Raw genomic sequence first — 68341 nt, 5'->3', positions numbered from 1 at the left:
TTGGATGGAGACAGTGCAGGTACGAATGCGGAGCAATAGCTGACGTACTACAAAACAGCAACGCTCACACATGTTAAAACAGGATCGCTATCTCCAAAGAGCTGTCCGGAACCACTTGCTCTCAGTAATACAGCCTGTAAAGTCGCAGACACAGAGACCGTGAGTTAGGAGCAACAGGGTGCTGAGGGATAATGATGTTCTTGCTCAGAAGTCCTGGACAAACCTCCAACCTCAGCCGTTAGGGGCATCACAGGGCCTAGCGCAGGGGTGAGGCCCTGAGCCTGTCATCTCCTATTACGGGTTTAATGCCTTGGAAGCCTGCTTTATTTACAGGGTATTGATTAACTCTGGGGAGAGGTTTTGAGGGATCTATTTAAATCTCGATGGGAGGTGCCCTGCGGGTTCTGCCAAGTTGAAGATTTTTCCCACAAGGAGGACGTTAGCTGATCCAACAGGAATGAATGATCAGCGTCCACAGACGCAGCCGTAGTGCTGCCAGAAACGGAGCAAGGAAGATGTCCACGAGTCACTTAATTCCCCTGGTTGGTATTTTGTTACTACTGTCAAATTCTAGAGTTATTTCTGCCTTTGTGGAGAAAGGAGGTCTGTTTTGATACATAAGTTTTAGAGATTTTGGTCCAATAAATGAATAGGGCAGAGGAACTAAGGAGAAAAGGGTAGGTATCTCGTAGAGGCTAAACAACGGGAATAGGTTCAGCGACAGGAACCTGTTGTGGTTTATGTGAGACCCCCACTATTTTTCAGTATTCTGAGGCTGGGCCTGCTGTATAGCAGTGGGGCTGAGCATGCAAAAAGCAGTCCCATTGTCAGGAAGGACAGAGAGAGATTCATTCCCAAACCACAGTGGTTTCTCCAGCTGATTAAGAGGGAGGACTGGGAAGAGCCCCTGCGGGTCCTCAGAGCCTGTCACCGGGAATGAGGACACTGGGAGAGCTGGCGAGAGGCCTGAAGGCACCGGAAGGCCTTAAACTTGTAGTAATTTTTATTTAAAGCCAACGTCCAGACTCTGCAATAATAGCAAAAACCAGAGCTCTTTTTGGTTTTGTTTAGGGGCCTTCATTTGCCGGAGTTGAAAGTTAAGGATTTGGGGGCTCTTTCTCATTGAGGTGCACACCAGCTGGTTTGCCAAGTTAACTAAATCTGCGGTGGACATAGTTTACCATCCCAGCCTGGTCCTTTCAACTAAAAACCAAGATCCCAGTTCAGCCTGTTCATAGAGTTAGAGTGAAATGTCACTTGGGTGGGTTCAGCATGTAAAGAAAAACCAGAATTTTCTTTGAAACAATCTGAAGTCAATCGTAATAGTCATGAACAGGTCTGTGTGTGGGCCTCAACTTTATTCCAATCCACAGGCTTAGGAAAAGCAACTGGAGTTGCTCTGTGGAGACTTGCAGCTAGTGTGCTAGCATTTTGCCAAAAGTCAGGCAAATTCCTTGTTCCCACTGATCCAGTTTCATCAGATGCTTGGCCTGGCCATCAGCAGCAAGCATGTGGATTGGTGGATACGCATCTGAGAAACCAGGTTGGTACATTTGAATAATTATGTTAAATCCTCAGCAAACCTACGGGGTCCTCAGTCACTTTAAGAAACTCTAATTATGGCTCAAAACTCAGCCTTAGTCCAGGGAACCTAAGAAGCTTGGGGCTTATTTGGATCCTCAGAAGACTTAACTTTAAAAGGACAGGTTTTGAATAGGTTCAGGACCAACAGAGGTTCAGAGGAAGAGGAAAGTTGAGCCAAAGGATTAAAATGAGGGAATGGAGGGTGCAGAGGAGGGGGGCAGTGCCGCGGGGACAGAGAATGACTGGAGAGGCAGGGCCTGAGCTCCAGGCGGCTTCATGTGGGAAGAAGGGAAGAAGGGAGAGGGGACGGAGGGGGCCCAGAAGTCATTTAAGGTTCTTAAAACTGTTTGTGTGCCTCCAATTGAAGAAAGGCAAACTAGAATCCTGAGAACCTCAAGGTATCATTTAAAATAGGCATCCCATTTAGATTTTCTTTTTTTTGAGCCATGACTAACTTAATTTTGAGAAAGCAATTTTGGGAAGATTGAAAGTGGCCCATAATGGCCACTGTGTTCTTAGTTTCTTTGGTTAGGCTGGTCCATCTAGTCAGAAATGCATGTGAGGAGGGACCATAGTTTTTAAACACAAAACCTTGATCCTAGAAGGGTGGCACCCTAAGGCATTTGATAACAGAGATTTCATTTCTTAGAGGTTTTCTCTCTAAAGAGAAAAATTCCTTAACAGCAGAGTTTCAATAGGAACAATCTGGTTCCAAAAGGAATTAGGCCAAAGGCTAGCACCGTTCCAGCAGGAGCAATCCAGTCTCCTAAAGCACATGGATTGAAGGCCAACTGTTTCACCAGTATAGCTCCACAGGAAGAGCCCAGTCCCCAAAGGATATGGACTGAAGGCCACACAGTCCCAGCAGGAACAGTGCGCTTCCAAACAGGAGGCGGACTGAAGGGTTAGCACAATTCTGGGAACAGACCGGACCGGTCTCCAAAAGGAAGTAGACTGAAGGCCGATCGAGTACTCTCAGAAAGGAGGCCTTAAAGCAGATCCCGAATCAAGCCTGGGAGCTCAAAAACAGACAGCATGGCTCGAAATCCAAGACAAAACACCGTCCAGCTCCGGGGTCGGCAGGAAAGCAGTGGGCTTGGTGGGCTCCGGCCCCTCACCTGTGTGCAGCAGTCTCGGAGTTCCTGGGGGGTCTGCTCGGGATCCCACTCCTGACACCAAGTATGTTAACCTTAAAATAAACCGTCAGTTATTTTACCAGCATGTTGGGTTTATTGGGGAGCAGCAGAGAATCGTGGGATGAGCAGCTAAAGCAGAACCTTGGCAAGTCCACAGGCAGGGCAAAGGAAAGGAGGCACTTTATTATAGAGAAAGGGGGACCTGTGGGGCTCTTGTAAGCAGAAAGTCCATTGGAGGAAAGTAGGTGTGGTGTCTGCTCATTGGCTGGGTTGTGAGTCTTTCACTGGCTGGGCTGTTGCCATGCTGTTGTTGGGGATTTGGGGGCAGAAACTCTTCCCTCCTCCTACTGGGTGGTAAAGAGGTCAAAATAGTAGAGTTGCAAGGTGTCCTGTCCTTCCCGTGACGTCTGCAACTTGACCAGCAGGGTGGGCGTGAGAGCTCCCCCTGCAGGCCTTCCGGCTCCAGGTCAGCAAGGCTTCCCTTTATGAGTTTTCCCAAGGGTGTGACTATCTCACCAACATGTTGGAAGTAATTTGGGTTATGTGGTTTACTTACAACTTTCTTCTCTATTCACAAATGCAGAAGATTGGCCATTCACCTTGTACACACGTGTAAGATTTTCTGAGTACAGACCTGTTTGTAAAATGCTGAGTGATAGTTGTTTTCAAATACATTTGACTTAGGTATGTGCCATGAAACCATTGTCATACTCAGAGTCCATCATGCCCCTCTGCAACCTGGCCCTCTGCACATGCCCACAGCCCCAGCCAACCACTGATCTGCTTTCCATCACCATACATTTTCCATGTGTAAATGGGATCAAACAGTACATACTCTTTTTTTTTAAATCTGGGTTCTTTCATCCAGGATAAGTATTTTGAGATTCATCTATGTTGTTACAACTATCAATAGCTATTCCTTTCTGTTGTTTAGTTGTATCCCACTGTACGAATACACCACAGTTTGTGTATCCACTGACTTGTCAGTGAACATTTGGTTACTCTAGTTTTGGGCTCTTACAAAGTTGCTATGAATAGCCAAGTTTCTACATGGACACATTGTTTTCTGCTGGATAATACCCAGAACTAGACTAGCTAGATCCTGTGGTTGGTGCCAAAGTATTTTCTAAAGTGGCTGAATCATTTTACTTCCCACCAGCTTTGTCTAAGAGTTCCAGTTGCTCCACATCTTCACCAATGCTTGTTGTGGTCTGTCCTTCAAATTTCAGGCCTTCTAGTGGATGTATGTTATTCTGCTGTAGTTTTAATTTGTATTTCCCTAATGACTGACAATGTTGAGTATCTTTTCATGTGCTATTCACCATCCATGTATCTTCATTGATGAAGTGTCTGTTCAAAACTTTTTAAAATATTTTTTTCTTTTTAAAATTTAAATTGGGTTTTTTTTGAGTGCTCAGAGTTCTTTATATATTCTAGACACAAGTTCTTTATCACTTATGTGATTTACAAGTATCTTTTCCCACTCTGTGGCTTGTCTTTTTATTCTCTTAACCGTGTATTTCAAAGAGTGTAAGTTCTTAATTTTGATGAAGTCCAGTTTATCAATCTTTTCTTCTATGGATCCTGCTTTTGGTTTTATGTCTAAGGAATGTTTGCCTAACCCCAAAATCACAAGACTTTTCTCATGCATTCTTTTAGATTTCTTATGGTTTTAGATTCCACCTAAGATGTGTGAGGTTCACTTTATTGCATATAGATGTCCAGTGTTTCCAGTGTCATTTGTTCAAAGGTTATCCTTGCTCCACTGAGTTACCTTTGTACTCTTGGTTAAAATCAAATGACAATGGATGCATGATTGTTTCTGTACTCTAGTTATCTGTTTGTCTATGTTGACAGCAATTCCACACTGTTACACTTACTCTACATTCATAGTAAGTCTTAAAGTCAAATAGTGTAAGTCTTCCAAATTCATTTTATTTTTCAGGGTTGTTTTGGCTATCCTTGGTCCTTTGCATTTCCATATTAACTTTAGAATCGGCTTGTCAATTTCTAAGAAAAAAAAAGCCTGCTGGGATTTTGATCGGGTTACATTGACTCTATAGTTTAATTTGGAGAGAATACCTCAATAATACCAGGTTTTCCATGAACAAGGTCTATCTCTCCATTGATTTGAGTGTTTACCTAAGTATTTCACATTTTTGGTGCTATTTGAAAATGATCTTTTAAATTCCAGTTTTGGATTCTTCATTGTTAGAATATAGAAGTATAATTGATTTTGTATCTTTATCTTATATCCCACAGTCTTCTTAAACTCATTTAGTAGTTCTAGTAGCTTTTCTGTAGATTCTATCAGATTTTCTACATAGGCAATCATGTCACTGGTGAAAAGTTTTACTTCTTCCTTTTTAATACAGATGCCCTCCCTCCCTCCCTCCCTTCATCCCTCCCTCCTTCCCTCCCTTTTCTTCCTGTCGACTTGGTATAGATGCCCTTTATCTGGCTCAGGAAGTGCCTTTCCCTTCAGTTCTCCAGAGGAGTTTCTGTAGAACTGGCATTATTTTGTCCTTAAATGCTTGGTAAAATTCCGAAGAGAAGCCATCTGGAACTGGGTAGGATTTTAATGAATAAATCAATTTCTTTCATAGACACAGAGGTATTCAGGCTACGTATTTCTTTTTGAGTAAACTTTGGTAGTTTTTGTTTTAAATTAAGATTGTTAAATTTACTGACACAAGTTGTTCATATTTTTTATCCTTTTAATGACTTGATTATGGTAATGTCATTTCTCTCATCTCTGATATTGGTATTTTTTATCTTCTCTTTTTTTCCTGGTTAGTTTTGCTAGAGATTTATTAATTTTATTGTCTCAAACAAAAACAAAAACAGATTTCAGTTTAATTGATGTGTTCCCTATTCTTTATTGTTTTACTGTTTTCTATTTCACTGATTCCTGTTCTGATTTTTGTTATTTCCATTCTTCTTACTTTGAGTCTCATTTCCTCTTCTTTTTCCTAGATTTTTAAGGCAGTAGTAGCTGAGGTCACGGCTTTGAGATCTTTCTTCTTTTCTAATATAGGTGCTTAATGCTATGAATCTCTCTTTAAGTACTGCATTAGCTGCATCTCTCAAATTTCAACATGTTGTATTTTTTTCATTTAGTTTGAAATATTTTAAACTTCTATTTTAATGTCTTTAACCTATGAATTATTTAGAAGCTTATTATTTAGTTCCCAAATATTTGAAGATATTCCAGACAATTTTCACTATTAATTTCTAATTTAACTCCACTGTGTTAGACAACACATATTTTTTTTGGTATTATTAATATACACTTACATGAACAACATTGTGGTTACTAGATTCCACCCATTATCAAGTCCCCACCACACAGCCCATTACAGTCACTGTCCATCAGTGTAGTAAGATGCTATAGAATCACTACTTTTCTTCTGTGTGTTATACTGCTTTCCCCGTGCTGCCCCCACTACATTATGTGTGCTAATCGTAATGCCTCCCTATCCCTCCCTCCCCACCCAACCTCCCCAGTCCCTTTCCCTTTGGTAACTGTTAGTCCATTCTTGGGTTCTGTGATTCTGCTGTTTTGTTCCTTCAGTTTTTGCTTTGTTCTTACGTGCCACAGATAAGTGAAATCATTTGGTATTTGTCTTTCTCCACCTGGCTTATTTCACTGAGCATAATACCCTCTAGCTCCATCCATGTTGTTGCAAATGGTAGATTTGTTTTCTTCTTATGGTTGAAAAACATTCCATTGTGTATATGTACCACCTCTTTATCCATTCATCTACTGATGGACACTTAGGTTGCTTCCATTTCTTGGCTATTGTAAATAGTGCTGCAATAAACATAGGGGTGCATATGTCTTTTTCAAACTGGGCTCCTGCATTCTTAGGGTAAATTCTTAAGAGTGGAATTCCTGGGTCAAATGGTATTTCTATTTTTAGTTTTTTGAGGAACCTCCATACTGCTTTCCACAATGGTTGAACTAGTTTACATTCCCACCAGCAGTGTGGGAGGGTTCCCCTTTCTCCACATCCTCAGCAGCATTTGTTGTTGTGTCTTTTGGATGGTGGTTATCCTAACTGGTGTGAGGTGATATCTCATTGTGGTTTTGATTTGCATTTCCCTGATGATTAGCGATGTGGAGCATCTTTTCATGTCTGTTGGCCATCTGAATTTCTTCTTTGGAAAAGTGTTCAGATCCTGTGCCCATTTTTGAATTGGATTATTTGCTTTTTGTTTGCTGAGGTGCGTGAGCTCTTTGTATATTTTGGATGTCAACCCCTTATCGTACATGTCATTTATTAATATATTCTCCCATACTGTAGGATGCCTTTTTGTTCTACTGATGGTGTCCTTTCCTGTACAGAAAGAAGCTTTTTAGTTTGATATAGTCCCACTTGTTCTTTTTTGCTTTTGTTTCCCTTGCCCGGGGAGATATGTTCATGAAGAAGTTACTCATGTTTATGTCCAAGAGATTTTTGCCTATGTTTTTTTCTAAGAGTTTTATGGTTTCATGACTTACATTAAGGTCTTTGATCCATTTTGAGTTTACTTTTGTATATGGGGTTAGACAATGATCCAGTTTCATTCTCCTACATGTAGCTGTCCAGTTTTGCCAGCACCACCTGTTGAAGAGACTGTCATTTCGCCATTGTATGTCCATGGCTCCTTTATTGTATAGTAATTGACCGTATATGCTTGGGTTTATATCTGGGCTCTCTAGTCTGTTCATTGGTCTATCGGTCTGTTCTTGTGCCAGTACCAAATTGTTTTGATTACTGACAACACACTTTTTATGCCCGAATCCTCTTAAAATTACCGAGATGTGTTTTATGGCACAGAATGTGGTCTATATTAGCAAGTATTCTGTGTGCATTTGAACAGAATATATTCTATTATAGAATATTGTGGTATTCTCTAAGTGTCAATTAGGTCATTAGCTATAATGTTGTTCAAGACTTCTATAACCTGACTTCATGTCCATGTATTCTGTCAGTTCTTGTGAGGGTCTGAAATATCCTCCATAATTGTGGATTTGTCAATTTCCCCTTGCAGTTCTATTACTTTGTCTCTATTTTGACATTGTTACTAGGTGCATAAAAATTGGATTATGTTCTCTTGATGAATTGATGGCTTCACAATTATGAAATAACCCTCTTTATCCCTGGTAATACCTTTTACTTTAAAATCTACTTTGTCAACTATTAATATAGTACTCCAGATTTCTTATGATTAGTGTCTTCCTCTTACATCTTTTCTCACCCTTTTAACCTTATGTCTTTATACTTAAACTATGTTTCTTGTAGTCAGAAGACAGTTAGATCTTGCTTTTTTATACAATCCTTTTATAGGGGTGTTCAACAGTTCACATTTAATGTGATTATTAATATATTTGGGATTAAATCTAATATTTTGTTGCTTCTTTTGGTCCCATCTGTTCTTTTGTCTTTTTCCTTTTCCTGGCTTCTTTTGGGTTATCTTAGGATTTCATTTTATCTCCTTTTTGGCTCATTGTCTGTAACTCTTGGCTGTCATCTTGGTGGTTGCTTTATTGTTTTTAACCTTTATCACTGTCTGTCTTCAGGTTGTATTAGCCCACTTGATGTGTAAGGGCCTTCCAGTACTGCACTTCCATTTCTCCCTGCCTAGCCTTTGTGCTACTGTTGTGCATTTTACTCCAATATGTGTTCTAACCCCTACAATGCATCATTATTTTTGCTTTAAACAGCTTATTGTCATTTGAAGAAACTTTAACAGGGAGGGTGGGAGTCTTAACATTTACTCACACAGTTACTATTTCCAGTGCCCTTTATTCCTTAGTGTAAATCCTGATTTCCATCTGGTATCATTTTCCTTTTGTTTAAAGGACTCCTTTGACATTTCTTACTGTATAGGTCTTCTGGTGATTCAGCTTTTTCATATCCAATTTTTTTTTCACTTTCATTTCTGAAATATATTTTCACTCAGTGAAGAATTCCAGGCTGAGTTTTTTTTTTTTCCTTTTAACCATCTAGCAAGTCTTCTGTTAAGGAGAAATTTGGTAAGAAATCTGCTGTCACCATTATCTTTGTTTCAAATTGGGGACATTTTCAATCATTATCTCTTCAAATATTTTTAATGTCCCTGACCTTTCAGGGATTCCAATCACATGTACATTAGGACCTTAAAGTCACCCCACAGAACACTAATGCTCTTCTGATTTTTTCCGTTTTTTTTTTTAGAAGTTTCCTTTGCCATGTCTTCAGCTTAACTTATCTTTTCTTCTGCAATGTGTAATATACATGCAGTGTTTTTGTCATTTGTTATAATTTTCACTCCTAGTTCAATTTGGTTCCAACATCTTCCATCTCTCTCACTTAACATATCCAGTATTTCCTCAAGCTTCTCAGAAATACAGAATACACTTATCATTCTTTTTAGTGTCCTTGTGTACCAATTTTATTACCTGTGTCACTTTGATTGACTGATTTTTCTCCATGCTAAGGATTGTGTTTTTTTGCTTCTTTACAAGTCTGGCAGTTTTTTATTATATGCCAGGCATTGTGTATTTTACTTTGTTTGCCAGATATTTTTGTCCTCCTATAAATATTTTTTAATTTGGGGGATGTACTTAAGTTACATGACAATCTGTTATCTTTTCAAGTTTTGCTCTTAATGCCTTTGCTGGGCTGGACTGTTTTCTCCATGACTAAAGCAAAACTATTTAGTAATCTACCAAAGGTTTTGTGAATTACAAGGTTTTCCATTCTGGCTGGCAGGGATAGGCAGCATTATTGTCCCTGCGTGATCTCGGAATTATTCCTTCTAGTTCTTTTGAGAGGTTACTCCCGGCCTCAAGTGGATCGTTCACATACGTGAAGTCATCCTCAGATGAATACTTAACTCTGTGTTCTTTCTTTCTGTGTGCAGTTCTTTCCAGATTCCTGACTTGAAAATTCTAATTGTTTTCGTCTGTCTCAACTCAGAGCCAACCCGGCTCCACGCAGGTGGCCCTCCTCTCACAGAGTAGTCGGGGGACTTGCCTTGCCGGGCTCCCACCCCTCGGGCTCACGTCCCTTCGTCCCTGATGCCCAGTGTCTTGAGAACCGTTGTTTCATGTTTTTCACCTGGTGTTTTTGTTTTCTTAATTGGGAGGTTAACTTGGATCTTTGTTACTTCATCTTGGGCAGTGATGGAAGTCCACCTCCATCCTTTGTGACCCCCAAATTGAACAGTATTATTGTTTTTCCTGTGTTAAAATACACATAACATAAAACTGACCATTTTAACCATTTCTAAGCATATAGTCCTGTGACATTAAGTACATTCACATTGTTGTGCAGTCATCACCACCATGCATATCCAGAACTCTTTTGTACCCAGTAAAAACTCCCCATTTCTCCTTCCCCCTAGGCCTTGGCACCCACTGCCTCTATGAGTTTGACTACTCTTGGGAACTCAGATAAGGGGAACTATGATGTATTCATCCTTCTGTGACATTTTTTTCATTTAGCATGACATCCTCAAGGTCCATCCATGTTGTAGAAGTTCCTTTTCAAGGCTGAGTACTATTCCATTGTATATACACAATGGACACGTGGGCTGCTTCCATGTTTTAGCTACAGTGAATAATGCAGCTATGAACTGAGTGTACCTACCTGTTCAAGTCCTTGCCATCAATTCTTTTGGGTATATTTTTACCCAGAAATGAACTTTTTAGTTCATATAGTTAGTTCTATTATTTTATGTATGTTGTTTTCTACATTAAATGATTGGTTAGATCAGTTCTCAAATGGTGATCTTGTGATCCCTGGGAGTCCCCAAGACCCTTTCACGGGAATGCATAAGGTCAAAGAATTTCCCTAAGAATATTTAGACACTATCTGCCTTTTCACTTTCGTTCTTTAATGACTGTAGGGCTTTCCAGAGTCTACAGGATGAATGGTATGCAACAGATTGAATGCAAAAGCAGATGTAAGACTCCAGCTGTCTTTATCAAGTCAGGTATGCAGACTTGCCTTTGCACTCATTTACAAAGCTACTGTTGTATTTCACTTTAAATGTCATGCTGATGAGCCAGTGGACCCATGGGGAGGGGGTAAACCGCAGCAAAGGCATCCAACTGTTCAGGCTCGTGGCTGTGTCCTCCTCTGGAGGGCTGGCAGGAACCAACTTACCCAGGTGGCACACTGCTCCCACGGGCCAACTGATGATGTGGGTGTGTAAGACCCCCACCTCAGAGGTAACTGCCCATCACAGACCCAACCTGATTGGGCTGGGCATGGTGAGAGATTACTTGGACCAACACCAGGAGCTGGGGAATGTCCAGGAACAGCCCAGTGGCCACTCTCCACTTGGCCTCTACCCTGCCCTCCACCTTGCCCTCTGCCCAGGGCTGCTCGGTCTGGGTTTCTGCCAGAGACATGTGACCTCAGGCCAGCATCCTCACCAAAGCCTGAGTCCTCTGCCTTTATCCAGGATGCAGGCCAAGCCCCGAGCCTGTCCCCACCCCCAGGACAGACAAGCACGGCAGGACCAGAAGGAAGGTTGGAATTACTTTTATTGGGGTGAGCACTGTAGGCCCACCCATGGTCAGGTTAGTGTCCTGCCCTCACGGAGGAAGCCAGAGCCTGGCGCCTCCACCCGCCACCTGCCTGGGTTAGTGGAACATGCAAAGCATAGAGGGTAGAGGCAGGGCAGAAACCACCAAGGCCAGGGACTGGAGGGGCTGGAGGGAGTAGAGGGGGGGGGAGGGGGTGGCACCAAGCTGGACTGCCCGTCTTAGCAGAAGCCCAGCCAGCGCCCCTGGGACCGAGCAGAGGAACTGAGGCTCTGGCGTGGGGTTGGGGCAAGGGAGGGGAGGGGAGGGACAGGCAGGTAGCACCCCGGTGGGGGTTTCAAAGGCCCCAGGGGCCTCTGGGCCTTGGGAGGAGCCCTGCAGAAGGCCCAGCCATGCCCAACCTGGCCTGGGGCTGGCATACCCCAACTGGCCGGCAAGCCTTTCCCCAGGAGAGTCTGTCTCCCGGCCCAGGTCAGGGTCCTCGGGGCCTGGGCATGAGGCAGGATACAGAAGGCACTTACTAGGGAGCTGAGGCTGGAAGGATGAAGCCAGAAGCTGGGGCCTGGGGAGGGTGTCAGGAGCTGGGAGGCAGGAACAGAGCCTGCAGCTTGGCCAGAGTGGGCTAGGGGCGGGTACAGGCTGGCGCCCGGCCCAGGCCAGCTGGTTCTGCACCTGGACCCTGATCTTCCCATGGGGAAGGGGCTTCCATGCCCATGTCAGCCTGGAAGAGATGGCTGACCCAGGACACCCTCCTCCCCAGCAAGGCCCACTGACCAAGCAGGTCAGTCCTAGAAACATAAGGAAATGCCAGCCCTGAAGGCCCTGCTAATAATGGTCTGCCCCCAGCCACACTGGGCAGCTAGGATTGATGGTTGAGCATCAGGGGGCCTGGCCTACAGGGCTGGGAGACCCTTGCCCAGATAAAGCCCTCCCTGGGGAGATGAGAGGTGGGGTTGGAGCCCAGCTCTGGACCCTCCAAGGCACCTGGCTGTGGTGAGTGGCAGGCAGAGGGACAGGGAGACTTGGAACGAGGTGGCCAGTGGGGCTGGACCAGCCCCATCCTCAACACACACTGTCTGGACAGCAGACAAATGTTAACTTATTAGTCTGGTCTTTTTGGTTAAACTTTAGGCACCACTTGGGAGGAAGACACCTTTGAACAGTGAGGAAAGACCCCAGCGCCTGGGCAGGAAGCCTGGCCACATGCAGAGCAGGAGGGCAGGGTGCGGGCAGGGGTCAAGCCACTGCAGGCTCGGGGCTCCCCAGGGAGGATGCAGGCCCTGAGGCGTAGCGGCGGCCGTAGCCTGAGGAGGAGTAGGAGGAGGAAGAGAAGGTCATGGAGAAGCCAGAGCCTGTGGCGTCAAAGCTGCCACGGCGAGAGCCAGCCCGGGAGCCAGTGCGCGAGCCGGAGCGCGAGCCAGCTGCAGAGCCAGAGCCACTGACGCTGTAGGGGCTGTAGTAGCCCTTGCTCGACTGGGCAGCAGCCTCGAGCAGCCGCAGCCCCGTGCCCTCCTCCACCATGCTGCGGTCCAGCGCATCCTTATAGGAGATCTTGAGCTTGGTCTTGGGGCAAGTGAGATACTTGGCATATGCACTGACATCACGTAGCTTCTGGGCAGTGCGGGCGTCCACCACGCCACGCTGCAGGGCCTCGTCCAGGGGCACGCGGCCGGGCGTGTCAGGCTCAATCAGGCCGCCTGTCAGGTACTGCACCTCCAGGAAGCGCTGGCCGGCCTCATAGTAGAGCCAGCCCTTCTTCAGGGCCTGGGCAGCTGACATCTTGGTCTTGGTGCGTGGGTCCTCAAAGCCACAGAAGGCCTTCTGGGCCAGGTTGATGCGGTCCACCATGATCTTGTCCACCAGGCCCTTGTTGACAGCATCAGTGACAGGGAAGCGCTCGCCGGTGGCAGGGTCGATGATGCCCCCGGTGCAGGCCTGTGCCTCCAACAGCCGCTGCCCAGTGATGTTGTCCACCAGGCTGCGGCGCATGGCCTCTGTGATGGACACCTTCTCCAGCGTCTCCGTGTCCAGGATGCCAGCCACAGGGCCCGTCTCCTCAGTGGGATCAGACCAGGAGGCCAGCTGGGTCCTGGAGACAGCAGGGCTAATGGGGTAGGAAGAGGAGGACCCCACTGAGGAAGAGCGGGAGCGGAAACCACCGGCATTGCCAGACAGCATGTCTGCAAACTCAGTGATGGAGAGCGTGCCGGCGCGGTACTGGTCCAGGGCTGAGCGGTCAATGAGGTTCTTGGCGATGGCCTCATCGATGTCATACTGGCGGCCCGAGCGGCGGTCGATGATCATGGACTTGACCACGCCGTCTGAGGAGGAGATGGTGATCTCTTCCCACTCGCACTCCTGCTCCGACAGTTCCAGGTACGTCTGGTGGTCAATGAGCCCCTTGCGGTAGGCCTCGTACACTGACATCTCCTTGCCCGTCTCGGGGTCCACGATCACCACACGGCGCTTGCGCACAGAGGACTTGGAGGATGTCTTCCGCTCCCGCTTCTTCTCCCTGAGTGGCAGGAGGCGCAGGCCTGTCTGGGGGTCCTCCACGCAGCGCTCCATCAGCTGCAGGTAGGTGAGGTTCTCCTCTGTGTTGGGGTCAAAGAAGCCCTTGGTGTCATCACTTGGGTCTGTAAGGATATCATTCATCTCCTCATCGAAGAGGCCACGTTGGTAGGCCACGTCCACAGGCAGGCGGTGGCTTTCCTCGGGGTCGATGATGCCACCTGTGGCGATCTGGGCCTCCAGCAGGCGGATGCCGTGGTCCTTCAGAATCAGGCCCTTCTTCATGGCCTGGAACAGGGAGATGAGCTTCCCAGAGTAGGGGTCCTTGTAGCCAGTGACAGCGCGCTCGGCTGACAGCAGCTTGTCCTTGAACTCGGGGCCCACGATGCCCATGCGCACAGCCTCCTCGACGGTCAGCTTGAGTCCCTTGATGGGGTCAATGACATAGCCAGTGGCCGCCTGTGCCTCCAGGAGCTCAAAAGCTGTGCCAGGGCGGATAATGCCTTTCTTCATGGCCTGGTACACTGACAGCCGCTCCTTGGTGGCGTCAACAAAGACACCCGCGATGCAGCTGGTGCCCTCGAGGAACTTCTGCAGGCTCCTGGAGACCTCTTCGACAGAGGTCAGGCCCTCCTGCAGCTGCAGCGCCGTGGCCTCATCCATGACCTGAGAGCGCACCAGCTCCTCCACGGTGATCTGTTTGCGCAGGCCGCGGAAAGTCAGCTTGCGGGCATCGGAGAGCGGCAGGAGCAGCTGGCCACTGTCCTCATGGCGGCGGCACCGCCGGAGCAGCTGTGTATAGCTGAGGCGCTCATCCGTTGAGGGGTCCAGGTAACTGCGCACCTCGCTGGGCTCTGACAGCTGGTCATGCGTGTCCTTGTTGAGGTAGCCACGCTGGTAGGCCACCTCCAACGGGAGGTGGAAGCCCAAGCGCGGGTCCACAATGCCGCCCGTGGCCAGCTGGGCATCCAGCAGCCGCAGGGCCTCCTCGGCAGGGATCAGCTCCTTCTTCATGGCCTGGAAGAGCGAGATCATCTGCTCCGTGTAGGGGTCACGGTAGCCGGTCACGGCCCGCTCAGCCGAGAGCAGTCGGTCGTGCAGCTCAGGGCCCACCAGGCCCTTCCGCACAGCCTCGTCCACAGTCAGCCGCTCGCCCTTCACCGGGTCCATCAGGAAGCCCGTGGCTGCCTGCGCCTCCAGCAGGAAGCGGGCCACCTCGGCGCTCAGCAGCCCCTTCTTGAGGGCCTGGTAGATGGTCAGCGTCTGCCTAGAGCTGGGCAGGTAGATGCCGGCTACACAGCCTGTGCCATAGAGGTAGCGCCAGGCAGACTCCTCCTCAAGCACCTCACGGAGGGTCCTGGTGCCCTCCCGGAGCAGGCTGTAGGCCTCACGGGATATGACCCGGGCCTCGTACAGGTCCTCGGCCGTGAGGCGACGGCGGACGTAATCATAGGAAGCGAGGTTCTGCTGGCGGATGACCTCAGTCTTCTCGATGATCTCAATGATGATGATGATCATACGCTCCTTGGTGACCCGGCCCGCCTGGAAGTCGGCCATCAGCCGGGCCCGCTGCTCCTCAGGAATCAAGTCCGACTGCATCACCTCCCACAGGGACATGGTGGAGCCGCCAAGGCTGCCGCCACTGGGGATGTCAATCTGCGTCTCCTCAAATGCCCTCCGGGTCTCCTCCTCAGTGTACACCTGCGTGGTCTCCACCACCTCCGTCTGCTCCGCCCCTTTTAGCGGCAGGAGGCGCAGGCCCGTCTCGGGGTCCTCCACGCAGCGCCCCAGCAGCTGCCGGTAGGTGAGGTTCTCGTGCGTGTTGGGGTCAAAGAAGCCCTTGGTGTCGTCGCCGGGGTCCGCCAGGACGCGGCTCATCTCCTCGTCGAAGTAGCCGCGCTCGTAGGCCACGTGCACGGGCAGGCGGTGGCTGTGCACGGGGTCGATGATGCCGCCCGTGGCGATCTGGGCCTCCAGCAGGCGGATGCCGTGGTCCCGCACGATGAGGCCCTTCTTCATGGCCTGGAACAGGGAGATAGTGGTGCCCGAGTAGGGGTCCTTGTACCCCGTCACGGCCTTCTCGGCTGACAGCAGCTTCTCATGCAGCTCAGGGCCCACAACTCCGTTCTTCACAGCCTCATTGACGTATAGGCGCTGGTTGCGCACAGGGTCAACCAGAAAGCCGGTGGCTGCCTGGGCCTCAAGCAGAAGAGTGGCCGTGCTGGGCCTCAGCAGGCCCCTCCTCATGGCCTCATAGATGGTCACCTTCTCCTTGGAGTCCTCCAGGTAGATGCCAGCAAGGCAGTCACTGCCTCGGAGGAGCGTCCGCACAGCGTCCACCTCTGACAGGTCCTTGACCGATGTCTTACCATCTTTGAGCTGCTCAAACTGGGCCTTGCTGAGGACCCCGGCAGCCAGGAGCTCACTGGCTGGCACCGGGGCACGGAGGCCACTGAAGGACAGCCTCTCCTGCCGCATGGTCTCCACCTCCTCAACAATGGTGATGACGATCTTAATGACCTTCTCCACGGTGACCTTGCCTGTGCGGAACTGACGGAGCAGCTCCCGCCGCTGTTCCTCCGTGAAGTAGTCGGAGCTGATGAGCTCCCACACTGTCACCATCTGACCCTTGAAGCTGCCCATGGGGACCTCAATGGTGGCCTTCTGAAAGGTCTCACGGGCCTGAAGCTCGGAGCAGAGCTCCCGCCGGGCCTGGGTGGCCTTCTCTGAGAGTGGCAGCAGGCTGAGCCCCGTGAGCGGGTCGGGCCGGCACTGCTGCTGCAGCTGGCCATAGGTAACAGGCTCCTGAGTGCTGGGGTCCTCATAGACCTTGGCATCACCGCTGGGCACCGACAGGGCTCTGTTGGTCTCCTCATCCAGACAGCCCCGGGCATAGGCAACATCAAGGGGCAAGCGGTGGCTCTTCCTGGGGTCTACGATGCCACCTGTGGACAGCTGGGCATCCAGCAGACGCAGGCCCTGCTCTCTGGGAATGAGGCCCTTCTTTAGGGCCTGGAACAGGGAGACGCTCTGCCCCGAGTAGGGGTCCTTATACCCTGTCACGGCTTTCTCAGCTGACAGCAGCTTCTCATGCAGCTCGGGCCCCACCAGGCCAGCACGCACTGCCTCGTCCACAGTCAGCCGGGCACTGGTGGATGGGTCGACAATATGCCCGGTGCCGGCCTGGGCTTCCAACAGGGCCACAGCCACCTCTGGCTGCAGGAGATCCTTCTTCAGAGCTTCGTAGATGCTCACCCTCTGCCCCGCCTCCTCCAGCCACACGCCCGCGATGACATTGGCACCCCGCAGGGCCTGCCTCACGGCGTCCACCTCAGCCACCTCTTGCACTGAGCGCTCGCCTCGCTGCAGCTGGTGGTAGAGGTTGTGGTCGATGACCCTGCTCTCAAGCAGCTCGGCAGCAGGTACCAGGGCACGCAGGCCCTCAAAGCAGAGCTGGCCCTTCTGCTCATGCTCTTCCACCACTGTGATGACGATCTTGATGACCTTCTCTACGGTGATCTTGCCTGTGCGGAACTGACGGAGCAGCTCCCGCCTCTGCTCTGCTGTGAAGTACTCAGAGCTGATGAGCTCCCAAATGCTCACTGTCCTGCCTTGGAACTTGCCAAATGGTGCAGACACAGTGGCTTTCTCAAACACATCCCGGGCCTCCGAGTCAGTGTAGACAAGCTCACTGCCCCTGGCAACCTGATCTGTGAGTGGCAGGAGGCGCAGGCCCGTCTCGGGGTCCTCCACGCAGCGCTCCAGCAGCTGCCGGTAGGTGAGGTTCTCGTGCGTGCTGGGGTCAAAGAAGCCCTTGGTGTCGTCGCCGGGGTCCGCCAGGACACGGCTCATCTCCTCGTCGAAGTAGCCGCGCTCGTAGGCCACGTGCACGGGCAGGCGGTGGCTGTGCACGGGGTCGATGATGCCGCCCGTGGCGATCTGGGCCTCCAGCAGGCGGATGCCGTGGTCCCGCACGATGAGGTCCTTCTTCATGGCCTGGAACAGGGAGATCCGCTCGCCGGTGTAGGGGTCGGTGTAGCCGGTGACGGCGCGCTCGGCCGACAGCAGCTTGTGGTGCAGCTCAGGCCCCACGATGCCCTCTCTCACTGCCTCACTGACAGTCAGCCGCCGATTCTGCACAGGATCCAGGAGGAAGCCTGAGGCCGCCTGCGCCTCCAGTAGGATGAGGGCAGTCCCTGGGCTCAGCAGCTGCCTCTGCAGAGCCGTGTACACACTCAGCTTCTCGTTGGCAGGCTTCAGCAGCAGCCCAGCGATGCTGCTGTGGCCCTGAAGGAAGCGGCGCATATCGTCCCGCTGTGCAAGCTCGGCCACGGTGGTGCGGCCCTGTGTCAGCCGTTCCAGCTCGTCTGCATTCAGGATTCCCACCTCCTGCAGCCACTGGGCTGGCACCTTCTGCCGCAGGCCATCAAAGGCATGCTCAGGTTCTGCCTCGGCGGCCGGGCCATCAGGCGCATCCCGGCCATTGGGCAGGGCTTTGGCAGCTGCGGCCTGCAAGGTAGCAACCTCTGAACGTGCCAGCGCAGCCCGGTGCTCCTCCTCCAGGCACTGTAGTCGCTCACGCAGCCGCTGGTTCTCCTCGGCCAGCAGCCTCTCCTGCTGCTGTCGCAGCTGCTCCAGACGCTGCAGCTCCTCCTGCTTGTGCTGCACACCCTGCTCAGCCTCATGCTGCCGGCGCCGCGCCTCCTCCATGCTGGCCTCCAGCTGTCGCTTCTCTTCCTCCATCTGCTGCCACTGGCGTTGCTGCTCCTCACGCAGCTTCTGGGCCTTGGCCACCTCGTCCTGGAAGAGCTGCTCCAACTGGGCCTTCTCCTGCTCGATGAGGCGTTCGCGCTGCAGCAGGCGGTCCTTCTCGGACAGGAAGCTCTGCTGGAGGGCCTGTGCCTCCTGCAGCAGCTGCTCCTGCTGTGCCGTCTGCACCTGCGGGGCGAGGGGCAGTCAGGACCCCGGGACCCCGGCAGCACGCACCCCCCACCGCCTCCCCCCCACCGCTGGACAGTGCAGAGGCTGGTACCTCCTCAGACTTGAGCTGAAGCAACCTGGCCTCCTGCTTGAGCTTGTCCTTCTCACGCTCCAGCTCGGCAATGGCCTCCCGCAGGCGCTCGGCGTCACGGTCGCTCTGGTTCCGCTGGATCTCCAGAGTCTGCACCAGCGTGACCTTCTCCTGCGTGGCGAGCTCTGTGCGGTGCAGCTTTTCACCGATCTCCTCGGCCTGCTTCCGGAAGCGCTGGGCGTCCTCCTCCGCACGGGCCTGGGCCAGGCTCATCTCCGCCACACGCAGCTTGAGGCGCTCGGCCTCAGCGCCCAACTCCAGCTGCCGTTGCCGCTCCACCTCCAGAGTGCGCTGGAAGCCCTGTGCCTCCTGCGCCAGCTGCTGTGCCATCTGCTCCTTGTCCTCCTGCAGCCGCCGGGCCTGCTCCTGCGCCACATCCTTCTGCTGCAGCAGCAGCTCCGCCTCGGCCTTGAGCCGCGTGGCCTCCTGCACCGCCTGCATCTTCTCCCTGAGCATCTTCTCAGCCAGGGCCCGCTGCCGCGCCAGGTCCTCCTCTGCCAGCTGCCGCAGCCGCGCCGCCTCCTGAGCAGCCACACTCAGCCGCGCAGCCTCTTCAGCCACCTGCCTCATCTTCTCGGCCTCCTCCTGCAGGAAGCGCTGCGTACTGTCCTTGTCACGCAGGATGAGCTCACGGTTCTCGGCCTCGATGCGGGCCTTCAGCTTGCCCAGCTCCTCCATCTGCACGCGCACGGAGAAGAGCTCCTCTTCCACCTGGCCACGCTGCCGGGAGGCCTCCGTCACCTCCGCCTTCAGCCGCTGCAGCTCCTCGTCCAGGATGTGCTTCTGGTGGTCAGTCTCCTCCAGCTGCAACCGCAGCGCCGTCAGCTCCTGCTCCACCTGGGCCTTCTGCCGCAGCGTCTGCTCCGCAAACTTCTTGTGCTTCCCCATCTCCGCATCAGCCGCCTGCTTCTGCCGCAGGGCTGCCTGCTCTGCCTGCGCCCGCCGCGCCGCCTCCTGCTCGGCCTCCTTGCGCAGCGTCTCCGCAGCGGCCTGCGCCTGCGCCCGGGCCTGTGCCTGCTCCTCCGCCGACTGCTTCAGCCGCTCCGCCTCCTCCACCTGCAGCCTGGACTGCGCCGCCTCCCGCTCGGCCCGCTCCCGCGCCTCGTCCGCCTCCTCCGCCGCGCGCCGCGCCGCCTCCGCCTCAGCCCGCAGCCGCTCCAGCACGCTCTGCTCCTGCTGGAGCGTCTGCTTCAGCTCCTGTTCCTTCTGCTGCACCGCGAAGGCATGCGCCTTCTCCTCCGCCTGCAGCCGCTTCTGCGCGGCCTCCTGAGCCAGCTGCAGCTGCCGCGCCGACTCCTGCTCGGCCCGCTCACGCAGACGCCGTGCCTCCTCCACCTTGGCCTTGAGCCTGTCCACTTCCTCCAGCGCGGTTTTGCGTTGCTGCGCCGCCTCCTCCTCGGCCACCAGACTCTTCTGCACCCGCTCCTCGGCCTCCCGGCGCCGCTGCTCCTCCTCAGCGGCCAGCTGCCGCTGCCGCGCAGCCTCCAACTCCGCCTGCTCCTTGCTGCGCAGCGTGTCCTCGGCATTCCTGCGGATGCGCCCCAGCTCCACCTCCAGCTCCGCCTTCCCGGCGGCCGCCTTCTCGAAGCTCGCCTTCAGGGCCCGGATCTCCTCCTCCACCTGCCGCCGCTGGCGCAGCGTGTCCTCCACCAGCCCCTTCTGCCTCTCCAGCTCGCTCTCCGACGCCTTGCGCAGCTGCGCCAGCCGCTCCTCGATGTCCGCCTTGTGCTGGGCGGCCTGCTCCTCCAGCCGCCGCCGCTGGAAGGCCTCGTCTTCCGCCAGTCGCCGCAGGCGCTCGTTTTCCGCCTCCTTCTCCTTGAGCGCGATCTCTGCCTCCGTCTTGAGCCGGGTGGCTTCACCGATGGCAGCCAGCTTCTCAGCAAGCACCCGCTCGGCCTCTGCCCGCTGCCGCGCCGCATCCTCCTCTGCCAGCTGCCGCTGCCGCTTGGCCTCCTCAGCCAGGGCACGTAGGCGGGCAGCCTCCTCCGCCAGCTCGCGGAAACGGCCAGCCTCGGCTTCCAGCCTCTGCTTGGACTTCTCACTAGTGGAGCGTGACTCCTCCTCGGCGCGCGCCTTGCTGGCCAGCAGCACCTCCATCTCGGCGCGTACCTTGGCCAGCTCAGCCTCCAGCTCTTGGCGCTTCTGCGTGGCCGCGGCCGCCTCGCGCTGCAGGCGCGCCAGCTCCTCCTCCAGCAGCTGTCGCTGCTGCTCCCCCTGCTCGGTCTCGGCCCGCAGCCGGATCAGCTCCTGCTCTGCTGCCAGGCGCTGCTGTGCAGTGCCCTCTGCCAGCTGCCGCTGCTTCTCCAACTCCTGCTCCGCCAACTCCCGCTGCCGTGCCGCCTGCTCCTCTGCCTTACCACGCCGCCGTGCCTCCCGCTCTGCCTCCTCCTTCTGCTTCTCCGCCTCAGCCTGCGCCAGGCTCTTTTGCTGCGCCACCTCCTCTGCTTGCAGCCGCAGCCGCAGCGCCTCATTGGCCTTCAGCTGCCAGCGCTCCAGCTCCCGCTCGGCCTCCTCACGGGCACGCTCTGCCTCTGCCTGCTGCTGCGCCCGCCGCTCGGCTTCCTCTCGCAGCTGCGCCACCGCCACATGCTCTTCCTGCAGGGTGCGCTCCAGCTGCGCTGTCTTCTCCGCGAAGGAGGCGCGCTTGCTCTGCAGCTCGGCTTCCGCGCTGCGCTGTGCTGTCTCCAGGGCCACTTGCACCTGGCGTGCCCGCTCTGCCTCAGCCTGCCGCAGGCGCCGCTCGGCTTCCTCCGCCTGCAGCCGCAGCTCCTCCAGCGCCTGCACAGCCCGCTGCTTTTCACGAGCCGCCTCAGCCTCAGCATTCACACGCAGGGCCAGCTCCGCCTCTGCCTGCCGCTTGCGCTGGGTCTCCTCTTGCACCTGCCGCCGCAAGCGCTCTGCCTCCTCCTGCGCCTGCCGCCTCTGTGCCTCCGCCTCCTCTGCGCGCACTCGCAGAGCCTGCAGCTCACCTTCCGCCCCGCCGCGCTGGCGCTCGGTTGCTTCCAGCTGCAGGCGTACCACGCGGATCTCCTCCTCAATGCGCAGCCTGCTGCGTTCCGCGGCCTCCACCTGCCGGGCCTTTGCCTGGATCTCTGCCTCTGAGCTCTGCCTCAGGTGCTGTAGCTCCTCCTGGATGCTGCGCTTCTGCTGCTGGGCGTCCACCGCCGCCTCCTCCCGCCGTACTACCTCCTCTTGCATGCGCCGCTGCAGGTCCTGGGCCTCCTGTTCCGCCTGTGCCTTCGCCTGGGCGTGTGCCTCGGCCAGCTGCCGCTGCTTCTCCAGCGCAGCCTCCACCTCGGCCAGCCGCTCCCGCTCCTCTGCCCGCTGCTGCTCAGCCAGCCTCTGCGGCCGCGGCAGAGAGAGGGAGAAAACCAGAGAGAGCGGTAAGCACGAGCGGGCGCCAGGCACTCCCATGACACGGCACCACCACAGTTACTCCAACAGGACAGCACGGTGCAGGGGTTGAGGGAGGAGAGGTCACAGCCCGGCCGAGGGGACAACGTGCACCCGCCCAGGGCACTCGGGGCAGCGAGCGCAGCCTGGCCCCACCGTGCTCACCAGCCTGGGGAAGGAAGCCCAGGCATCCTCCCCTCTTCCCGCAGACAGGCGACGGAGACAGACGGACAGGGAGAGAGAGAGAGAGCAAAGCGAGAGGTTCACAGGGCCTGTGAGCCGTGCCCACCACGCAGCCCTGCCTGAGCACCGCCGAACACCTGCCATCCTGGCTCCAGCCACGGGGCCCTCTCCCTGACCCAGGCCATTCCCACAGTCCACCAGGTGGGTCAGCGCAGGGTGGCCAGCATGGGACAGCAGTGCAGACCTGAGCTAGCTCAGAAAAGGGACTTGTAAGCCTGCAGCTCCCAGCAGAGAGGAGGCCGCAGGTAAGCCAGATGGTGGAGCCACCCAGGAGGTGAGAGTAACAACAGGACAGGAGGGCACCGTGCCCCACAAGGCACCTTGGACACTGCTCCCCGGCCCTCATGACCCAACACCTCACAGCTCTTCCAGAGAAAGTGGCCGAGGGGAGAGACCGATGCAGAACCCAGAGGGAAAATGCACATGAGAGGCATAGACACCTGGGGTGGGAGGGGCACGTGCCAGCAGAGGAGAGAGGAGGCACCAGCTGCCGCAGGGAGAGCCGTGCGGGCCAGGCAGAGTGTGGGTGAGCTGCGCCGAGGGGCTGGTCTCAGACGGGGTCCTGGGGTCTGCATGTCTGCCATGGCGGGTGGGACAGCCTCCCCACCCCATACCTCCTCCTCCTCCATGCGCCGCAGAGTCTCACTGATGAATTTGATGTACTGGCTCGTGAGCGTGGTCAGCTCGCTGTAGCGTGTGCGCAGATCCACGTACTAGGGGACAGGACGGGGGAGACGCGTGGAGTCAGTTCCGCCCTGAGCTGCGCACCCCAAGGCCTTCCCCAGCCCGTCTCGGGCGGGCCCGGCCGTACCTCCTGGATGACGCTCTCAGACCCGGACTGCACCTTAGGCTTCTTGGCTGGGGAGGCGACTGGCTCAAGCTGCGCCTTGTACGTGACCAGCTGGAGCTCATAGTCCTGCGAGGACACAGCAGTTGGCTGCCAGCTCGTCCCCACCTTTAAGCTGCCCCTCTACCTGCCCACAGGCTTGCACCAGAATGGCCTCGGCTTGGGGTACACCCGAGGTCCCAGGCCCACTGCCCAGCAAGTCTTCCTTGGGAGAAAGGTCCCCGGGGGGAGGGGGGCGGCAACAGGAAGCTGTGCGGCCTCACCTTGATGGCATTGATATATTGCTTTGCAAACCGCTGACACTCCTCCACTTTCTCCGCGTGGCGCTCGATTTCCTCCAGCAGCGCCTGGGAGGGCAAGGCGGTCAGCGGCTGCAGGCCATGCCCACCACCTGCGCCTGCACACACCCGCCCACGCGCCCATCCGCACACCTTCTCCTGCCGCAGCTGCTCGCGCACAGCCCGGCTGTTGGCCAGCGGCACCGCCTGGATCTGCTCCTGCCGCCGCCTAGCATCCTGCAGCCAGGCGCCCAGCGGGTCCGCACTCTCGCGGTAGTAACGCAGCTGGCGGCCCAGCTGCTCGAGCTCGCGCTGCCGCACATCCGCCTGGGCCAGCACAGCCTGCCAGCGCTCCAGCAGCTGAGCGACCCGTTCGCGCCAGCGCTCCACCTCCACGTCCCGCTCGCTGTGTCGCTGCTGCAGCCGCTCGCTGACCTCCTGCGCCCCCCGCAGCTCGTCCCGCAGAGCGTCGAACACGGGCTGCTGGGCCTCTGCCTGGGCCCGCAGCTTCTGTTGAAGAGGGCGGGTGTTGTTTCAGCCCGAAGCCTCTGCTGTTGGCCCTGACACCCGCACCCTAACCCTCACAGTCAGGCACCAGCCCAGGGCTGGCTGGCACCTTCAGCGCGGCCTTGGTGGCCTCCAGCTCTGGGAGTGTGGCGGGCACGGCCTGGGCCTCCTTGAGCTGCTCCTCGTGGGCTTTGAGCACCTCCTCAGCCCCCTGCGTGCTGCGGATCACCAGACTGATGGTCTTGAGCCTGGGGGTTGGGAGAGCTGGGCTGAGCCAGGGACAGGGGCAGGCTCAGAAGAGCAACGGGCTTCGGGGAGAACGGAGGCCCTGGGGAGGGTGGATGGGGGCCTCTGGAACACCAGGATGCTTCAGCTCTCGCCTAGTCCTAGGAGAAGGCTGTGCTGCCAGGGAAACGGGAAGCTCCGAGGCCCGAGGCCGAGAACTCCTCAGTTAGCAGCCCTGGGGCCTGGGAGGAGATCGGTCTTCCAGCCCCAAGCCTGGATGAGGGGGACACTGTGCGTCAGGAGAGTGACCCGCCTCACATGGAGGGTACCAGCCTTTGTGAAAGGGCAGGTGAGGGGAGGACACGTATGCGACATCACAGGCGGCTGCGGAACAAGTAAGAAGCAAAGACAAATGGGGACCACCACCAGGCCCTTGGGGGGTAGACTGACGTGGGCCTGAGTAAAGGGCGATGGAGGCTTTCTCACTGTGCTTCTCAAGGCGAAGATCTGAACCACACGAGCATATGCTGAAATAAACGGCAAAGGGCAGAAGACCACCCTGGGGCTGGAGAGGGGGACAGGAAGGCGTTTCTGGGGAGGACACTGCATTTCCCCAGGGGCAGAGGGAGAAGGGACAGGGCCGAGGTTCAGAAGACCAGGTGGAGCGGGGTGGGATGCTGGAGCCCTGAGAAGACCTCAGCATTGGGCCTGTCATGCCCCCCCCTGCAGGTCTCACCCACTGCCCTACGCAGGCTGCCCCTGCAGGCCCTCACCCAGCCCCCTGCCAAGAAGCCCCTTCCTTGAGGCCACTGAGCCCACTCATCTGGACCTCACAGGCCACACCCCCTCCTGACCTCTGCAACAGGAGAGAGATCTCCTCTGTTCCCCCCTTCCCCACACCGCCGACATTCCACAGCTGGGATACCTGCAAGTCCTGACTGCCACGAATCCTCACCTCAGTGGGCTGCGCCTGGCCCCCTGCCCCCACCCCCGAATCTGGTCGTCAGGAGCTCCCACCTTCAGGCACATCGGCACAGCGGACCCCTCACCACCTCCATGCTCCCCGCTCCCCACCCTGGTGCATGCTATCTCTCAGCCACATCTCAAAACATGGCATGCCTCACTGGCCCCGTCCTGCCCACCAGCCTATTGTCCGTCAGTACGTGGCAGTCAGGCCCCCTCTGTGCAAGGCCCTCCTGCGACCACAGCCCCAGCCACCGACAATGTGCTCACTTCTCCAGGTAGATGGCGGACAGGCTGCAGACCTGCTCCAGTTTGCCCAGGGTCAGTTCCAGCTCTGAGCGCAGCGTGGGAGCAGCGGGTGAGGGCTCAGGCAGGGCCAGGACCTTCTCGGCCTCGGCAGAGAGCCGGGCAACCCCTTTGCCCAGACCTTCTACCTCGGCCTGCGCTTTCTGAGGAGACAGAAGTGGCAAGCTGACCAAGAGCCCAGCAGGGCGCCCCTGAGCCATGGCCGGGGAGGGATGGGAGAGGGCCTGCCTGCTGCTCGGCGATGCGCTGGGCGCACTCCCGTGCAGGCTCCTTGTCCAGCGGCAGCCTCAGGCGGTGCACGGTGCGCGATTCGCAGGCCTCCAGCTGCAGCCGGATGTCTCTGAGCTCGGAGATGCAGCGCTGACACCGCGACTCCTCCTGCTCACCTGGGGACACGCTCACTCACTCGGCTGCCCACAGGGCCTGCCCTGCCCACTGGGCCTGCCCTGCCCCCACCCAGCCACCTACCCTGCTCTGCGCTCTGCAGCAGCTGTTGGTAATGGCGGCTGCAGGAGCTGTACTCCCGCTCAGCCTGCAGCCGGTCCTCAGGCCCAAAGCCACCAGCATCCTGGCTGTCCTGCAGGAAGGCCCGGTAGTGTAGCTCTAGGCAGCGCAGGGCTTGGCGCTGCTCCTCTGGCTTCAGCGCTCGGAACTGTGGGTAGCACACAGGACTGAGCATGGGTGGCCTGGGCCTGCAGGAAGCCACCTCCTGCCCCCACCCGGAGAGCCGCCCTGGGAGGTCATACCGTGACCAGGGACCAGGAGCGGATGAGCTGCACATCTCGGCTGAGGCTCTGCCATGCCAGAAGGCTCTTCATGTCCACATGCAGCTGGTGCCACAGTGCAACCAGGTCCTGGTGCTGGGCCTCCAGCCTGGCAGGTCAGGATGGTCAGAGGAGTCTGGGTGCCCGCCCACTGCCACCCACTCTGGATGCCAGACCCTCCGCCACTCACCTGGCAACAGCCTCCTGGGCCTCCTGATTGGGTGGGGGCACAAGGAAGCACACGGAGGGCACGGTGGCCTCACTGCCAGAGCTGCTGAGCACCTTCCAGTGGGACGGCTGCGCAGGACCCACCAGCTGCCACTCGTCACCCTTGTGCACGGTCACCTGCAGCAGCCAGAGTTATCATCGTGCTTGGCCACACACACATCCACACCCGCTGCTCCTAGGAGCAGCCGTACTCCCCTCTCCCACCGCACCTCCGCCTGCTTGTAGTCGCACACAGCCAGGAGGGGCATGTGGCCCCGCATGGGGTGAGCTGGGCTCCGGGGCTTCAGCTGCACAATGGCCCTGGACCGCTTGGCCAGACCTGAGAGATGTCCCCTGTATTCGGTAAGCTGGTCCTTCTCGTCCTGCAGGGGGAGGGATAGCACAGAGACCCTATCCAGCATCCAGCCACCACAGGCCAGCACGAGGCTCTGTGGAGGCCCACAGGCCTGCTCTGAGCAGTGAGCAAGGCACAGGATGCCCAACGCCACCCAGAGACCAGGGGGCCTTCCTGCTGCCACAGGGCGCAGTGGGGCCAGACACTCAGAAAGAGATCCCAGTGACCCTCCATCCTTCCTCCCCAGTCAGGGCCAAATGCCTCCACCCTCCCCTTGCCCCAAGGCACAGTGCGTCTTCCAGGGGAAACGTGGGTACAGTTCTACGTTCTACCTTCCCCTCCAACCTCCTTCCCTCCAGGGCCTCCAATGGACCAAACACCACCAGGGCCTATCCAAGGTGGTGGACCAGAGTCCGTCCTGACGCTTCCTGCACCTCGCCCTCCCTCTCCAGGCCAATGCTGCAGCCAGCGGGGCTCCTAGGCCCCCTGGTCTTCTGAGGTCCCAACTGCTGACCACAGGAGCTGCCAGCAGGCAGAGCCTTCCAGCCTCCTCTCCTGTACCACTCCCGCCAAGTCCTCCCAAAAGGCCCTGGGGCCCTCCTGGGTGCTCCCACCCCTGCACGTGGCACACGGGCACCACACCCCGCTGCCTCTCTGCCCCCTCAGCCTTCAGGCCAGAGCGGCCAACAGACCCATCCACAAGGCTGGGGACAGAGCAGCCGACGCAGGCCTCTGCGTGCTCAGGGGCTCCAGGAGTGGGGGAGCCCATATCAGCTCGGGGCCCCTACCTGCCAAGCTCCAAGGCCCTGCCTCTTGCCTCTCAGCTCCTCCCACCCTGTCCACTACATGACCTCCACCCCTACTGGGCCCCCCACAGCCGCCTTCTGGCCCCTCCAGCTCCCCACCTCCAAAGCTCCCACACAGCCCAGACACAGGCCCAGCCCCTCCCTGAGCTCCACCAAGCCCAAGCCCAGTACCCAGGCCTGCCCCGCAATCCTGCAGGCCAGGAACACCAGGCCTCAGCATCCCCCTGGCACCAGCGGCAGCGCACTGGGCCCGTGGCCTGCGCGGCAGCTCACCTGGGCATCCTGCAGCAGGTCCTCAAGGCGCGTGACGGTGACAGAGCGGTCGCACGTGTACTTCCTGTGCAGTGTCCCCTGCAGCTTCCGCAGCTGCTCCTCAGTCTCCCGCACGTCTGTGAAAAACTGGGGCAACGGGGGAGCAGTCACGCCAGGCTGTCTGGCCCAGGCTACCAAGGCTGATGCCAGCCGGTGGGGCACCGGTGGGTCCGGGGCTGGGCCAGCGCCCACCTGGAAGTAGGCGGTGTTCTCCTTCAGGTGCGCCTCGATGCAGCAGCACAGCTGGAGTGTCCAGCTCCACTGGGTCTGAAGGGCGGCCTGGAAGGACTGTGCACAGCCACCCGGTCAGGGCCCGCCCCGGCCCAGGGGGTCCGCGGCCCACCCACCCGCCAGGGCCCCACCTCCACTGTGGGCCGGGCAGGGTGGTCCTCCCGCAGAAGTCGGTCACCGGTGTTCTGGACCTCCTTAATTTTCTTTTCTTTCAGTTCCAGCTCCCGCATCAGGGCCTGGCACAGAGGCAGCAGGTCTCAGGGCCGGAATCAGGGACACACTAGGGTCTGCCCGTCTGACATCAAGCACCGCCCAAGGCCCCTGGCAGACCCCATCCCAAGAAGGGGTCATGGAAGGCTCCGGAAGGCGGCCTCACCGAGTAGCTCTCCTTCTTGGTGGCCATGTTGGCATTGTGTTCACCCCAGTCAAAGCCCACCTCCTCCTCCTCCTTCTCGCTCAGCCACATCAGCTCCTTCGTGGCGGCTGCCACAAAGTTGTGCAGGCTCTCCAGGGACCGGAGACGGGCCTTGGAAGAGTTCTGTGGCAAGCAGGTGTGTATCAGGCCCACCTGCTGCCCACCAACCCACCTGTCTGCCACCCGACCCCCTACTCACCAGCAGCTTGGCATACTGCAGGTCCAGTCGACCCAGGCAGTCTCGGTAGGCACCCCGTGGGGCCGGGGAGAGCTGGCCCTGCAGGACACGAGGAGGGGTGAGGCCTGCAGTGACCAGGACTATGCCACCACTCTCTGGCCACCCTGCAGGCGCCCACTCACCTCGTCAGTGCGCGCCCGCTCAACCTTGACCCGGAACTCCTCAATGGATTGGTGCAGGCCACGGTGGCTGCCTAGCTGCGCCTCCACGCTGGGCAGGTCCATGCCCCACTCGGCACTGTCCACCTGGCGCTGGTTCTCCTCCACCCAGGCCAGCAGGTCCTGCAGGTAGCGCAGCGTGGAGTCCTCGAGCTCAGGGCGCCTCTGCGAGCTCTGTAGTGTCACCTGAGTCATGGGGGCAGCTATACCCGCTTTCAGCCGGAGATTGTGCTCGGTGCGGATGGCCACCAGGCGCTCATGCAGGCGGTACACCCTGAGGACAGCGCAGAGCAGGAGGGTGAGCCAACCAGACCAGACTGCACACCAAGGCCCCGGGAGGCGTGCAGCCTACCTTCGGTACATCTGCTCGCCCTGAGGGTGCCGCCCATCCTTGAGGGTCTGCACGTCGTTGAACAGCAGCCTGATCATGCCATCCGCCTTGTCTAGGTCACGCTCCACCTCCGCTGCCCGCTGGGGTGCCTTGCCTGTAGCCAGCAGCCGAATGTCCTGTAAGGTGGTCTCCGTGATGCCGAGCCCCGAGCCCGCCTCCTGCTGGCCCACCCAGGGCCTCCACGGCCCGCAGCCTCCAGCCTCTTCCCTTCCCACCCGGCCCCGACACATCCTCCTGACATGCACCTCTGACCCCACTGCCAGCGGCCGGCTCTCCCGGGGAACGGGGATTGAGCCCAAAGGCCTCTGCCAGGTCCAAGGAGCCTGACCTTTCATGACCCTGTCTTCTGTCATGCACGTCTGCAAACTCCTCCCTCCTGCCAAGACCCCGGTGTGAGTTTGGGGTCCTCCCTACCACCCCCTGCTGACCTAGGACAGGGTAGGGCAGCCTCTTCTGTGCCCTGCCTGGGACCCAGAAGCCAGCTTAACCCAAAGCTAGCAGTCAGAGTTGGCTGTGCACCAGGAAGGAGCAGCTAGTGGTGCCGGCTCCCCGCCCGCTGGCCTGCTGGCCACAGGGCGTGGCGGGTCTGGGGCTCCTCCTGCCTGGCCCAGCCCCACCCGCCGCCCCCTCACCGACTGGAGCAGGGCGTCGGCCTGGTTCAGCTGCTCCTCGCACAGCCCGGCCTCCATCTGCAGCTTGCTCACAATGCGCTGAAGACACTCTAGCCTGTGGCCCAAAGCAGTCAGGGGCAGTCCAGAGGGGTCAGCCCACCAGGCCCCAGGGTGCCACACAGCACCACCTTCCTGCCCCCCACCTCCCCAGCCCTCTGCAGCCCAGTCACGCTGGCCGAAGTGTGGGTTTCCCAGCCCTGGGGAGGAAATCCTCCCCAGGCAGTGAGTGACTCACCCTCGGGCGGCTTCTCTGCCGCCACAGGGCCCTCCCCTGACCACAGCCCCGCCCAGTGCCCACCCACCTCTCATATTCGCTCCGGAGCTGCTTCTCCCGCTCCAGGATGGCCACATGCAGCCGGCCCCACTCTTTCTCCACATCCAGTGGGTGGTAGCCAGGGGGCACCTTGAGCTGGCCTGCTTGCACCGCCCCCTGTGGGTAGGGGCCCACTCAGGCCTGGACCAGTAGGAGACACAAAGCCACCAAGGCCCCCAGCCCACCCGACCCAGACCAGCCCTGGTCCCCAGAGCTCGGGGGTAAGGACAGGCCATGCTCAGTGGGGAGGACCCCCAGGCCCTTGGACTGCCTCACTCACCTCCCTCCAGCACCTCAGCTCACCTCCAGGGACTGGTAGATGCCTTTGGACCGGGTTTTGTCTGCCTCCTTGGCTGGAAGCTCTGTCTCCTTAAACTTCAAGAACTGGCACCACAAGATCTGTGGGGACGAGGGATGTCAGCAGCCAGCCTGGGCCCTGTGGAGGGCACGTGATCCCAGCTGGGCGAACAGCCCACCTCAATCTCCTCAAAGCTGGTGGGGACCTTGCGCTCCTCGAAGGCAGCAGTGTGGTGCCTGACCCACTGCAGCAGGAGCAGGGCCAGCTCCCGGTACTCCTGCCAGCGCAGCTGTAGCTCCTGGGGACCAGCACAGCATCAGGGGGTGCCCAGGGGCGTCTGGGCACCGTCCCACCCTGGGCCTGCAGGCTGCCACTCACACTGGCCTTTACCCCGTCCTGCGCGTCCGGCACACGGGGCATGGCGTCATACAGTGATGAGACATACGTGATGATGGACTTCTCATCGGGCTGGGGGACGTCCACATCTGTGGGAAGAGGAGGATGGTCAGGGAGCCGCAGGCCGCTCAGGAGGGTAAGGGCAGGGGCTGGCACTCACCCTCGGGGTCCAGCAGCCGGGTCACTCCCAGGTCCCGCTCTGCCACAGAGAAGGCCTGGTCCAGGTTCTCCAGGTTGGTCTGACGGTACACTTTGCTCATGTCAATGAGCACAGGCCTGCGGGCAAAGGAACAAGTAGGGCAGACAGGCAGGGGCACAGGCAGTGAGGCGCCAGGCAGGTCAGCACCCAGAAAGGGATGCAACAGACAGACCCTCCCACAGAAGCTAAGCCCCCACCTCCCCTGAGAAGCTCACACACACCCCTACCCCCCAATCCTGCCCACAAAGGTAACCCATATGTGGACACTGTGCACTGAGGCGCCCACCCCCAAGAGCCCCAGGGGCCTGTAGTGGGCACACGCCCAGGGTGTGATGCCCAGGCTCCCTGCATCCACCTTGCCCACAGGCCCTGGGTGGAGGCTGAGGTCCCCAAGGGGCTCCACCCCTTGGCCTCGGCACCCAGGCCCTTCCTGGGGCGTCCGCATGGGGGCAGATTCTGCTGTAAGGACCAGCAGCACACTGACCGCTCAGCCTTGGGGAAGCCATGGTATCTCTGGAAGGCCCAGGACGTTGGCAGGGCGGGGAGGTGGGCAGGCCGGCCCCAACTCATCCCCAAGGGCAGCAGTTCCCAATGTGGCAGAAACCCCTCCCGCGATCCTCCCTGCCCTGGCTTGTTTGGAATTGCCCAGCAGAGGTGCCCTCTGCCCTGCAGGGTTCCTACCTGTGCCGGTGAATGATGGCATTGAAGAGGCGGCCGTCACGCCAGCTGGAGGTGAAGTTGTCACAGCGCAGGCCCTGGTAACCTTCAACCATGCGCTGCGACCACAGCAGCAGCTTCTCCTTGGCTGTCATGTCCTCTGACTGCCCACTCACCTGGATGTCTGAGATCTGCCCCACGCAGCGGGCAGGGCAACTTGGCACCCGGCTGGGGTACACAAGAGCCCCTAGGGAGCCCTGGGCCCCCCTCCACATTGGGGGAGCTGCTGGAACCCAGCACACAGCAGCGCCACAAGCCCAGGCCACTCCAGCCAGTGAAGCCAGAGTCGGTCACAGCCCCAGCCCACTGCTTCCTCCGTCTGGCAGGAGCCTAAGGAGTGCCCTGCCCCGTGAGCTGGTGAAGGTGGGCCCTAAGAGAGCAGCTGCAGGTATCAGAGCTCCCCAGAAACCCCAGGCCTGGAAAAGGGTGTGCTGTGTCGTGGTGGGGTGGGCAGCAGGTGAGCTTCTCCTCTGGTCTGGGGAGGGTCTCTGACAGCCTGGCCTGGGCACGCCAGGGCCATGGCACTGGCCTGGCCCTGTATACATAGTCCAACTTTCAGGCAGGGGTCTGCCAGCCAGTCTGGCTTTCTGTACACGCCAGCCTGTCCCTAGCTATCTGTCTGTCGGCCTGGCAGCCCGTGTGACTCAGCTGCTCTGCCAGCCAGGCTCTGCCTGCCCAGCTCCCAGATGGGCAGCTTCCTGTGGTGAGTCAGCCGCTCTAGAGGTGCTTCTCCAGGGCTGCACCACAGCAGAGAATGCACTCCTTGGGGGCTGTTCAGGGCAGGCAGGCCTTGGCAAGAGGCCTGGCCCCCAGGCCATGGAGCCAGCCAGGGCCGGGTGTGGGCAGGCAGGGAGGCTCTGAGGTGCCAGGGTGCCAAGGAGCCAAGGGCCCCGGCGCCAGGCCAACACCCAGCCAGACACCAGGCCAGCCCCGGGGACTCCTGCTCTACCTGGAAGTGCAGGATGATGGTCCAGATCAGGCCAAGGGTCAGCTTGGGGTTGCCGTCGGCAATGTCATCGTTCCGAATGTTCACCAGCTTCACCTGTGAGCAAGCTGCCCTCAGCCACACCCACGGGCCAGACAGGGAGGGGGCAGGGCAGGGGCAATGGTGGGGGTAGGGCAGGAGCAGTGAGAGGGGAGGGTTGGGCAATGGGAGGTGGCGGGGAAGGGGCAGGGCAGCCGGCAGCCTCACCTGGCGGTGCCGGAGATAGTCCAGGGCGATCTGCACGTTCTGCAGCTTGTGGAAGCGCATCCTCCCCTTCTCCCGGGGCTGTGGGGGCGGGCAAGGCCGGTCATCTTCCACAAAGGCACTGCTGGCCTGGGGCTGCGGATCCCAGCCCACCCTCAGAAGCCCACAGCATCCGTGGTGCCCCAGCTGAGGGTCTTCCCCAGTGGCGCAGCAGCCCCTCCCATGTCCCCAGTTTACCCACCCCAGCTGGGAAAGGGGGACTCCTGCCCAGCAGGGGCTTGGGAAGTCCAGCAGCCAGGCCCAGACTGCAAGAAGGAAGGAAGGGGAGGGAGGAGACAATAGCCAGGAAGCCACGGGTGGAGGTCAGTGGCCCTGGGGGAGGGGGTCCTCCGGCCTGGCGATGGCAGCCCAGTCCAGCCCAGCAGTGCAGCAGGCCCGACATCGGGCAGCTCGATGCACAGCCGTCTGCCTGCCAAGTGGCAGGCACAGGTGGGGGGCCACACTGGCCACCAGCCCCAGGTGAGCCATGTGCTGCCGTAGCCAGCAGGCACAACCACTCACCAGGCGCGAGCTCCTGATTACGTCCCGCTCTCTTGGCTGCCCAGCCAGAGCAGGGCAAGGGGTAAAGGGCAGAGGTCAGGGTTCAGAGTCCAAGCAGCAGAGAAACCAAAGCAGAGCAGAGCGTGAGGTTACTGTCAGGACTCCAGCACAGGAGGCAGCAGGGCTGTGTGCCCGAGGCATGGGGGCCAGGGCCAGGGCCAGGCCGACGCTCCTGACCAAGAGGTGCAGTAGGGGACGAGGCCAGGCTAGATGCAGGGGGCATGTGGGAAAGGCCCCAAGGAGAGAAGGCAGGTGGGGGTGTCCAGGTGGCAGGCAGGCGGGGCCACGAAGGGGGTAGGTGGGCAGGTGTGCGTACCAGGCTGTCCCCTGAGAGCACCTCCAGCAAGGAGATGAGATTGTGGCCATCCCGGAGATCTTCATACAGATCGCTGATGTGCCTCTGGGCCTGTGGGGACAGAGAGGCTGGGCTGGCCACTGGTCCCCGGACCACCACCAAGCCCTGGAGTGGGGACAGGCTTCGGCCCCAGAGGGCAAGCAGCAGGAGGCCCACAGAACACGCCCCACCCCCACGGAGGCACCTACCTCTGCCCTCCAGTGCTGTTAAGGAGTGGCCAGGAGAGAGGAGGGGGGGAAGAGGGGGAGGGCAAAGAGACAGGAGCAGCGTGGGGAGAAAAAGAACAGAAAATCACAGGCTCAGAGGTAAAAAGGTGAGCTTCCCAGGCCAGCAGGGCCACCGTGGGTGAGCAGGGTGGTCTGTTCTGACTGGAGGGCACCCTCCCTCCTTCATCCCTACCCACCGTCTCCTCCACCCTGCAACCTGGCATCGCATGTGGGACACCAACCTTGATAAGATGTTTGTTGACCCACTTGGTGAAGGTTTTCTTCTGCACACGGTCCCGCTCATCTGGGAGAGACAAGGCCAGTCACCTGGGGCCTGGGAGTCGTCCAGGAGCCCTCAGGAGGTGGCCAGCGTGCGGACAGTGGCCAGTGCCTGAAGAGGGTCTCAGAACCACACACTGAAGCTCTGCACAAGCAGGCCAGGGAGACTAAGGTGCCAGGGCCCTGCCCAGCCCCGTCCAGGCAGCGCAGTCAGGGGAGGGGGCTGTACACAGCAGGTGCCCGCTGCTCAATCCCCCTACCCTCTCCCTCCAGGGGTGGGAGGTCCAGGCCTGGAAGCCACACCCAGAGGCCAACGGCACACACACAAGTCCCAGCCTGCCTCACCCCCATACTTGCTGTGTAGGGGGCCAGGAGGCTGGGACCTGAGTGGGGACTCCAGGTCAGGTCCCGGGAATGGTCAGGGGTGTGGGAGGGAGGAAGGTGTCCACAGTGTCCTCCCATCAGGGCAGGCACCTTCTGAGATGCAGTCCCACCCAAGGCCCCGAGGCCACAGCTGCCTTACCAAGCAGGCCGGCCCTCCGTGCGGGGCACGTATGGCTGCGGGCCAGCAGCTCTGCACCTGGACCAGGACGTGACCCCCTGCCCGGGCCCCCGCCCAGCTCAGAGCCCGCCCCCAGACTCAGACCCTCAGGGTCCGAACCCACCCCACCCGGTGCCAGGCCCCCTGCCCCAGGAAGTGGGCCCTTCCAGCTGGGCCAGCCAGTCCTGCCCGGGGGGAAGGGGATGCCACCTTTCTTGCCCTCAGAGGCTCTAAGCACAGCCAGGTAGAGGTTGTCCTCCGAGCTGGTTCTCTTGCCGCCCAGGCCCTCGGGCGCAGGCACGTGGGGCCGGTGCTGAGCCATGGTGCGGCCGGACCCGCAGCACGCTGCTCCTGGTCCCCAGGTGCTCAGCTCCCGCACCCCGCGCGGCACACCGGCGTCAGGCTGGCCCCACACAGATCACCGTCTCACCCCGCAGCGGGACTCGGTGTGGCCACACCCGGCCGGCTCCACTCCTAGCAGGCTGTCCCCGCCCCGGGGCCCCACCCGGCCCTGCCCACCCGCGGAGGGAAGGAGGAAGGCAGCCCCTCCCCCACGGCCGCACCCTCCGCCGACAGAAACAGGAAGCCCAGGGGTGCGCGCGCACATACACACACACACACACACAGGCCCCAGCCCTGGACGACCCCGCACCTCGACGCACACTCACTGGTATAAAGGTCCAAGACCAAACGCCGTCCCCACAGCACCCCCACCACAAGGAGGGTGCCCGAGTGTGGCCAGCCCTGGGGCCCAGCGGCTGTGCCCTTCTTCAGAAAACCAAGATCAGGCTTCAGGCCCGGCCACCCCACCTCCTATCCTAGCATTTCGCCCAGCTAGAGGTGGAAGGGACCCCAGGAGGGAACTCCCTCCCCCCAACCAAAGCTTAGCAACATCTGGCAGGGGGCAGTCAGTGGCCATCCTCCTGCAGCCCTGTAAATCGGGCTTCATGACGGCACCCCACAGCCACAGCCCCCACCCCTGCTAGGCTCCACCATGCCACTGCTTAAGGACCACCGTGGTCCTGTGCCCACCTGGCCCTTCCTGAGCTGCCCACCAGGCACATCCTGGAGCAGAGCCCGGTCTGGGGGCAGATACACCGCAGGGCAGGAGCGGCACATAGCTGAGCGCTGACTCACGGGGCAGGACAGCCCGAGCTGCAGATCTCTGCTCCACGCTGGGGGGGCTGGGGGCAGTGGGAAGCACATGAAGGGGGCCCAGCCAGTGAGTCAGGGCTGGGGAAGGGGCTGGGCACGGTGACTCATCAGAAAGAAAGCCCTACCTGGGGGCTGCAGGGCAGGATGGGTGGGGGCTGTTTGCAGCGGGCAGGGCTCAGATGGCTGCTAATTCAGGGTTGTAAAGGTGGAAGACAGGGCAAAGGGCGCAGGGGCGCAGCCCGGGACCTCGGTGGTGGACAGAGCTGCCTGTGGCCAACACTGGGGCTGCCCTGGCCCCCCAACCACCACCGCAGCTAAGAATGCACGCCCCGACCACAAGAATTTTCCAGTCGGCCTCTGGCTTGATGTGATCCAGCTGTGAGCCGCTGCCCCTCCCCCGCACCTCACAGCTTTCTGGGAAAAGCTGGCCCCACCCAGTCCAGCTGCCCTCAGCGGCCACACGAGGGTGCCCACGCCAAGGGGAGCTGCTCACACTCCACCACCTTACACCTAGGGAGCGCAACAGACCCCGGCTCTGCCGTAAGGCTTATGCCCCTCCCCACCTCTGCAGATACCCCTGAGGCTCCAAGCCTGGACTCTGAGCCTGGCAGAAAGGCAGAGACCTCTTGCCATGCACACCCCACCCTCGAGGGCAGAACCTGAAGAGGGCCTGGGGAGGCTGGGCTAGTTTGGTGGCCCCCACGACTCTCCCAGGCAGCAGTTCACTTTCCAGAAGCCTCCCAAAATCCCACATTTCACGCCACGTTGATCAGCGCGCTTCCAGCACTGGGCAAGCAGAGAATGTCTCACACACACACCCCCACCCCCGGAAGCCTGTAGAAAGGCCTCCCCAGGAACACCCCACTCCCCCAGCCACTAGTGCGGAGCACCTGCTACAGCAGGCTGTGGGCTAGTTCATCAGTGACAAGGTGAGTCCCCGCCTGCAGGAGTGGGGTGTCACTCTGGTGACGTGTACGCACAGCGTAGGCCCCCGGAGACACATGAGGAGGTGGAGGCAGGGGGCTCCAGGGGAGGCTGCAGCCTGCAGGAGCCAGGGTCTGGCACCCAGGGTTTGCGTGAGCACCCATCCTAGTCCCAGATCAGGCCCCCTCTCCGGCTTTGACCCCCAAGGGGCCTCCAAGGCCGCTGCCCAGGGGCAGGGGTAGGGGCGTGGCCTCCACCTGCCTAGGCAGGCTCAAGCGCCAGCACCTCCTGGAGACCCTCCTGCCTGGGCGTCTCCTTCCTCTGAGCTCCTCCCAGGGTCACAGAGCGCACCCCCGTGGCCCCTCCCTCCCTCCCAGCCCCGCCTACCTGCCTGCCTGCCCCCTGTCCATCCAGTTCAGACCCTCAAACACACAGACAGCCCCTCCCAGGCTAGCGCAGCCTTGTGGCCGCCGTTGTAGGCTTTTCCAGCACTGCTGAATGCCGACGGGGCTCCCCAGGACCCCCACCAGGACGCACCCCCCCACAGCACTGGTGCTTCTGCACAGCACCCAGTGTCCCCCCCAGCTGTCCACGGCCTGAGGTGCTTCCTCTGCCCCTTTCACAGATGTGGGAAGGAAGACTGCAGGTCCCACACTACTGAAAACATTCCCAGATGGGAAGCCAACAGACTGAGGAGGGGAACCTGCTGGCCAAGGAGAGCCCCACGCAGCACCAGGCGGCAAGCTGCCCTCAGCACCTCCCCCACCTCCCTCAGCCCGCAGGCGTCCTGATTGCCAACTGCCGGTGCCCAGAAACCAAAGCCCAAGCCCAGGTGCCCCGCCCGCCGTCCCATCCCCCACCCCCAGAAGGAATAAAGAGGCCAGGGACAGCACCCCGCCTTCCGCCCAGGTGTGTCCGAAGCAGAGCGCGGGGCACAGCTGCACTGGGCTGGCTCCGCCTCGCAGCCCACGCCGCAGCCTGGAGGCCCGCGCCCCTCCCGGGGGTACACACCTACACAACACAGCTGCGCGTGGAGGTAGCCCCTGCGGGCCTGCTCGCAGCCCCCGTCCAGCCAGCACAGCCTGTCCAGCACCTCCTCCTTCTGCGAGGCAAAAGCGCCTCCCGCCCCGCAAGTGCCGGCCGCAGCCATGCGCCCAGGCGCCCCGGAGCCGCCCACCAGGACCGCGGCGGGACGGCGAGGGGCTCCGCTTCCCAGACCCAGCGGAGGCCGCCAGCCGCGCCACGCCGCTCCCGCCCCGGCAGCGTGCCGAGGCCCGAAGAACCGGCCCCTGGCCGGGTGCCCCGCCCAGCACGGCCAGGAAGCCGCGCCCCTAACTTGGAGGGAGAGGACCCAGCTCAGCCTGGGGTTCTGGGGGCAGAGGGAGGCTGTCCACATAGACAAAGGGGCCTGGGAACTCCCCGGCCGCCCTGTTTCCCGCGGAGAGGGGCCCCAGGGGACGCCCAGGCGCTGGGAAACTCCCCTAGCCTGACATGCACCGGGAAAACGCTCCCAGGGCTGGGGCGAAGCTGGGAGCAGCCAGCTGGGACGGCCAAGAACAGGGCACACCAGAGCCCTAAGGGGCACCACAGGGCAGTGACAGGAGGCAGCAGGCAGTGGGCAAGGGGGTGGGGCAGGAGGGCAGGCCAGATCCAGGGGGAAGAAGCCCTGGCCTTCGAGTTTTACTGACCGCCCTGCAGCTGAGTCACCAGCCACCCCCCAACGCCAAGCCTAGAAACCCCACCCTGACTTAGACCTCAGGCCTGGCACCCAGGCTGAGCCTCAGCAGCCCTGCCTGGGTACAGCCCTGGCCACCCCCTGCAGGCAAGTCCCTACAACCTCCGTGTCCCGTGAGGGCAGTCCTCTGGCCAGAGGCCAGGTCCCTGAAGCCCCACCCGGATCCACTGGCTGGGGCAGAGGCGAACCCACACGCCGGTGCGGAGCAGTCCCGGACTGGGTATGGCTGCCACTGGCTGTAGCCCAGAGCAGTGACTTTGCGTAGGGGAGGGCAGAACGCAGTCTGGCTGCCTGCCCTGCGGCGTCCTGGGCCCCGGCCCAGCCCCACCTCAGTCCTGGGCGGGAGTCTCTCCCCAGACCTGCCCCAGGACACCTGCGCTGCATCTGCTAGTGGTGGCTTGAGCTGACAGTCACCTGTGCACCATGTCCCCAGCGGCTGCGGGGCCTGTCTTCCACAGGGGACCCTCTTGCACTCCCCACATCCATCAGTCCGGAGGCCCACAGCCTCTCCTTCACTCACCCACCCAGAACGCGGCCAGAGCCCCAGCCACCCCGGGGAAGAGGGCAGGGTCTTCAATGCGCGTAGGAGGCAGGGGGCAATACACTTTCCGACCACGTGCTAGTACTTAGCAACGGCACAAGAAGGGGGCGGCGCAGGGAAATGCAGGGATGGGAGGGAGGTGGGCCGTCGCCCCGCCCTGCTTCCAGCCCACTGGCGGGGCAGCGGCTGGCGACCAGCGGGCCCAGGCGGTAGCTGCCAGCGGCGCTTACCTTGCTCATCCTGCGCCCGCCAGCGCCCCCTGCGCCAGTGCCATACGGCAGCCAGGGTGACGATGTGGCCCACGACCACCAGGGAGGGAAACAGGCTGCCCGAGGGCTCCATGGCTCTGGGGCCTCACGGCCGTGGGCGGAGCAGGCGGAGCAGCCCTTCCGAACCGCGGTGTGAGGCCGGACAGACCCCTCCCTTCCCGGTGAGGGGGACGCCCCGGGACCAGGGCCCGCCCCGCCTGCGGGGCCCGCCCCGCCGCACTGTCTGCCGGGCGCCCCCCGGCCCGCCGCACCAACTGCTCCTCCTCCCTCCCACTGCTGGGCACTCTTCACCGCCTCCCGCGGCGCCCAGCTCAGCTGTCCCCGCGCAGAGCTGTCGCGCTCAAGGTTAGCTCAAGCCTTAACCCCTGCTTACCCACAGCCACACCCAGGAGGAGGGGCCTGCAGCGACGTGGCCAAGCCGCAGCACCCCCACCGGCCTGGACGGCCTCAGCACCCCCACCCGAGGGTGACCGCGGTGCCCGAGCACCCCATTTAGCCTCCAAGAGTGCCCCCTGGTGACAGCTGCCTGGTGCCCAGGGGGGTGCATGCCAGTGCCCCAGCCCTCACAGGGCCTCCCCCCAAGCTTTCAGCTGACCCAACCAGGCTCAAAGAAAAGCACCCTCCCCAGAGTCCCAACGCCCCTCATCCATCCATGTGGGCTAGCAGACAGAATCAGAGGGAGGGGCCAGGGTGGTGGCCTGGAAAGCAGGCTGTGCGCAGGGGCAGTAAGGACAACTCTTGCCCTCGGTCCCCAGCCCCCGGCCCGGCTGGCTCTCACAAGGCCTTCAAAGGCTGCCCCACCTACCCGGCACGATCTTCATTGGGGACAAAAGCAGGAACCCACCAGGCAGACAGGGAGTGGGTGTGGGGTATGGGGAGGGTCACGGCCCTCGGAGGCAGCGGCCGCGGACAGTGGTGGCCTGCGGTGGGTGGAGGGCACGGTGTGTGCTGTCAGCAGCGCCCCAGTCCATGGGGGAGGGGCAGGTGGGCAGGGGGCCCACGGGATATAAATACCCAAGGAAGGCGAGCAAGGCCCGTCACTTCCAGACTTAGAACATGACGTGCAGAGCGAGGGCAGGGGGGCCGCAGCCTTCGCTGGAGTCCAGTCTGACTGGGCGGCGCCACCCAACACCCGAGGCTCCTACCAGTGAATCTAATAAGAAGCCGCCTGGCTGATCCATCTCAGAACGAGGCCTGGCATGGGCATTTGGAGCTTGGGGGTTCATGTCCCCATGGGAGGAAGTGCAGCCCCGCCCTCCCCCACCCTGTCCACCTCTTGGGGTGCACTTGGAAAGGGCCACCTGGACAAGGGGACGCTGTTCCCTTCCTCCCAGAGAGCCCCGCACAAGTCACTCAACACAACACCTGACCCGGAGGGACGGGACAGCCTCCCCAAGGTCACACCACCAGCCAGAGACCCAGGTGGCCCCCAGTGAAGCTGCCCTGTGAGTGCAGGGCTGAGCCTCCCCAGCCAGGCTGCTCCTGGGGCCTGCCCTGAGCTCCACCCCAGACCCCATGCAGCCGCTGGTCTACAGAAGGCCCGCCCCCCGTCCTGGGCTGCCCTGGACCTCAGGGCACTGGAGAGACAGCACATGGAAAGCACAATCTCACCCTCGCCTTCCAGGAGGCCGGATGCCCTTGGGCCCTGGCAGAGGGCTAACCTGGAGGGAGGGGACTATATCCCATCGGTACTTCCTGTGCACCAAGCGCGATTCTATTTTAATCCTCAGGAAACACTATGAAGCAAATCCTCTGCCGTTATCACATTATACATATGGAGAAACTGAGGCACAGAAACGTGACGTGCTCGCCTGCAGTTGCATGAGGTCGTGACAGAGCCCAGGTGGTCTCTGGCATGCGTGGTCAGCCAAACACAATGCACAGCAAAGCACACCTGGCCTCTGACTGCTGGGGTGGGGGCGCCCCACATCCACACGGGGAGACCAGCAGCAGCGGGGCTGGGGACTATGGGCCCACCCACGCCTCCTGCTTGCCAACCTGGCTTCAGAAAATCATTTCTGAAGGAAACTGGCCTGCAGCGGCCAGCTCAGGGGCTGGGCTGGGCTGGAGGAAGCCTCAGAAGAGCCCATGATTCAACAGCCAAAAGAGGACTAGCCCCTGGAGGCAGGAGTGCCCATGCAGGGTAATGGACAGGCCCCCTCTGCCCTATGAAGATCTGGGACGAGGCCTGCTGCATCCAGATGTCTCCATGCCACACCACACACGCCCAAGCAGCCCTGATGTCCAGGCCTCCCAGGGCCCCAGCCACAAGCTGCCTGGAGAGCCCAGCCCAGCCTCCGCTGGAGGCCTTGGCCCCTCCCTCCCATTTGCCCACGGCCCCTCCCAGGCCCTGCCCACCTTGACCCAGCTGAATCAGCTCCTCCATGCTGTACCTGTCCATGGCTGCTGTGGACCAGGCAGCTCCAAGAGCCAGCAGAGGACAAGCAGGAAGGCAGGAAGGAGGGAAGGGTGGGAAGCAGAGGGAGGGCTTGCTCACGCCCAGGCATCCCCACCCAGCTCTGGGAGGCTCCTCCTCACTGCACCCCCTGGTCTGAGAGCTGGGCAGAGGGGTAGTATAGCAGACTAACAGGTCAGACCAGCCCAGGGGGCCCAGAGGATGGGCCTGCCCCAAATCCATGGGCCTTGGCACAGCTCACAGCGCACCGGGCTCCTCTAATTTGCCCGCTGTGCCCTCCACAGGCCCACCAGACCCACACTCTCCCCACACACCCTGGCTCCCTCAGGCCCCACAGCAGGTCTTTCCTCCACTGACTCTCTCTCAGCCACCTCAGTGCCAGCCCCACGGGCAAACATGACATTTCTTTCCTGTCCCAGCCTCTGTGCTCCTCCAGGGGTGGTTCTACCCAGTCGCCAGAGGACAAAGTTCAAGGCCCATAGAATTCTGCCATAGCCCGGCTTAAAAAGCCCATCAGAGTTTTACAGGTATCCCCACAAACACACACACAGCCCAGACACAAAGCCAGCAGTGGCTGCAGAAAATGGGCTGGACCCACGTGTCCCACCGCCCAGCAGGACACCACAAGGCCATGGAAAAGAGGGGCAGCTCCCTCCCGGATGAGTGCTGAGTAGGAAAGTGAAGGTGCCTGGGGCGGCAGAAAAGCAATCCTCCCAGGACACGTGCCTGGGACGCACACATGCACCTGGCATACACACACCACCCATTCAGGTGGTACTTTTTTCTGTGTCCACTTTTTTCATTTTTAATCCTGAGCCAAGCAAAATGTTACTATTTGAAACATAAAATTCACATATAAAAACCCATTCCACTGGTTTTCTACCACACAAAGTAAACCTCAACTCCCGGTCACAGTCAAGGACTCGGTGGCCAGAGTGCAGCTTAGGACACCTCCTTAGAGGATGCCCCCCCAGCTGTTTCCAAAGCTGCCTCCCCATTGCTTGCCTCCCACCCAGTTCATCCCCAGATACTCGGGGCTCCCAGGGCCAGAGGCTCGGGCTGGGTCCAGCCAGTTTGTGGCTGGACAGGCAGGTGGGTGTGGACAGAGAGAAGGGGTGGGAGCCTTGAGGGCGGGGACCGAGGGGAGCAGACGCATCTGAATCTGATGCCCTGCCGCACCCGTAAGCACCTGGCCAGGCAGGCCACCTGACCAGGCCCTCATGTCAACTAGTGCAACAGGCCACCGTGCTCCTGACCCAGCCTTCTGCCAGGGGACTGGCGAGGGAAAGGAAGGTGTCTGTGTAGCTCATAACTTCATCATTTCCAATTCTGAGAAGTCCAAGTGTCCGGGTGTCATCAGAATGGGCCTAGCCTGAGTGTGGGGCCATCACAGGCCTGCAGACCACGTGGCCCCTCTCTGCACCGGGCCCCAAGGACACCCAGAGTCCCCCTCGAGCAGGAATGGCCTCCAGCCCCATGGTCCCGTGCTCAGCCCCAAGGGAGCCCACGCCCGCAGCCTGACTCAGCCTGGAGCCACAGCTCATTTCCTGCTGGAAACTCTGAGCTGCCACCGGAGGCCAGGCCAGGAGGGAGGACTGAGTCACCTCTCAGGGCTGCGGTGCCCTCTGCTCTGCCCACCACAGCCACACCCAGTCCCCCTCCTGGCCACAGACAGACAAGGAAGGAAGGAGAAAGGAGGAGGGGGAGACTTGCCGGCACACCCAAGACCCGAGCTGGGGAGAGGGCTGGTCACAGAGGGCTGAGGACAGGCAGGGCACTGGCAGTCAGAAAAGCAGGGGCAGAAGGACCCCCAGGCCAGGCCCTGGCCACCAGACGCTGGCCTGCGCCAACCGGGCAGCAGACAGGTCCTCTTTGACTCTTGTGGGAGACACCGTCACCCCACTGACATGAGTGGAGGAGGCCATGAGACTTGCCTATGACGACGGGGGAGCCCAGAGGCCAACCCTTGACCCCACAACCAAACTGACCGTCCCAGGCGGGCTCCTGTGGTGTGGTCTGAGTGGGTCCAACCTAGACCAAGTCAGAACTCGGGTGGCCACTCAGCACCCTGGGCCTGCACCCAGGTCTCCTGACCCCCATTCACCTGGCAAACTTCTGCCCACCCTGCTAGCCTCAAACCCAGGTCTCCTTCCAAACCCATTAGAGACCAAGTTCTGCCCCAGTGGTGAGACACAGAAGCAGCGGTTGAGCCTGCCTTGTGCTGGGGGATCCAGGAAGCCCCAAGTTCTGCACCAAGGCCAGTAAGCTCTGGGAACCCATGGGCCTCAAACTGCATGGGACGTGTGTGCCCACCCACCTCGGTCCTGCCAGCTAAGGTGCTTAGGGACAGAGGTATCCCACAGAGAAAGAGCACAGACATGGGTGCTAGCAACTCCTGGGACCACTGGACCTATCCCATCCTCTGGGACCCAGCTCCCACCGGGAAGGGATCTGCCTAGACCTCAGGTTGGGCCCAAGAGCTGACATACCCTGGCCTCTAGCCTGCTGTGATGCTCACCCAGGGGCCTGCTCTTCCCTCCCCCAACCCCGCCCAGGGCTCCCCAAGGCTATCGCCAACCCCAAGCCAGCCAAGTGGCCAGTCACAATTCTCCATCTGAGCCACAAAACCACAGGGGCAGGTGTCACCCACAATGGACAGACTCAAGGCTCAGAAAGGTCAGGCAGTTCTCCCGGCTTTGCCCCCTCCCATTCCAGCCCCGCCTCTGCAAACCCCCGCCTCGTGCAGAGAGCGCCTGGGGACACATAGGCCACTGGGATGAGGAGAAGGGTGAGCCTGGTTGGTAGGACTAGGGCAGCCCTGGGGAGAGGGCAGAGCTGGCCCAGCAGGCTAACAGCTGGTCCTGCCAGTCCAGGCACTGAAAGCCCCACCCCAGGGTGTGCCTGGGGGGTGAGCTGGCAGGGGCCCCCAGGTGGGCTCCTTCCAGGACTACCCACCCCAGGGTCCTCAAGACAGGAGGAGCCACGTGGGTCCCCTCCCAGCACCCGCAGGCAGAGGGTGCGCCACCTGCTGGTGAGAGCAAAGCTCCCGCGTGGTGCTGCCCACGCCAGCCCCCGGCCCAGGCTCGGTGCCCACTTCCCATTCCCCAAGGCTGGAGCCAGGACGCAGCTGACCTGTGGGTGGGGCAGGCTCGGGGCCAGGCCTTGCCAGGCTCCCTGGGGCGGTGGCGGGCACCACTGGGGGCTCAGGTGCCCCCTCTTCGGGCTCCTTCCGGCGGTAGACCCGCCGCTCCTCACGGGCAGGATCCTCTGCTGGCAGTGGTCCCCGCTTGGGCGGACAGCCCAGGGGACCCTGCACAGCCTGCACATGAGGGGTGCGGCATGCAGGCATCACCATGGCAACAGGGCGGCGCACTCGCTGCAGGGAAGCAGGCACGATCTCCGGCGGCAGGTGCAGGTACTGGCGCAGGTGGGCGATGCCCTCGTTGGTGAGGTACCAGTAGAAATGGCGCCAGGCAAAGGTCTCTCGCACCAGGCCCCGTACACGCAGGGAGGCCATGGCGCGCATGACCTGCAGGTTGGTGACGCCAGGCACATGGGGGTGCAGGCTGCGGGGCCGACGGTCTTTCTTGGCCACCATCACGCCCTCGCGGAAGAGCACTTCGTAAATGGCCCGCAGCTGGTCCAGCGGCATGAGCATGCCGGCCACCATGGCTGCCGGGAGCGGTGAGGCAAGGGCAGCGGGCGGGGCACAGGGAGGAGGCCCGTGGAAGCACAGGGTTCGGCAGGCGCCGGCTGGCAGGGCAGGCAGGCCCGGCACGGAGCTCGAGGATGCCGGTCGCGGGGCTCGTGGCGCCTGGCTCCCTGGCTCGAGGCGGTCCCTGCCGGCACTGCGGCCTGCCCACCCCTGCGCGCTCCCGCCCGCCCTCCAGGACGCCCAGGCCGGCCCCCTCTGACTCAGCAGCACGGGCGGCCCCTCCCACCCCAGCCACGGGGCCCCTCGCGGAGTTGGGGGGCGCCTGGCAGTGGCCTCCAAGCCCCAGCGGGCAGACTCTCCCCTCCCAGCCCCCGGGCAATGTCAGAACGTACTTCAGTTTCTACACACTCCCTTCCAGGTTTCTCAGACTAGGGCAGGGGGGCCGGGAGTAGCCATGGACCAAGAAAGGGTGGCAGAGAGGGGAGGAGGGGTCTCCAGACGGGGTACCCGATTCAGAGCTGTGGTCTCAGGGCTTCAAGGCCTCACGGGTCCGAAGGGGGCCTCTCGGGTCTGAAGGAGGACGACTACTACGTGTGGGGCCCTCAAGGTCTGAGGGAGGAGCATGGAGTCGGGGGTGGGGGGTTGAGATGGGTCTGAGGGGGACGGCAGGGCAGCTGCTTCAGCACACGGGCAGGAGGGCTGAGAGCACTACCGGCTGCTGTCCATCAGGCAGGCAAGGGGGCAGGGGGCAGGGGACAGCCCCCCCACCCCGCAAATGCCAGGCCCCAGAGAGCGGCCATCCTATTGAACACTTCGCATACCAGGCCCTATCCTCTGCGCCCCTGAACAGAGTCCACTTGGAGTCCACAGCGCTCTGGACAGGGCACAGGGTGGAGGGCTCTGAGTGGAGCCTCCACCTGCCCCCAGGTCAGCTGTTGGAGGCCAGAAACTCTCAGCTGCCACAGGGCAGCACAGCCACCAAGCACCTGTCCTCCAGGCCTGGCACCCCTGCTGCCAAGAGACACCCCACCATGGGCCGCCTGGGCCTGTGTCTGTTGGGGGCATTAGACCTGTGGGTCGACTGGACAGAAGCAGGGAGAGGAACCCCAGCGGAAGGGCCCCACGGAGGGAGCTCTGCCCCCAAATCCCTCAACTGAGGCTCTAAACATGGGTATCCTGTGCCCCATTCCTGGCTCCCACACCGCGCTGCATCCAACCGCAGGGGCTCAGGACTCCGGCTCTCCTCTTACCCTCCAGTCACACCCACCCATTCCCACCAAGAAGGGCTGACCCAGGACGGATCTTACTCAGGGCGAGGAATAGGGCGGGTGCGCTGGCGGCGGCGGAGGCGGGCACGCAGCCAGCCAGCCAGCCTGGGTCGGGTTTATGGGGCCGTTGCCATGGCACCACACAGCCCATCCAAACACAGCGGCCCCAACACACACACACACAGACACACGCACACACGCACACGCACGCGCACGCACGCAGCCCTGGCAGAGGTGGCGGTGGAAACCCCGGGCACAACGCGGGTGTCCGTCCGGCGCTGAGCTCCGCCCACCCTGCGGCGGACAGGGTAGGGGCAGCCGGAGCAAGGGCAGCCCATTAGGCGAGCGCTACGGCCTCACCCCTTCAGCCCAGCAGCGCCTGCTGACCCTCCTGCCAACCGGGGCCGCGGCTTCAGGATCCGGAACCAGCTGTGGTCCTGGGACCCGCCCGGCCTGGTGCGGGCAGAAGGCCTACTCTCCTGACCTGTCCGTCCACCTACCCACCAGGGCCGCACTCTCCTCCTGTTCTCCCTGAATGCCCACCCCACACATCCACGCCGTGGCCCTGCTGCGATTCCCTGACCTAATAATCACCCCAAATCCCCAAGCCCCCCAACCAAACCAACTCATGCCCCGCCTCCCAAAATGATTGCCAGCCACACCCAAAGCCCCCCAAACTCTGGGACCTAAGGTCTCTCCTCCCTCACACAGGATTGGACGGGTCTTTGGCCAACCCACTCGGCCCCGTTCCTCCCCTAGCCGCAGCCGCAGCCGCAGATGGGGGCGTGGCCACAAGGAGGTGCGGGACCAGCGGGGACACCCCTCCCGCCAGCCAAGGCGCCCAACTGAGCGGGAGGAGGAGCCGGGAGGTGCCTGGAGCAAGATGTTCCCGGTCAGCTCCGGCACACCTACCCGCGCCCGCTCCGAGACGGGGTGGGGAGCCCCGCAGCCAGGTCCCAGGATTGGGAGAACGCCCCACTCTGCCGGCCGGCCCCCACCCTACGGGACCCTCAGCCGCAGTAGCTGATTCAGCACCGGGAGAGCCGGGTCGGGCCAGCAGGGCGGCCCCCTCCCCCTGCACTCCAGGGCAACCAGTCGGGGCCCTGGAGGTTTCTAGGGCAACCAGTCGGGGCCCTGGAGAAGCCCCCGGCCTCCCCACCCCAGAACAAAGAGCCGCAGTGTGGACTTGCCCGGGGCCCGCCCGACTGGCGCCTCCCCACAGCGATCCGCACGGCCCTGCCCAGCCCCTCGGACGCTGGGCTGCAGGGCTGCAGGCGGGGCGAGGGGTCAGCTCCGTCGGGGAGGAGAAAAAGCAGAGCTGCAGCCAAAGCCTGTTCCCACCCCCGCCCCGCCCCGCCCCGCCCCCCGACCCTCGTGCAGGGAGCCCTGCAAGGGCTGCAGGGCTGCAGTCACCCCCACCCACCACCAGCCCGGGACAGTCACCGCTCCAGGTGAAGCCTCGTCGGGGATAGGCCTGGGGTCTTCCGCGGCTCCAGCTCCCAACCCCCAAAGCTGCCTCCAGGGCGGACAACCCTAACCGTTGCTCCCCGGGGATCTGAACCCGGGCCAGCCCCCAACCCGCACCTTTGAGGGAGCTTATCTCGTGCTGGATTGCTCGCGAGGGGTCCATGTCTCCACCAGGACAGAGAGCGTTGTCGCCGCCGCCACGCGGAGTCCAGCCCCGCACCGCACTGACCGGGCCAGAGCCGCAGCCTCGGGGAGGAGCCAGGCGCGCGGGGCGGGGCCTGCTGGCCGGGTGGTGTTTGGGCTGATCGATGCGCTGGGCTGGCCAAGCGGGCGCATGCTCCGGGCAGTGCACTGCCCCCACCCTCCAGCACCCACTCCAGGCCGTCTGACCCCGCTACGTCCAGCGCACTGCCAGGCCACCAGGCCAGATCTAGGCGCTCTCGCCGGCCCACCCCTCCCCACCCACAGTCTCCCGGCCTCCCTCGGAGCACCCTCCGGGACGCTCGTGCACGTGGCTTCCCTGGCCTCGAAGCCGCGCCCGCTCATTCCCTGCAGGAGGCACCCACTAGTCCGGGCCTCCCAGTAATCTCCCTAGCGAGCACCTTGGGTACGGAGGGAGGGCGGATCCCAACAGGATAGGTGGCTGGAGGCCACCCGCGGTCGAGCCCCAGGACCCTGGAACAGCCCCTTCATCACCACCTCCAGGCCCCAGCAGTTTTCCGCACCCACTCCTCCACCTGCAGACCCCACTCAGCCACCTCACCCACCCTATGGCTCAGGACGCCTTCTATACCGACTCCATAATGACATGTCCAGTGGGGGCTCTGGCCTGCGCCCCGGCCTCTGCCTCTCCCACTCGGTGAGTCCTGAAGGGGCTTGTCTTGGGGTGCTCTTGTCTTCCCAGCTCTGTGCATATACCACCCTCTATCCGCCACCCCCCAGCGGCTCAGGCCCCCGTGGACAGCCCCACAGGCCTTGGAAGCTCTGCCTTCCAGTATGTCCACTGCCACCACAGGTCCAGGCCCCAGCACGCCTCGTTTCAGGGTTCCCCCACCCCTACTGCTAACAGGGTCAGCCTTCTGGGCCACAGGAGTGGGTGTCTGTCACCACCTGCCTCCTGGGGAGAATGCTGCCACTGGCGCTGGAAGGATGGGCTAGCTCTGCTGCACTCACTGCCACAGGAAGCCACAAACAAATGCGTGGCCCTTGCCCACACCTCAGGCATGCATCCCTGCAGCGTCAGCATCAGGATGGGAGCCTCAGCACTCTCCTCTGCCACCCTGGCCCTCTGTACCGGGCTGTAGGGGACAGAGACAGCTTCCACGAGATGTGGCCAGCTTGCATCAGTCTCCTGCCAGACCTTCATCCAAATCCTACTTCCATCCTCACCCCAGACCCCCACACCCACCCTGAACCTCTCAGGGACACAACCTGCCTGAACAGGCTGCCTCCGTCAGGTGCCCACCCTTACTGCCCACACGCTGGCTTTATCAGGGCAGGGCTTGGTGGAGGATGTGGCACTGACACTGGGGCAAGGCCAGCAATGCCCACATGCTCAGGCTGATAGGTGAAGCAGGTGCAGCCACAGCCCGATTGAGGCCTGGAATTCTGGGGTCCCTCACCCCATCCCTGTCCTTCTTGAACTCAGCCAATCCAGGGCATGGGCAAGTCTCTGGAAAGAACTTGGGGTAAAAAGTAAAGTGACAAGACAGGATTTTGTGGTTCCTTACACCTAAATTCCTATTTATTTTATTAGCCAGTTCTGGATAAGCCTAAATTTAGCCTGTAACTGAACAGTACTTCCTTATTAAATGTCAAATGAAAGTGAATTAAATAAACAGATCTAAAAGCTATGGAAAAACAAAAAGTCAGAGCTTTTTCTATTGTTATAGATACATATAGTTGAATTGTGAATATGAGATCACAGTTTTAGGCTAGTGAGAAGGAAAAGGTCGAAGGCAGGTGATCGGGTCACCCCAGAGGATCAGGCACAACTGGGTGATTTTTTCCTAACTTTTCAGAACCACACAGACAACTGCTCAGAGAAAGAATGTCCCAGGCCCTTGCCTGCCTCCCTCAAGTCAGGCTCCCACCTGTGAGCGGCCACTGTGGTCACCTGCACTCACTTGCAACTAGGGGCTCTAGAGAAGCAGTGTTTGCTGGAAGGTCCGGTGAAAGGGCCCCTAAGCCTGCCCTGGTCACCTGCCCCAACAGCAGCCACATAGTGTGGCCTTGGAAGTGGGGCATAGCCACTCTGGGAAGGCTCCACAGGACACAGTGAGCCCATGCCTTCATTCCTTCTCAGAGCAGGCTTCCTGGAGGAAGGGGCAGTTAATGGGGACAGAAAGGCTGCAGGCCAGCTGGCAAAGGAAGCCGGACCACTCACACAAAGGCCCAAAGTAAAAAAAAAAAGAAGTTGGACTCCAAAGACTGTGGGGACAGCTGAAGTGGGGAAGAGGGGACTGGAAACAGAGCCGTGGGTGGGGATTTCACCAGGCCAGGGAGGTCCCTCAGACAGCAGGGCTGTTGTGGACGAGGGCCTGGGAGCAAGACATGTGGGCAGGGAGGCAAGGCAGCAGGTTATCCAGCCCTGGTGGTGAAAAGTGAAGGCTCCGGCCTCCCTACATCCTCAGCTTCTACTGGCCTCACTACCCAGAAGACCCCATCTCGGGGTCCTCAAGAAGGCAAGTGGTCTGACCCAGCATAGCTCTCCCACACCCAGCTAGGACCCCATCAGGTCACCTGGGCCAGGGACTCGTACCTGGGGTAAAGCCAACCCTCTCGAAGCTTCCTGCAAATTCTCATACCCGCAGGTCCCCAGCACCTGAACCAAGCCTCCCTCCCCTCCAGCCCCTTTCTCTGGGAGAAAGCACCCCCCTCCTCACAAGTCCCACGAGACCCTGGCAAGGTTGGCCACAGGCCAGGGACAAAGAAGGGGCCCTGCTCCTGTCCCTACACCCCCATCTGCCATTCCGCCTTGTGCCAGGCCTTGCCACACAGCCCAGCATCAGCCTTGACTTATGGGGCAGGGGAAGAACCTCCTTCCAACTGGGAGGCCAGCCCATGATGAACGCCAGCCTGAACTTGGCCGAACTAGCCACGCTGTGTGGCTCCTGGATGCCCACGGCCACCACAGACACAGGGCCATCACATCACAAGGATGGATGCCTAGCAGTACTCCTGGGATCCGGGTGAAGGCCCGGGGACACAGAGGTTACCCCCTTGGGCCCCATCCAGCTCTTTCGCCAGGCAACCCAGTTCAAGAATGGCACCAGGTGTCTGCCAGACCTCTGTGGGGGGTCCTGGTGCCCATGCCCGTGTCTTATTCACTGGGAGGTCCCATCATTCTGTCCCCCAAATATCTCTCAGAACTTCCCCTTTCCCACTGTCTCAGCCACCACCTCGGGCCTCCCACCTCCTCACCTTCAGGGTGGCAAAGCCGCCCTTCACTGCCTGCCCTCCACTTCCAAGCACTCTGCACACAGCAGCCGTGAGTCGAGGTAGTTGCTGGGCTGTGCGGCAAGGCCTGGCAGTACAGGTGGGACGGCCCCTGTGCCCCCACTGGGGGAGCTGCATGTCAGAGGGGACATCCCTGTAGGCACAGTCTGCAGGGGGCTTCAGTGGGCCTGGTTTCCCCTGGGTGATGATGTGGACAGAGGTAGAAGGTGTCTGCTGGCAGAGCCTAGAGCTCTCACACGTCACCCTGCACCCACAAACGAGGTCCCACCACAGACCGGCGGCCACGGCTGCTCCTGGGCAGCCTTGCCCCCTTACAGCACGGCAGCCTCCATCTCTGGGCCCACCAGAGGCCACCCCCTCCTGTCTCCTGGCCTGTGCCCACCCCCTCTGCAGGCCCCTCTCAATAGGGACAGTGCTTTCTACCGCAGACACAAATCCAGGCCACCAGGCGGCTGCCTCACCACCGTCCCCGAGGACTGGGCATGCGGGTGTCACCCGGGGCATGGAAGCATCCTTGGGCTTTCAGGATCATGTACTTCCCAGGGCGTCCACTGATGCAGAGTTCATTGACAGGCTATAGAAGAACACCTGTGTTCTGACCTCAACCATGCTGGCAACTCGTCGGGCACAAACCCCCACAGTCCTGGTCTTTAAAAAGCCCAGTGAGCTGGGAGAGGCGGCACGTCGCGAGCGTGAGAACAGGCATCCCTCTGAAGCTCACCTTCCCGGCCGGCGCGGCCGCGGGGCATCAGGCGCCGAGGATGGGCCGGGAAGAGAACAAGCCCACCAGCCTCTCAAAGCCACAGGCGGGCCAGCTTCCTTCCACAAGCATGACCGCCCGGGTGTGTGAGGACGAGCGGGGCACGCGGAGGCCGGCCTAGCCCAGGGCACCGAGGCGCAGCGCTCACGCCTCCGGGGGCCGGGACGAACGCCACCCACCACGGCTCGGCACCAGCTACGGAGCTCGTTCAAGTCGTTACAGTTGATGAAGGGAAGCCTCGCTGACCTGGCGCCCGGAGGCCTGCAGGGGGAGCTCGCGCCCACCCTCCTGGTCGGTTGCAGACCCCACCGGAAGGAAGAGAAGGACACTTGGCAGCTCTGCCATTTTGGCCACTTTATCACCCAGTAGGAGGAGGAGAGAGTTTCCACCGCCCCCGCAGCAGCCGGACTGCCGCACAGCCACTGAGACACTCACCACGGAGCCAATGGGCAGCCGCGGCACGTGCCCAACTCCCCCTTTGTCCGTAAAGGAGCTTCCTCTCCTCTGTTTGTGGATTTGTCTTTGGTTTTGCAATTGCTTGTTATCCTGAGTTGGAATTATCTGCTGTTCCCAAATAAACCCACTTTGCTAGTAAAATAGCTGATAGGTTTATTTTTTAACAAAGTGGGCGGCTCCAAATACACTTCAAAGACCCAAGAAATTTCTTGTAGGCCGGCAGTAACTAGTTAGAAAACTAAGAAGAAAACCCTTTCTTTAGCCATGCAAGACAAACTACTCTGGAACATGATAGATAAAAATCAGGCAGAACTTCATAAGAAAACAAAACCTACCATCTGCAACAACATGGATGGAGCTAGAGGGTATTATGCTCCTCAGTGAAATAAGCCAGGAGGAGAAAGACAAGTACCAAATGATTGGTCTTATACACCTGTAGAGTATAAGAACAAAGCAAAAACTGAAAGAACAAAACAGCAGCAGACGCACAGAACCCAAGAATGGACTAATAGTTGCCAAAGGGAAAGGGACTTGGGAAGATGGGTGGGAAGGGAGGGATAAGGGGAATAAGGGGCATTATGATTGGCGTACATAATATGGGGGGTCACGGGGAAAGAAGTACAGCACACAGAAGACAAATAGTGAGTACAGCATCTTACTACGCTGATGGACAGTGACTAATGGGGTATGTGGTGGGACTTGATAATGGGGGGAAACCAGTAACCACAATGTTGCTCATGTGACTGTATATTAACGATACCAAAATAAAAATTTTAATTAAATAAAATGTAAAAAAAAAAAGTTACATGTGTTTAGAATACTTCATGTTAAGTTACAAATTTGTGACTCAAGTAATACTAGAAATGCATTTTTTAAAAAATAACAAGCACAAAACAAAAAGATGTGGATGTTTTACAATACATCAGCCAATCACTGCAGGCTGACTTGGAGAGGGAGTGTTGAATAGTGATCCCGGCAAAAAGATACATACATGTCTAAACCCCATGACTGTGGCCTTCTTTGGATATAGGGTGTAATTAAGATGTGGATGTATTTAAGTATCTTGAGATGGTAAAACCACCCTGGATTAGGGGGAACCCTACATTCAATGATGTGCATCCTTGTAAGAAACAGAGGAGACACACAGGGAAGAGGTCCTGTTAAGAAGTGGGGGCAGAGACTGGAGGGACTCGGCCACAAACCAGGGAACGCCAACAGCCACCAGAAACTGTAGGAGGCAAGAAAGGCTCCTCTCTAGAACCTTCAGAGAAAGGATGGCCCTACCAAAACCTTGGTTTTTGGACGTCTGGCCTCCAGACTGTGAGAGAATAAATATCTGTTATCTTGTGCCACCCAGACTGTGGCAATAGGTTATGGCCCCATGGCCCCACCAAGCATGGGCTCTCCCAGCCCTGCTTTTCTCTGCTTCCTGTGGGCCTGCCTCTGGGCTTGACCTTGACCCCACACCATGGAGGGTCTAGGCAACTGGTCTTGCTGCCAGCTCCCCCAGGCTCAAGCCATATTCAAAAGGTAATTCAAAATAGATCAAAGACCTAAATTGTAGGAGGTAAAACTATAAAACTGTTGGAAAGAAACATACTGTAAATCCTCATGACTTTGGGATGGACAGTAGTTTCTTAGATGTGACACCAAAAGCACAAGCAACCAAGAAAAAAACTAGTAAATTGGACTCATCGTAATTACAAACTTTTGTGCTTCAAAGAATACCATCAAGAAAATAAAAATACAACCCATGAAATCAGAAAAACACTTGCAGATCATCTATCTGATAAGGAACTTATATCTAGAATTCATAAAGTACACCTATAACTCAATAATAAAAATATAAAACCCTATTTAAAAATGGACAAAAGTTCTACACAGGCATTTCTCAAAAGAAGATTTTCAAATGACTAATGAGCACTTGAAAAGGTACTCGACATCATTAGCTATCAGGAAATGCAAATCAAAATCACAGTGAGATACCGCTTCAAACCCACTACCCCTGGATGTCCAGAATCACAAAGGCAGATAATAATAAGTGCTGGTGAGGATGTGAAGAAATTGGAAACCTCATGGACTGCTCATGGCAACGTAGAATGGTGCAGCTGCTTTGGAAAGTTCTTCAAACAGTTAAATATAGAATTACCGCATGATCCAGCAATTCCACTCTAAGAGATGAAAAAACTGTGCACATAAACTCACAACGGCATTATTCACAAAAGCCAAAAGGTGGAAACAACCCAAACGCCCATCAACTGATATAAACAAAATGTGGTCTATCTGTACCATAGAATATTATTTGGCTATAAAAAGGAATGAAGCACCGGCACTGCTGCAACATGGACAAACCTTGAAAACATCACACTAAGTGAAAAAAGCCATGAAAAATTGTATGATTCCATTTATATGAAATATCCAATATAGGCGAATCTATAGAGATGATAAGTAGATGAGTGATTGCCAGGGGCTGGGGGATGTACACATCTGGACTTGATTGCTGTGAGGATTTCACATCTATTCATATGCTAAAAACCGTTCAATTCCCTCCCTCACTCCCTCTGTCTCTCTCTATCTCCTGTTTTGCTTTTTGGCCATAAACACAGACCAAAAGCCCTCTCCAAAGGGCCTCAAATATGTGCCAGCTGAGCTATGGTCCCTAAAGGTCCCCAGGCTGTCACTCCTTCGCCCAGGCAAGCATCCTGCAAACACTGGCGGAGGGCCTGGGGCCAGAGCCAGGGCACAGATAACAGAGCTCAGAGTCCAGGACAGCAGAGGGTAGGCATGTGAGGGGGGCGCCAAGGTGGGCCTGGAGCCTGCCAGGGAGGTGGGGCTCCTCCAGCTGAATCTTTTCAAAAGCACGAGACCCTGCTGGGCATACGCCCTGCAGACACACCAACACTCCAGCCCCACTGTCTCCCCAGACCACGCAGGTCTCCCAGACGGGTGCCTCCTGCAGGCCCTGCCCCACACCCACCCTGCCCACTCCCCAATAGCACTCAACTCTACCTTCCCCTCCTCGCCCACTGCTGCCCAGAATCACTGCCGAGCCATGCGGACGCCGCTACCACCTGGCTTCTAGCCCTGATGGGACAACCTTGAAGTCTCTACCCCGGCTGCAGGGGTCTTCTGGGCTGGCCACACTGGCCACCCCTGGCCCTGAGGCTTTGCCCTGACTGCACGGACAGGCCTCTGGCCCTACGCACACAGCACCACTTGGGGGACTTGGGCTGCTCCTTCTTTAACAAATACCTTTCCCCCACTCACCTACATCACCCCAAACCCTTCACTGCCCTCCCATACTTGATGGCAGGCCTCTGAAGGCTTCCCTAGCTGAGCAGGTGGACAGCCTCTGTGAGCTGTCCCAGGCCAGGCTCTGAGGACCTGACAGTCAGGACACCCCTAGAGTCCCTCAGTGCCCGAGGCCTCTCCCAAGGGGCACCCAGAGCTCTCAGCCACAGGCCAAGTCCCAGTAGCTTTGGCCCCACAGGAATCTGCCCTGAGGGCGGGCAGAGAGGATGGGGAGGACCAAGGGGCTGAGGTGGACAGGAAATGAGAGTGTTCTGGGAGGGACAGTGACCCAGCCAAGGATGGGGATTTCCAGAGGGAGAGCCAGGAATCATGGGCACAGGGCAGGGCCCGGGGCACTGTGGGACTGGGGGTTGTGAGGGTCACTGGGGTAGGGGACTAAGAGGCTGGACTTTGAGGGCCAGGAGGGAAGGTGCCTCTCAGGAGTTACAGCAGGTTTTGGGGGGCTGGGGGCCAGTGCCAGTACAGGGAAGTGGCCTGGAGGTGGAAGCGGAGCCCTGACTAGGCCAGTAATGGGCCAGGAGTGGGTGTGCAGGGCTGGGCAGGGGTCCTGAGGGCACAGCAGGCTAGTGCTGCTGGCCCAGGGCCCAGAAGAGGGCCCTCAGCCTCCTCCCCACCCCCAACCTCAGCAGTCACTGGCTAGCTAGCACTGGCACCTTGTCTAGTAGGTCCAAGCAGGCCCACGGGGCGGCCAACGGACAGACCTACAGCCCGCAGCCCAGCCACCTCTGCGTCCTCTAGGTCATCCTTGAGCCTTGCCAGGGATTACTGCCCAGACCCTCACCCGTTCCCTGGGCTCCCAGGAGCTGAGGAGACAGGAGGGTGCCTGGTATGCCCCAGAAGTTCTTGTGCTCCAAGGCACTGGAGCCCCCAGACCCTGCTCTCCTGCTGGGCAACTCTCAGCCTCCGTCAGACAAGGGCCACAGAAAGGACGAGCTGCCCCGTGGCACTCACCAGTCCACTTCGGGAAGGTGTCCTGGAGCCCACCAGCAGGAAAAAGGCAAGATCACCCACTGCCCCCCTCGCCAAACCCAGTGTGTCCCGCCAAGCCTGGTGTCCAGGGAAGCTGGGCTGGGAAGGGGGCCCTGTGACAGGAAGCCCCAGGGCTCGGTCAGGCCTCACTCCTGGGAGGTCGGCCCCACCCCACGGAGGGGAGGGAACACAGCCCCTCAGGCCAGCTTCAGTATGGCGCCCAGGACAGGCTCTGGGACAATGCGCAGGTCTATGACCTGAGCAGACAAAGGAGTCTGCAGGGAGGCACGGTTCACTCCGTGCGATGTGCCCACTTTAAACGCGCCAGGTCATAAGCGGTTCCGCCCTGGGTTTGCCTGCAGGGCTGTGGCCCAAGTGGGACTTCCTTCCCTGGGCCTTCCAAGTGGACCTCCAAGGCAGGGCGGCCTGTGCAGGAGGGACAGCAGGCCTCCCAGGGGGTGCAGCAGGCGGCTCTGGAGCCCACTGGCAAGAGGAGTATCTCTACCTGGCCCAGACAAACTGGCCAGAGGCAGAACGGGTCGGCCACAGCGCTGACAAGAGCCACACGGCACATCCACCCTGCCTGGGAGCCAGCGAAAGGCAAGCAGAGGCCACCCGGCAGAGATGAGCCCCGGCCCTTGTGAAGCCTCTCGGCGCCGGGCGAGGTCACTGCGTGGACAGCACCTCCACTGGGCTCCAGGCACGGCCCCAGCAAGGCATTGTTCCCTGGGCTGCCCTTGGGGGCAGAGCCAGCAAAACTAGCCCTGTGGGGCTGGAACCTGCTCTGGTTGGCTCTGCCCACGGCCCCCACCTCGACCCTCTCCCCCAGCTCACACCCGGGCCCCTAAGCCTCTGCGGGAGGGCAGCCAAGGGCTGTGTGCATACCTGCTCCAGCCAGCCAGCCAGGCAGCTGACCGTGGTGAGAGCCTGGGCAGATCCCGAGGCCCCGGGGGGCATGGAGCAGGGCAAAGGGGTCTCCCAAAGCCAAGAGTGGGTTCCTCTAAGGAGGAAGAGGGCGCTGCTCTGACTTGCACAGCCCACAGCTGTCCCCAGGGGACAGAGAACGGGTGTAACAGGGGTCCCTGCCAAGGAAGTGTGGTAGCCTAGATGCTGGCCAGTTTGAGGAGGTGAGGAGAGGCCACAACTATGCAACCCACTGCCAGGTGGTGGCAGCGACTCCATCCCACGGGGGAGGCACCCAGCTGAGGGGCAGGGAACGGCTCAGCCTTGACCCACGTGTCTGCTAGGCATAGCCTCGGGACACTGGACACCGGCCCAGGAGAGCCCCCGCCGGGGGTGCGGCCCACCCCACCCTCCCGCCCGCGCCGCGCGATGCCCTATTAAGGGCATGACCGCGGGGTCTCCGCCGAGCTCGCGCCTCTTCCCCGCCCGGCGGCCACGGGCCGAGTGCGGCGGGGCCTGGGCGCCGCCTGGGCCGCGATCGGCCGGCCACCGAGACAAGGTGTCAGAGGCCGGGCTGTCAGGCTGGAGGACCCGCCAGGGCCGGCCTGGCCGCAGGCCGCCCTCGGCGCGCCGCCCGGTGCCTACCTTTATACTTCTCCCGCACCTCCTCGTAGGCCTGGATGAAGTCCTGCTCGTCGGGCGGCGGCAGGGCGGCCATGCCGGGGCGCGGCGGGGCGCTGCGACGCAGATAGAGCCTCCAGCCCCGGCGGCCACTCTGTCCCCGCGGCCGCCGCGCGGCTCTCGGGGATGGCCCGGCCCGGCCCGCCCCCGGGAGGCCCCGCCCCGCCTCGGAAGGCCACGCCCCGCCTCGGAAGGCCACGCCCCGAGGAGGCCCCGAGGGCCCGCGAACTGGGGCCCAGCACCCAGGCGCGTCCGTGAGTGGGCTCGTCGCGAGCGGGCTCGGCAACCTCCGAGCGCGTGCAACCCTGCCGGCTCCCGACCGGGTCGGGGGCCGCCCACCCTGAACTGTCCCTGCCCGGCTGCCCGCCCCGCAGCGGCCCCCGTGTCGCCAGCCCCCACCCCTCCCGCGACCCCACCTGGCCACGCCGGGCGCGCCTCCGCCCTCCTCCCTCCACCGCTACTTAGACTCTTTCACAGCAACACTGGACATAGAACTGATATGTTCAGTATAAGAAGAACCTTAAAATACAAAAAAAAATTACTATGTCTAAAGAGATTGAAATAGACAATTTACAGAAGAAAAAATGCTTGGTAAAAATAAAAACAAATTACTTTCCACCCATCAGGTTGGCAAAGCCCGTCTGCCCTGCTGACGGAAGTCCTCCGGGAACCGCCCCTGGCAGCACTCCCCACTAACCTAAAAGCTGCAGACCTTGTAATCAGCAGCCCCACTTCTCGGAACCCTCCTGAGAAAGTCGTCAGGAGACGCAAAGAGGCCTGGCCTGCAGCGCTGGGAGCCGACGACCACCAGGGCCCTGAGCGAAGAAGGTCGAGGTGCGGAGGACCTTCACGCTGCGCTTTCTTGTGGGTAGAAATGGACCTCGTTCTTTAACACCCACATGTGCTGGGGGTCGGCCCTGAGTTTGGGGCTGTCCTCACACAGCTTGCTCGGCCGGGGGAGGCGGCGTGTGCTTCCACCCACAGAGTTCCTCGCACAGGCAGCAGCATTCTACCGCAGCGGCTGGCCTGCTGGGCCTCCTCCCCACCCCGCGCAGCCTCCTGACCCCGCATCACCATCCTGTCCTAGCGGCACAACGGGGCCAGGACTCTGAAGCCTGGGTTTAGAAACGCTCAACTGGCTCCTCCTTTTCCCAGCACAAGGTTACCCCCTTCCCAGAGGGAGGGGCTGCCCTCTGGCTGCCAGCCCTACACTGTGCAGCCTCTCTCTGGCACTCTCCCATCCTCCCCCCCAGGACGGCAGCTGCTAGAGGGCAAGGCTGGACACACGCTCAGGGAGGGACTGGGCTCTCAGCAACCAGGTGGCCCCTCCTATCCTGCTCCTACATGCTTCCACCGCCCACTCCCCATGGCGGCAGGCAAGACCAGGGGGCCTGGAAGGTGGTGCTGCCCCAGGAGCCCAAGAAAGTACCATCATGGCACCTGGGCACTGGTTCTGTTATGAAGCCAATGATGTCAGCAGTGCAGCTCAACCCCAGGCCTCAGGCGGCTGCCCGGGTGGGGCCAGCAGGTGGCACTGTGCTGTACGCAATCACCTGCACTAGAGCCGGCCTCTCATCCCCACACCTGCACCTCACGCATCAGGGGCCTAACCAACAAGCAAGTGCTTCTGCGCGGGACTTGGCGGACCAGCCCCTTCAGCGTTACCTGCAATGCGGATGACGGCACGCTCAGCGGGGTCCAAGACACTCCCGTTGCCCCCGGAGCCTCCTCCGCCTCGCCGGCTCCGCTGCGTTTTCTCCAGGTTCCAGGGCAATGTGTCCCCGGGGCTGGGCGAGCCACTGCCTCCGTTGGCCTCCTCAGCCACTGTCCGCTCTTCGTGGTCCTCGCCGGACATGGCCTCCTGGAGAGGGGCAGAAAGGGGTTATGCCTTTTTTGAGGTGGGGGTTCTGCACACTGACCCACCAGCTTCTAGACCTAGACATGGACCCCACCCCCTCCACCCTATCCCCTCTGCAGTGACACGCACACCCCTCCTCTGCCCCACTTCATCCACATACGGATCCCTGCCCTCTCAGCCCAGACACTGACAGCCCTCCCCCCACCCTCCGCTGGCCTGACCCCCTCCGGCTCGCCCGCAGAAACTCCACTGCAAGCTCCCCCAGACACCGACTGCCACTTCCTTCTCTTAGTCACCCAAATACTGTCACCCAGGGGTTCCTCCCTTCAGAGGACACAGATCTCACCCTCCACCCTCTGCCCTGTGGGCCGGGAGGAGAGGGGATGATTCCCGTCACTTGGACGCTGACGCTGCCTTTCACCCCATCACTTGGACACTGACCTTCACCCGCTCCATCCCAAATCTGGGCCGCGTCTTCTCTAACCCTCTGATCAGCAGGCAAGTGGGGCCATCGGGAAACACTGATCGCAGCCCCTCGGCCATCAGGGAAGGACCCCAACCACATCCCCTGGCCTCCGGCTACCTCAAAGCTGCCTCCGCTTCGAGGCGTTCCCATCCCTACCACGCCCCCAGCCCCCGCGCAGTCCCACCTTGCTCTCCGCAATGAAGGCCTATAAATAGCTGGAGCCGCAGCGGCGTGGGCCGCAGGAGCTCGGCTGCCGCACGGCTGGGAAAGAGTCCGCGCCACCAGCACACCCGCACCGCCCGCGCGGCGAGAGCGGCCAAAGCGCACGCACACCCACGTGTGCACGCGCCTCAGCTACGCGTCCCCCGGAGAGCTGACGCGCAGAGGTGAACGGGGCTCCGTCCTGGCAGGGTGGGGTGGCGCGGGGCACAATGTGGGCTCTGTGCTCCCGCCCTCAGGCTAAGGGCTGGGGAGGAGACAGTGGGCACCGAACTGGCCGCAACCCCGCCCGCCCCGCCTCCGCAGGAGCCTTCACCGGCCGCCTGAGCTCCAGAACCCCCCCGCCCCGGCCCACCGCCAGCCGCGCCTGCCCAGCAGCCTTTCCTGCCCACCCCGCCCCAGCACCGCCCGTCCAGTTCCGCAGTCTCCGCGCGCAGAGGTGGTGTCCTCCGAGGGAGGATGGGCACCGACGCAGTCCCTAGTTCCGGGACGTCAGCGGCCAGAGAGCCCCCACTCCTCCCCGCAGCTCCCGCAAGCTGCGCGCCTCTCCATCCCGGCTGCGGTCTTACGTGCCTGGTGGCTCAGTTCGGCTAGGTTCGGCTCGACCGCCGCAGCAAGACTGCTGGGCAGGGAGAGCTGCGGAGACGGAGCGGGCGGGGCGAACCCGGAGCCCCGCCCCGGCCCCAAGCCGAGCACCGCCCTTGAGATCCCGACGCCCGAGCGCGTTGGGGGCCCGGGCTCCCCGAGGCGGCAACCGGAGCGCAAGTGCCGCGCGGCCTGGGCAGCGCCCCCGCCGTGCGCACTCGGGTAGCCCGGCGCAGTCCCTCCCCGCGCTTACCGAGAGGGTCAGCAAGGAGACGTTGTTGGGGCAGCGTGCGTGACACTAAGGCGGCGCGGGGTCGCAGGGGTGCGCGACGGGTCAGGTGTCGGCCGGGCGCCAAGGGCCACCCCAAGGAGCCGCGCGCTCTGCCCCGCCCCCACCCCGCCGCCTGCACCTTTAGCCACGCCAAGGGACCCCGCCCGCATGCGGAGCTCGGACCCAGAGCCCCGGAGGGCGCCTCCGCCTGGTTTCAAGCACACTTTTTTCAAGCAACAGAGTCGCGCTCTGGCGAGGTCTGGCGGAGGCGGGCGTTGTCGGACCGGCCCACCCTCCTCCAGGGCTCTGCTGACCCCTAGTGGTTGTACCGGCCCAGGCCGGACCGGGACCCACGGGGGACAAGGCCCCAGCCACTCGCGTCTGCACCACCCGTCCCCGCCGACGCGGGGACACCCCCTGGGGCGGTGCAGACAGCGCAGGGGGCGGTAAGGCTGTGCGCCGCCCAGAGGCTGGGCCAGCGGAGCCTCTCGGGTTAGGCAGACGGGAAGTGACTGAAGAACCCAGAGGGGTCCGCGGAAGCGCGGCGCTTGTGCTCACAGGTGATGCGGTGGGTGGGCAGCGCCTGGATGTCGTGAAAGATGACGAAGATGCTAGGCTGTCGGAGGCGGTCCGCGACGAGGTCGTAGCGTAGAGAGCGTGTCCTCGGGCCCGAGGAGGTGGTGCCCGCAAGCCAGGGCGGCCCAGTCCGCGGTCGTCAGTCAGCACCCGTGCCACAGATACGTGGCCGTCGTCGCTGGGAGGTGCCTAGCGGTCCTGCGCCCACAGGGAGGCGCGCTTGGCGAAGTAAACGCGCCCTGCCCGTAGAGTGTGCCTGCTGGGTGGGACCAGCAGGGTCAGGGTCGTCAGGGTCAGTGGAGCCCACTTCCTGGGACCCAGGCCTCACCGCTGCAGCCACTGAAGCTGCAGTTGAAGGCGTCCGCACAGATGTCCGGGCCGCCCCGAGCGGATGCGCCGTGGTACAGGGCCTGCTCTGCGGCGCTCGGGTCACAGAGCTGCTCCAGGCGCTCATGTACAGATGGTACTGCTGTGGGAGCAGCGGATGCCACACGCACTCCACCTGCAGGAGCTGCAGTCAGGGCCAGGTCACTGGGAGGTCTTCCCTCCTCTCTACCCACCCCCTCCCACCCCCCACCACCCTGACCACCCCTGTGCTGGGATAGAGCTGAGCCCTCTCCAGGGGGGCAGAGGCAGACAGCAGGCAAACCGCAGCTGCCTGGACGGACCCCTCCAGCAAGTCTTGATCCTTCCAGGGGGCCTGTAATGTGGGCAAACCCAACCACTCACCAGAACTCATCACTGTGGGCCTCACTGCCCTCCTGAACCCCCTGTTGCCTCCCTGGTCCCTCCTTCTTGGCCTCTTCTTCCTTCCTGACAGGGGGGCCTCCTGGGGCTTCTTGAGGTTTCACTCTGGCTGCCTACCAGGGGTTCCCAGACTTTTTTTTGAAGCGCTCATACTCAGAGTTGCCACATTTAGTAAGTAAGAATGCAGGATGAACTTGCCGCACTGTGGCTAGCCCTCTTCTTGCTGGGGCAGACGCCGTGGGAGGCGGGGAAGCCCCAAGAACAGCAGTAGGGCTGGACTGTGGCATGACCAATGCTCACAGAGGCCAAAAGCCACCAGATGGCCTTGCCACCCCATGCTCCCAATGAGGGCACTGAAGCATGGAGGGCACACCATCCACAGCCATGTAGCTGCAGCTGGCAGAGTGGGGACCTGTGCTCAGGTCTGTCGGTCCCGGGCCCCCACCCGGGTGTCTTCCTGTCTCCCACCCAGCCCGGGTGAATGCTCTCCAGGCAAGGAGCGGGGCTAGGGGGCTCCCCCATCCCCTGACAGCTTCCAGCCCACCCCACACTCGGCAGCTTCTGGCCAGCTGACCCTGATGGAGGCCAGAGGGACCGCCCACAGGCTCTGAACAGGCCATGAAGCCGGAGGGATGGTGCACGGGCTCTCCCGGACGAGGCAGATCCTGCTGCGGGCAGTGTGCCCGGTGTCCTAGAAGGCCCGCACCACCCTCTGGAGCTCCCTGCTGCTCTCAGCCAGCCATGCCTGGGGCCTAACCCATCCTTGCCCAGTCCGGGGGGCAGACTCCCAGGTGGGGCCTAAGGACACCCAGAGAGAGGCCAAACTCCGATCCAGGGGTGCTAAGTGGCAGGCCACATGGCAGGCTGGGCCCTAACGCCACGCGGGATGGCGTGGTTACTGCAGGGGGGGTGCTCACACCGAGGCAGCTCCTCAGGCAGGTGTGAAGCCCCGCAGGCAGCATGCGGCCCTGGGGCCCCACCACCCCCTCCCAGAGGTGCACTTCCGAGGCAGCTCCTAGCTCCAGGCCAGCTCGTCACATCCTTCTCAAAGGCCATGTGCACCACTAGGCGGCCCCGCCACCAGTCTCACCTCCTGGGATCCCCTCTCCCTCCAACGGGGGTGGCCCCAGCAAGGAGAGGGCAGGGCTCACTGCAGTGCAGCGGCCTCCTGCTCAGCCACCCCGCCCCGCGGCTCCAGTGACCTGGGGAGAGCAGGTCGCACTCCTCTCGAGCTGCCCAGGCACCCCTGTGCTGGGGGCCACAGGCCCTTCCTCAGCCCTGGGCACAGGTGCTGCTCCGGCCGCTCCTCCAGCTCCTCCCCCAGCTCCACGGGCAGCCAGTTCTCCCCGCCAGGCCCTCCGGAGTGGCCAGGAGTTCTCCAGCCTCCTCTGGGAGCAGGGAGAGGCACTAGGTTGGGGTCAAGCCCAGACAGGTGGGGCTAAAGGGCACGTCAGGTCAGGGAATCGTGGAAAGTGGAGAGAGAGTTAAGTGGATGCAGGGTCACAAGACAGGTGCGCCTGCAGAGCAGGGCCGAGGGTGAGGTCAGGAAAGGACCACTGGACGTGCGGGGGATCCTCAGGGAGCCCTGCCCAGGCTCACGTTCTCCTGCTCATTGCCTGTACTTTACGGGGTCCACAGGATGTGTGAGTGGCTAGGGAGGGCCTGGAAGACCTCAGTGGGGTCTGCCTGTCAGGCGAGAATGTCGGGGCCCACTGGGCACACACTCCTGCCGGGCCTCTGAGTGAGGGTGGAGGAGCAGCTGGTGCTGACGTGTGAGAAAACGGAGGGGCCGAGGCAGGCTCCATCTCTACCTGCCCAGGTTCAGTGTCCAGAGCCGCTCTGGCCAGATGCTTTGTTACAAAGAAACACCTGGAAATGAGCCTGTAGCCCCTGAAGAAGGTGTTGCTCCTCTGCGCCCAGCAGGAAGCTGGCACTGCCTGTGTGCCTCAGGCTCAGCAGGTGGCGGCTGATGCTGCCTGGCAGACTTTATGGAAATTCCTCCACCACCTGGCATGGGGCCAGGGCTCTGCAGAACGGCAGGACCAGGGGCTGGGGGGCGATTTAAAGGTTTAGGGCATAGGAAAACTACCCAGAGCCCCCAGTGAGAGAGGCGGCCAAAGGTGAGGAGTCCTCAAGGGTCACTCACCCAAAAGCCAGTCACATCTGACCCTTCAAGTGGGAAGAGGGCAACATCTCCCAGGTCAGCAAGAAGATTCTCGTGGCAGAGCAGGATGAAGCACATGGCTCCTGGCCGCTTGACCAGCAGTCTCCACCAGGCTGTCCTGCCTCAGTGCCCCGCAGGCCTCAGCCCCTCCTGTCTTGAGTACATGACAGGCCTTGGGCTGACGGGCCTGGCCTGGCGCAGAGACCCTGCAGGGCCTGGTGCCTCCCTGGAGCCCACTGTCCAGTCCCTGCACCCTTCCGAGCCCTTGCCGGCCCTCTAGCCTCAGGGAGAGCAGCCAGGTGGTGCCCTCCCCTGGCGTCCTCGGAAAGCCCCTCAGGGTCCAGGAAGTCATAGCGGGGAGCAAGACTCAGCTCTGAGCCTGGCAGCCAGGGGTCCCCTGGCAGCACCCGCTCGCCACTAGGGGGAGAGCACAGAGGGCCATCGGGCTCCGCAGATGGGGTGGGCCAGGTGAGCCTGGCGGCCCCACTTACCCTGCCACTGCTGGAAGGAGACGGCAGTGCCCTCCAGGGCCCCCGCCACTGGCGCACTCATGCTCTAGGCGCAGCCCAGTGGCAGCAGGTCTGCCGCTGGTGCCCCCACCACACGCACTGCTCGGTCCCGGGGCACTTGAGGCGAGGGACGCCTTGGCCTGCTCTGGCCCAGGGCTCAGGCTTGACCCTGCAGAACACAGGCTTCTGTGGGCAGGGCTGCAAGTCATCTCTGGGCATCTTCCCTAACAGGCACCTCTGGCCGAACTTACCTCTCACCTGCCTCAGAGAGGCATGACAGGCCTGCTCTGGGTGCCCCATGGCCTACAGCAGGGCCTGGATGTGTTGCTTCAGGCTCTGGGAGGCAGTGCCAGGGGGCAGTCCCTGGAGCAGCAGGCAGGCAGGAGCCCACGGCAGGTCAGGCTGCAGGCTCAGCCAAGCACCATGTAGCATGTAGTTCTCCTGGACCAAAACCCTCACTACATCTAAAGGCAAGGCGGGGGTAGGGTGTCAGCGCCGGCCGCTGGGGGCCCAGGCTGCCCCTGTCAATCAGCCCCTCACCTGCAGTCTCCCGAAAGGTGAATATGCCCTCGTGCCCAAGTCTCTGCCAACTTAACACAGGCCCCTCACAGAGCACCGGTGCTCTCGAAGCAGAGTGCGAGCAGCGCGGCAGGAAGTCGGGGGTGGGGGACAGCCGCTGAGCCCCCCGGGCTCCCCACAAGACCCCTGGGCCGGGTTGGGGCGTAGGGTAGCTGCTCCACAGCCCAACTCCACCCTCCCTGCCCCCTCCGGGCCCCTCAGCAGTGCCCCCGGCACACCCCTCATCATGGGCAGCCCGCATCCCACACTTAACACTCCTCTGCCGGCCTCACCTTCAGCCAGGACCAGGAGTCTGTGCAGCAGGCAGAAGGCCAGGGCCCAGAGCAGCAAAAGCCAGACTACCTGGGGGACGGAGGGAGGGGGCTGGGACATTCCCCTCCAGCTTGCAGGCCCCTCCCGTAGAACCTCGCACCCCAGACCCCAGCTCCTCAGGCCACAAAGAGCCCCCCAGCTAGGGAGATGTTGGCTGGGCCTGCCCCCTCAGCCCAGCCCGCCAATCCCATTTGTTCCACCCCAGCCCATAGGACAAGGGAGTGGCCCTTGGAGGTCCTCCACTCCCGCTGGCCTCTCCCTGTGACCCTCAGATGGGCAATCATCCTCCCCGCCAAATCTGCCAGGGGCTCCAGCCACTGGCCCCCCGCTCACAGACCCCAAGCCTCTGTGGGTGTTACCCCCATGCAGCTTGTGTCTCCAGGCCCACCCCTGGCTGAGGCAGGTTCTCAGCTTTCCCAGCAACCTTCCAAACCCTGCTCCAAGCCCTTCCCACTTACCAGGTGACCAGGCCCGCACCTTGGCTTGAGTGAAGGGTGAGTGGCTCTGCCCAAGGCCTGGCAGCCCCCCACCTGCTCCAACTCCAGGTCCCCACCCCACCTGCAGTGTGTGCCCTCTTCCCACCTTGCACCATCCTCAGGATTGTCACTGCTTTTGGCACTGCTGACTCCAGAAGGCACAGGCGCTGTGTGCAGCCCACTCTCACCACAGAAGGGGAAATGCAGGTGCAGGCAGGGCCTGGCAGAGCCAGTGCAGGCCTCACACCCCGGCTGTGCCTTCAAAACCCTACATTTCTTGCTGCCAAAGTCCCTCCCTCCACATGCTGCGTTTGCTCATGGCCCGTCTCTGCTCTCTGTCCCCCACCTACTGTTTACCCCTTAGCCCACAGAAACTCAGCGTC

General features: G+C 60.4%; 2 protein-coding genes across 11 annotated transcripts; both read right to left on the bottom strand.

The window, feature by feature from the left end:
* Nucleotides 1-11223: 11223 nt before the first annotated feature.
* Nucleotides 11224-62432, bottom strand: PLEC (plectin). 10 transcript variants are annotated; one of them, XM_036923155.2, is made up of 33 exons: nt 62313-62432; nt 60862-61057; nt 34649-34710; nt 34162-34251; nt 33249-33326; nt 33006-33098; nt 32021-32187; nt 31301-31416; nt 31123-31229; nt 30923-31042; nt 30750-30845; nt 30436-30563; nt 30095-30188; nt 29424-29578; nt 29036-29345; nt 28875-28952; nt 28637-28798; nt 28392-28496; nt 28222-28317; nt 27991-28116; nt 26787-26939; nt 26540-26694; nt 26332-26458; nt 26054-26237; nt 25814-25971; nt 25550-25728; nt 24201-24339; nt 23738-24094; nt 23570-23653; nt 23271-23375; nt 23074-23172; nt 18785-22165; nt 11224-18690 (listed from the first exon to the last, which is right to left on the bottom strand). In XM_036923155.2, the coding sequence occupies exons 2-33, from the start codon at nt 61049-61051 to the stop codon at nt 12478-12480; spliced, it is 13707 nt and encodes a 4568-aa protein (XP_036779050.2). In that variant the 5' UTR covers nt 61052-61057; nt 62313-62432; the 3' UTR covers nt 11224-12477. The 10 variants fall into 10 exon arrangements, with proteins under 10 accessions (XP_036779050.2, XP_036779063.2, XP_057353614.1 ...); XM_036923168.2 differs by lacking the exons at nt 60862-61057; nt 62313-62432 and adding an exon at nt 59161-59326; XM_057497631.1 differs by lacking the exons at nt 60862-61057; nt 62313-62432 and adding an exon at nt 48774-48890.
* Nucleotides 62433-62582: 150 nt separating this feature from the next.
* Nucleotides 62583-67847, bottom strand: PARP10 (poly(ADP-ribose) polymerase family member 10). Its single transcript, XM_036923208.2, is given in 21 exon segments — nt 62583-63249; nt 63252-63410; nt 63479-63625; nt 63628-63682; nt 64957-64988; nt 64991-65059; nt 65062-65132; nt 65134-65194; nt 65197-65268; nt 65271-65306; nt 65508-65604; nt 65730-65786; nt 65788-65967; nt 66065-66200; nt 66320-66528; nt 66582-66649; nt 66652-66815; nt 66854-67055; nt 67132-67296; nt 67443-67512; nt 67842-67847. Coding segments are annotated over 21 exon segments (2217 nt in total). The 3' UTR covers nt 62583-63088.
* Between the last annotated feature and the right edge of the window lie 494 nt (nt 67848-68341).

The sequence above is a fragment of the Manis pentadactyla genome, chromosome 3 (assembly GCF_030020395.1).
Source record: "Manis pentadactyla isolate mManPen7 chromosome 3, mManPen7.hap1, whole genome shotgun sequence".
Taxonomy (NCBI): domain Eukaryota; kingdom Metazoa; phylum Chordata; class Mammalia; order Pholidota; family Manidae; genus Manis; species Manis pentadactyla.
The sequence above is the reverse complement of the archived record's forward strand: the minus strand, read 5'-3'. Positions and strand labels throughout refer to the sequence as shown.

What these genes read in the sequence shown, in the direction of transcription:
- PLEC (XM_036923152.2), bottom strand. Translation starts at nt 45,936, where the DNA reads ATGGTGGCCGGCATGCTCATGCCGCTGGACCAGCTGCGGGCCATTTAC. An exon ending in CCAAGAAGGAGAGCTACTCG is followed by an intron (nt 28,497 to 28,636) that starts GTGAGGCCGCCT and finishes CCTCTGTGCCAG; the next exon opens with GCCCTGATGCGGGAGCTGGA. An exon ending in TCCGCCATCTACCTGGAGAA is followed by an intron (nt 24,340 to 25,549) that starts GTGAGCACATTG and finishes CCCAACCCCCAG; the next exon opens with GCTCAAGACCATCAGTCTGG.